This window comes from Protobothrops mucrosquamatus, unplaced genomic scaffold, assembly GCF_001527695.2.
Source record: "Protobothrops mucrosquamatus isolate PMUCROS unplaced genomic scaffold, P.Mucros_1.0 scaffold235, whole genome shotgun sequence".
NCBI lineage: Eukaryota > Metazoa > Chordata > Lepidosauria > Squamata > Viperidae > Protobothrops > Protobothrops mucrosquamatus.
Window position 1 is genome coordinate 374,480 of NW_015386586.1, and position 58,514 is coordinate 432,993.

The following is a 58,514-nucleotide window of genomic DNA, read 5'->3' on the forward strand; positions in this document are numbered from 1 at the left end:
TCTTCTCTGCACTCTTTCTAGAGTCTCAACGTCTTTTTTACATCGTGGTGACCAAAACTGGATGCAGTATTCCAAGTGTGGCCTTACCAAGGCCTTGTAAAGTGGTATTAACACTTCACGTGATCTTGATTCTATCCCTCTGTTAATGCAGCCCAGCACTGTGTTGTCTGTTTTGGCAGCTGCAGCACACGGCTGGCTCCTATTTAAGGGATTGTCCACTAGGACTCCGAGGTCCCTCTCACAGTTGCTGGTTGTACGTCAAGAACTACCTGTACATTTTTAGCAAGGATGCATTTTGTATAGCTCTTCACAGCAGCCTCTTTCTTTCTAAATATATATATATATATCCTGTTTACACACACACACACACCACACACACATACACCTAGCAGGACTGTGGTTTTTTTTAAGGAAAACAAAATTTTCCTTTTAAGGATGACCACCTCCAGTGTTTCTCAACCTTGACAATTTTAAGGCATGTGGGCTTCAACTCCCAGAATTCCTCAGCCAGCATTGCTGGCTGTGGAATTCTGGGAGTTGAAGTCCACATGCCTTAAAATTGTCAAGGTTGAGAAACACTTGACCTAACCCGAAAGCAAAAATTAAAGTCTTTTCTGGTCTTTAATTCCGTTTTAATTTTTTTAGGAATGCTGGCGCCAGGGTGATGTTTTCTAAGGAAGATAAAGAAGCCGCCAAGCTGGGCCTTTCCGTGTTTACGGTAAGTTGTGTTGGCCGCACAACATTGTGGCCAATCCAGCGTTGCTCTCCTCACGACCGTCCCGTCCGGGATTTTTTGATCCGTTTCCTGTTTTTGTCTCCCAAATTTCAGCATCAGCCAGTGGCAACGACTGCCAAACCCTCAACCCCTCCACAGAGGCTGGATGAGGAAAACAAGGCCGCAATATTGGAGTAAGGGCCCTCTCGATTTTATTATATTTTTAATTTATTTTAGGGATTTACAGGCAGTCCTCGACTTACCCACACTTCGCTTAGTGACCGTTCAAAGCTACCAGGGCAATATAAAAGCTGACTTATGCCCGTTTTTCACACTTTACGACTGTCGCAGCATCCCTCATGGTCACGTGGCCAAGACTCAGACGTGCTTGGCTACTGACTCGTATTTATGACGGTGTTGCAGCGTCCCGGGGTCACGTGATCCCCTTTTGCGACCTTCTGACAAGCAGGAAGCTAGTCTCACTTAACCGCGTGATTCACTTAGCAACCGCAGTAATTCACTTAACAACGGTTAAGCAAGGAAGGAAGGTCGCAAAATGGAACAAAACTCACTTCGCGACTGACTCGCTTAGCCACAGAAATTCTGGGCTCCCCTGTGGTCATAAATCAAGGACCCCCTGCAGTGCAGGACGTGCATAAGGTGCCTGCAATGATTTAAAACAATACCTGTAATGTAGAGATATCTCTTTTATGAGATGATCTAAATCGGGATGCTTGGCAACTGACTCATATTTATGACGGTGGCGGTGTCCCTGGGAGTCACGTGATCCCCTTTTGCGACCTTCTGACAAATGAAATCAAGCGGGGAAGCCAGATTCACTTAACGACCGTGTTGCTAAATTAACAATTGCAGTGATTCACTTAACCACTGTGGGAATGAAGGTCATAAAATGGGGCAGAACACACTTAACATTTGTCTGGCTTAGCAATGGAAATTTTGGGGCTGAATTGTGGTCGTAAGTCGAGGACTACCTGTGTTTGTGAAATAGCCGTGACAAGAAAGGTCTTAATGTGGGGCAAAATCCACTTAAATGTCTCACTTAGCAACAGAGATTTTGGGCTCAATTGTGGTCGTAACTTGAGGACTAGCGGTGCCATACTGTTACCTGTGACCTGCGTGAGCCTAAACCCCCCCCTTCACCCCTTGGGGCAACATTTTGGCCTAGTGGGGATATTTTGGGTGGAATAGAAACCAATGTGAAAGAGGATGGTCTTTCCTTGATTTATCCGGCAGGAGCGGAGTCGTCAAGAAGTCGAAAAGGGAGAAGCAGAAGAAAAAGAAAAAGGAGAAAAAGAAAGAGAAGAAAGAGAAGAAAAGAAAGAAAGAGAAGAAGAAGAAAGAGAAAGAAAAACACCAGAGGAAGAGAGAGTCATCCTCACTGGACAATTCTACTTCAAATAATGAGAAAAGGTATCACGCCAGATGGGGGGTTCTGGGAGTGGAAGTCCACCCTTCCCAAAGCATGGCTGGCTGAGGGATTCTGGGAGTTGAAGTCCTCCCCTCTTAAAGCATGCTGGCTAGGGAATTCTGGGAGTTGAAGTCCTCCTCTCTTAAAGCAGGGCTTTTCAACCTTTTCACCCATTGTACCACTTTTAGGATATGGCAACATCCGAGTACCATCAGTCACCTAGCCAGGGGTCAAAAACCTGATGACCATAAAAAAAAAAGGAAAAAAGTGATAAAGTACAGGTAGTCCTCGACTTACAACAGTTCGCTTAGTGACTGTTCGAAGTTACAATGGCACTGAAAAAAGTGCCCCCCCCAGCCACAGCCGAGCAAGACACCTGCCTGCCCACCACGCGGTGCTCTTCCTCCTGTCCGAGGTTTTCATTGTTGTGAGCATTTCTGTTGAGGATTTGCAGCGGGGGTGGGGTGGGGGTTTTTTTGTTTTTTTTCCCCCCCCCCCCCGTCTGCTGGGTAGTTGCAGCAGGTTTTGGTCACTTCACGTGATCCTGGGACACTGTGACCGTCATAAATATGAATCAGTTGCCAAGCATCTGAATGTAAATCACAAGACCCTGGAGNCCCCCCCCCCCCCCGTCTGCTGGGTAGTTGCAGCAGGTTTTGGTCACTTCACGTGATCCTGGGACACTGTGACCGTCATAAATATGAATCAGTTGCCAAGCATCTGAATGTAAATCACAAGACCCTGGAGATGCTGCAACATTCCAGCTGATCGGCTGGAGCCTGGCACTGATCCTGGCGCTTCCGCTGAGCCCTGACAGCCCTGCAGCTCCAGCCGTCTCTCGCTCAGGCTTGTGTGGTGCTGCCACCGGTTCAGCTCATTCCCCTCCCCCACTACCACTTTTCTAGGATGGTCGCGTACCACCTGCCAGGTGCCAATGTACCACAGGTGGTACTCGTACCACTGGTTGAAAAGCCCTGTCTTAAAGCATGGCTGGCTGAGGAATTCTGAGAGCTGAAGTCCATCCATCTTAAAGCAAGGTGGCTGGGGGATTCTGGGAGTTGAAGTCCATCCATCTTAAAGCAAGGTGGCTGGGGGATTCTGGGAGTTGAAGTCCATCCATCTTAAAGCAAGGTGGCTGAGGGATTCTGGGAGTTGAAGTCCACCCATCTTAAAGCAAGGTGGCTGGGGGATTCTGGGAGTGGAAGTCCACCTAGTCCAAAGAGGAATTTTTGCAGTTATGTCTCTTTGAAAGTGTCCTCTACCCTCATTCCTCACTCTGTATAGCACAACTAGTTCTCAACTTACAACCGCAATAGAGACCAGAATTTCCGTTGCTGAGCAACTTAGTTGTTGAGTCAATTTTACCCAATTTCATCATTTTTGCCGCCGTTCGTTAAGCAAATCGCTGCCATTGTTAAATGAACCACATGGTCATTAAATGAATCCAGCTTCCCCCATTGAAACCAGCTGGGAAGGTCGCAAATGGGGATCACAGGACCCCGTAAATATATGCAACCATCCTAAATATATGCCGGTTGCCAAGTGCCCAAATTTTCATTACATGGGTTGTGGGGATTACACAACGGTTGCAAGAATGAGGACCTTTTCGTAAGTCACTTTTTTTCAGTGCCGTTGTAACTTCAAATGGTCGCTAAAAATGGCCGTAAGTCGAGGACTACTTTATGCTGGATGGAAGCAGTCGCTCTGAGAGGCAGGAAGCAGAGTCGCCTCTGAGGCAACCGTTAAAATAAAATAAATTTGAGTCTGGGCTAGAACTGTCATTCGAGAAAGCGTCTTAGACAAGACACTTTTTTTTAAAGAGCCTTGCAAAATTCTTTGACTACAAGTAGTCCTTGGTTTACAGCCATCCAATTAGCGACCGTTCAAACTGACAACAGTACTGAATAAAACCACATATGACCGTTTGCCTCATGACCGTCGCAGCATCCCCCGTGGTCACGTGTTCAAAATGCTTGGGAACTGACTCGTATTGATGATGGTCGCAGTGTCCTGGGGGGGTCACGTGATCCCCTTTTGTGACCTTGTAACAATGGGGAAGCCCGATTCACTTAGGAACCACGTGATTCACTTAACAACTGTGGCAAGCAAGGTTGTAAAATGGGGCACAACTCACTTAACAACTGCCTCAGAGATTTTGGGCTCAATGGTGGTCGTAAGTTGAGGACTACCTGTATAACTTTAATCATAAAAGTAGTATTAGCCTCCGTGATGTCGGTTTCCCAGTCTGGTCTGGTCTACTTTGAAGGGTTGGCGTCCTGTCCAAGATTGGGCTCAGCTGTGGTCAAGTCGAGGATTACACGTATAATATATATTATTAATTTTATTAATATTCTATCAGCAACATATTGTCTGGGTTCCAACACTTAACTTACTAATACATATTAAGTTCCTTTCTCTCTGCCTCATTTTTCTAGCCAATGGTAAAAGGTATCTCATCTTCTAAAATAAACTGAGTCTTCTTTCTTTTTCATTTCAATGTCAATCTATCCATTTCTGCACACTCTTAAAGATTTTTTTTAATTAACCCTCCATTGGTAAATCTTCATTTTTCCAACGCTGAGCCCATACAATTCTTGCTGCAGCTAATATATGTAAAAATTAAATATATACACTCTTTCTCATAATTTCCTACAATTATGCCTAACAAAAATAATTCTGGCTTAATATCTGTATGTTTTTTAATCATTTTCTCGTATAATTTTAATCATAAAAGTAGCCTTAGCCTCCATGATGTCGTTTTCTTAGTGTGGTCTACCTCGCGGGGCTGGCGTCCATTCTGCGAATTGCATTGCCTGATTTCGCCATTGTTGCTATTCACAGGAAACAGAAGTCCTCTCTGGATCCTAGCCGGAGTGACAAACCCTCATCCCCGGCCCGAGCATCACACCCACACTCCTACCGGTATGAACGCAACACAACTCCGACGCCTCCCTCCAAGCAGAAAAAGGAGTACCGACATCGAAGTTATACCCAGTCCTCGTTTTCCGGAGGCAGAACTTCAGAGTCCCGGAAACGGACATGGGATGAATCCTTAAAATCCACTCCCGCTAAAAGGCGGCATGACACGGATTCAGACAATTGACCCCTCCTTGTAAAACAAACCAGAGTTTCCCATCATGTCGTTACTTTGATCCTAAAGCGGAAACAGATTCTAGTTTGATGCAAAATTCCGTATCCTTTTCCTAGGCGGGACGTTGATTTCCCTCCGTCCGTTGTTACCGCTGCCCCAAAAAGGTCTTTTTTGTTGTTGTTGTTGTTCAAAAGGATCCTGAACTTTTAACGAACACAAAATTTATGTTTACCGGTCAGCAGAAGTTGATCGTTTACAAATGGCGGGCCCAAAATAGAAAATTATTTGAAGTTTTGGTTTTCCTTTTTTTTTTTTTTTTTACTTCTTCCCCAGATTGATGAAAAGAAAGCGTCCACTCCTGATCAATTGTGCAGAATTTAATTTTTTTCAAAGAAAAAAGCAATAGGACGCTGATTTCCAAACATCGGAGATTGGGAATCAGGTACATCCCAAACAAGGAGATACTTTCAGATTGCAAAAATCCGCTTCTGAAATTCATCAGGCCAAACCAAAGACAGAGGAATGCAAACAGATTATGGGGTTGTTTGTTTGTTTCTTTTGTGTCGTCGCGACCGTCGGCCGATTTCAGAAGCAACCACGGGTCTTGTAATTACAGAACAGATTAATTACAGATATTGTCATTAAACTGAATCATTGGGATCAGCTCAGCATCTTCATCCCTTTTGGCGAGAATGCAAGGTGTTGGCCACTGATGTCTCTTCCCAGCTATACTCTGGCTGCGATTTTTCTTAGATCCAGGAATTTTGGGGAATTATGCCAACTCCAGAAGAAATAGGCTGAGGGTTATGGAAAACAGCAAAGTATAAATATATTTAGTCTTCAAGGTGTTAATTATCTTGGCTTATTTTTTTCCAACAGGCCGCATCACTGCCAATTTTAAGGCTGCTTCGTTCTGCAATTTATAAATTCTGAACCCCTTTGAAATTTAAAAATGACAAATCTCTTTGCAGTTTACAAATTCAAAAGCCCTTTGCAATTTAGAAATTACAAACCCACTTGCGATTTAGAAATTACAAAAGCTTTTGCAGCTTACAAATTCAAACCTCTTTGCAATTTAGAAATTTTGAACCCCTTTGCGATTTAGAAATTACCAATCCATTTGCGATTTAGAAATTAGAAACGCTTTTGCAGCTTACAAATTCAAATCTCTTTGCCATTTAGAAATTACAAACCCCTTTGTAACTGAGAAATTTTGAACCCTTTTGCAATTTACAAACTCAAATCCCTTTGAAAGGGGGACCTCAACCATCCTCAGAATTCAAAGAGAATTTAATTACAGGGAGTCCTCGACTTAACAACCATTCGTTTAGTGGCTATTTGACAACTTTACAACCATTGTGACATCCCCGTGGTCAAAATTCAGACAATTGGCAACTGACTGGTATTTATGTCGGTTGCAGAGTCCTGGGGTCACATGATCCTCTGTTGCGACCTTCTGTCAAGCAAAGTCAATGGGGGAAGCCGGACTCACTTAACAACTGTGTGACTAACTTAACAACTGCAGTGATTCTGTGGCAAGAAAGGTTGTAAAATGGGGCAAAACCCATTTAACAACTGTCTCTCAGCAATGGAAATTTTGGGCTCCATTGTGGTCGTAAGTTGAGGACTACCTTTATATGTCTTCTACGTGAATAGTGGTCTTACTGATCAATCCAACCCTGAAGGCAATTGGAGTTCCATATTAGGAAAAAAGGACTGTGCACCTTCATGAGGACTGGCATCTTGGCACTTCCTGGGAGAAAACAGATAGCTAAGTTCTTATCAGTTGCTAACTGTAGGTGCATTTGGGGGCATTTGCACACAATATCTTCATCCATTCGGCTTCGGTTTCTGGCACATCTGTTGCAATGTCCTCAAAAGTTTTGTGTGGATAGAAGTGGGCAACCACACTGCCAATTCAGCCACAAATTTCTCCTTTTCCTCGTTTTTGTGCAGTGGTTTTCTTTTGAAGTCACCGAAAGTGATTGTTGGGGAAACAACACAGAATTTGAGTCCTCTAGAACAGAGTTTTACAACCTTGGCAACTTTAAAATGAGCAACTTCAACTCTCAGAATTCACCAGCCAGCATGCTTTAAGAGGGGAGGACTTCAACTCCCAGAATCCCCCAGCCGGCATGCTTTAAGAAGGGTGGAACTTCAACTCCCAGAATTCCCTAACCAATGTGGTTGGCTGAGGAATTTTGGGAATTGAAGTCCCAAAACATTGGATAGAGCTAGTAGTTCTCAAAGGGTTTGATCTATAGTGGCTCCATAGCGGGACCTTCTGAGTGGTAGCCCCCCCTTCACAAAAAACTTATATATAAAAAAATATTCTGTAATAATTTTCTGTACTGGAGAATGTGGATCTTGGAGAAGAGAAAGTGGGAAGAAATGTTGGATTTTTGAAGAGCCCTTATAATGGCTCTTATTATGTTGTTTCCCACCTTGTGTTTGTTCCTCCATTAAAAATGGAGAAATACAGGTAGTCCTCAACGGACAATGCTTCATTTAGTGACCATTCAAAATTACAACGGCACTGAGAAAAGTGACTTATGGCCATTTTTCACACTTAGGAACATCCGAACATCCCCAAGTGTCTGATCAAAATTCAGACGCTTGGCAACTGACTCATACTTATGACGGTCACAGCGTCCTGGGGTCACGTGATCCCCTTTTGCGACCTTCTGACAAGCAAAGTCAATGGGGGAAGGCCCAGATTCACTTAACAACCTTGTTAATCACTTAACAACTGTCACGATTCACTTAACAGCTGTAGCGAGAAAGGTTGTAAAATGGGGCTAAAGTCACTTAATAAATGTCTCACTTAGCAAAATAAAATAAAATTGGGGGCTCAATTGTGGCCGTATGTTGAGGATTACCTGTATTAATGTGATAAAAGTATTAGGAATAATATCAGATCTTTGTTGCAGATGGCCACTAGATGGCAGCAAAGGGTTTTTTAAAAAGAAGATATTTTGTGTTTTTTGTATCTTTTTGCTGCCCTCTTCTGGTCCTCCAAAGTGTTGCAGGCTAAATCTGGCAATCTACAGATAGTCCTCAATTTAATAATTATTTAATGGCCATAGTTACAACAGCACTGAAATGCCAGTTTTTATACTTATGACCGTTGCAGAATTCTTGTGGTATGACCCCCTTTTGCAATGTTCTAACAAGCAAATTCAATGGGAAAAGCCAGATTTCCCTGTGGCAAAATGGTTGTAAAATGGGATAAAACTCATTTAAGAACTGTCTTGCTTAACATAATGGAAATTTTGGGCTTTTCTGAGATAACAGTTGCATCAAGTTAGATCTGGTTTGAATTCACCTCCAAAAACTGTTCCTTCAGGCAGGTAAAGATTATTTAAAACTGGTTTTGCTCCAATCCAGGCTGAGATTGCAAAAATGGGGAAAATTGGAGAAAATTTGGAACATTGCTCCCTTTAATTAAAATTGAATTGTTAAAATTCAGTGCAAACTTCATTTAGTTCTTGACTTAATTTGAACATGAATTTTAATTTTGAGTTAACATTGTAATGAATGTTTCCATGAAAGTTTTCAAGAAGTTTTAATTGTCTGCACCAAACGCCTGGAGTCTTTTCATATTCTCCTTTTTTTTAATGTCATCTTTTTTTAAAATGCAGGGAACCACCCCAAGAAGGGCAGCCCTAAATTTAATCCATCGATTAAGGAATAAATCAGAAAATAAAATTTGTGTGTAGAGAGAGGGGGAAATACCAATGTATCAAATGGAGAAAAATAACAGGTGGCCGTAAAAGTAACATATTAAAATCCAATAAAGGGAAGGAAAGAGGGAGGGGAAGGAGGAAGGAAGGAAGGAAGGATGGAAAGAAGGAAGGAAGGGAGGAAAAAAGAAGGGAGGAAGGAAAGAAGGAAGATAGGAAGGGGAGGAAAAAAGAAAGGGAAAAGGAAGGAAGGAAAGGAAAGACAGGAAGGGGAAAAGGAAGGAAGGAAGATGGGAAGGGAAGAAAAGATGAGAGGGAGGAAGGAAAGAAAAATAGGAAGGGAAAAAAGAAATGGAAGGAAGATAGGGGGAAAAGATGGAAGGAAGGAAGGGAAAAAAGATGAAACGAAGGAAGGAAAGAAAGAAGGAAGATAGGGGGAGAAAAGATGGGTGGAAGCAAGGAAGGTAGGACAGAAGAGAAAAAAGATGGAAGAAGGGAGGAAAGAAGATAGGAAGGGGAAAGGAAAGAAAGGAAGAAAAAGAGAAGAAAAAAGGAAAAGAAAGGGAAAACGTAAAACATGGAAAAGATAAATGTTTTCTTTTTTAAACTGGAAAAGCAGAAAAAAAATCACTTTGGGTTGTTTTTTCTTGCTTTTAATTGCAAGAAAATTGATATGTGTCTCCCTGTCCTGTACTTTCGAAGGATGCTTTTCACTCAATTGCTTTACAAGAGGGCACTGGCGAGGCCATAAATCTGTGCAATTGATGTCTTTTTTATAAAGCATATCTCTCAGTTTAGGGCTTGGGGCTGGCTGGTGCCTGAGCTTCCTGCTATAAGGGGGGAGGGGGGGCAGGAGAGGAAGTGGGGCCCAAAGACATTCCCCCCCCAATAACCTCCTTACATAACAAAGTTGGTGGGAAGGGTGGAACTTCTCACCTACATGTTAAGTAGGGGAATCCCGTGAGAAAAGCAGCTTTATGGGCAAAACCGGGGGTCATAAGCCCCCAGGAGAGGGCAATCCAGCCCCCTCCCCCCCAAAAAAACGGGGGGGGGGGGAGAAAATTGTGAAATTGGGGTGTTGTAAAAGAACAAAACCAAGCCACACACAGGCAGAGAATGCTGACAAAACTGACAAAACAGCCAGAGGTGGCCTCATTGCTTGGAAAAGTTCCCAGGCCATTGCAAACACACACACACACACACACATACAAAAATGTGGAATTTATGCTAGAAATATCCATTGACACAGTCTTGGGTGACACAGTTTTGGCCAGGAATTAGGAACGGGATTCCTATCTTCGCAAATGGTTCAGTCAAGAAAGCTCTGGGGCATTATGGGAAATTGCACAGATAGCTCAGCTTTCCAAATGGGTTGGGATAATGACAAAATTTCTGAACCTTTGGGCTAGAAAGGTTTTGCAAGTTGGGGGGGGCAGAGTCTGCACCAGGTTTTGTCAAACTGGGCAACTTTAAGATGGGTGGACTTCAACTCCCAGAATTCCTCAGCCATCACACATTAAGAGGGGAGGCTGGCTGGAGAATTCTGGGAGCTGAACTCCACCCGTCTTACCGTTGCTCAGGTTGAGAAACACTGGTTTTATAGCTCACCATTCACCTTCAATGTATTAACAAGAAACTGGGTCCAAAACAGACAAAAAAAACACCCCAAAATCTTCTGAGGACCAAACTCTACTCCACCAGTTTCTCCCAATCCCATAATATCCTACAAATTTTCCACAGGAATTCAGGGAAGTGAAGGGCCACCCCAAACGAGGGCGGGGGACAGGATGGGAGAACGTAGAATGTTGCCACTGACTCGTATTTATGATGGTCGCAGTGTCCTGGGTTCATGTGACCCCCTTTTGTAACCTTCAGACAAGTAAGATTAGGGGTCAGCCAGATTCACTTAACAACCGTGCGATTTGCTTAACAACTGTAGTAAGAAAGGTTGTAAAATGGCAAAATTCACTTGTTTCGTTTAGCGACAGAACGTTTGGGCTCATTTGTGGTCATACGTCGAGGACTATCTGTATGCGAAGTAGTCAGAGGTTTTATCCTCACAATAATTGTTCAAAAATTGATCCACAATTGAACCAATTTTTTGGGGGGGAAAAAAACCAGATTTTGAAAATCGGGCACAACCAGCAGGGGGCAGTGGAAAATCAAGTACAGAAAAAGCCCAGCACAGTTGGAAAGGGAAAGTTGGGAAAAATCAACTTTTAACCATGGATCGGAAGTGACTTGAAAAATATTGTGGGGTTTTTTTTGTTTTTTTTTAAATAGACCGTTATTCTTATTTGACCATTGATTAGATTAAAATTGAGGGAAGAATATTTCGTGAGCGTTTGTTTTTCAGAATATTTGTTATTAGTAGTTTAAGGTGTTTTAAATATTGATTATTCATTTAAACTTTTGAGTGTGCTGTACCGTATTATCTCTGTACTACAAAAGTGGATCCCCTTCCTTCCTCCTTCTTTCATCTTTTCCTTCTCTTTCGCTCTATCTTTCAGCCCTTCTCCCTCCCTTTCTTTCTTTCTTTCTTTCTTTCTTTCTTTCTTTCCTTTCTTTTTCTCTCCCTTCCTTCTTTCTAGCTCTCCACTTCCTTTCCTTTTTTTCTCTCCCTCCCTCCCTCCCTCCTTCCTTTTTTTTCATTTCTTCTGCCTGTCATTTAATCAGCGATAAGGTCTTTCTGATAAATAAAAAGAATCTAAGGTTAGGGAGCCATCTCCGGCCAAAGATTATGGGGGGGAACAGTCCTCAACTTACAACTACAATGGAGATCAGAATTTTCATCGTTAAGTATTGCGTTTGTTGTGAGCTGTGCCTGACTTTGGGACCTTTCCGCCACGGTTGTTAGACTCGTTGCAGTCATTAAGTGGATCAGGCAGTCGTTAAGCAGATCTGGCTTCTCCCGTGCACTTTGCTTCTCGAAAGCCAGCTGGGGAAGTCGCAAAAGGGGATGATCACGTGACTCCGGGAAGCTGCAAGCGTCATAAATGTGAGTCGCCAAACGTCTGAATTGATCACGTGGCCATGGGGAGGCTACAGCGGTCGTTAAGTGTGAAAAACGGCCGTAACCCCTTGCTGTTGTACTAACTAAGAGAATGGTCGAGGACTACCTGAAATCCTTTGTATCTATTCCCAAAGTGGATCCTGTTCCGTTCTGGCAATTGATTCCCCCCATCAGAGGCTCAAAATTGAATCCATCAGTTACGTCTCCTCCAACACCGCCCAGCCTCAAATCCTCCCGGACCCTCCCCATTGTTGTGGGGCGGCAGCCTGGCCCTTCCCCACCACGCACTATGGGGCTGGCCCAATTACAGAGGGAGCTCCCGTGGACAAGTTGGGAACCCAGCCTCAGCTTCCAAGTTTCTAGTCCACATGCTCTGTGATATTTGGAGGAGACTCAAGTTTGCCTGGAGAACAAGGTCAAGGCCGTTTCCTCTACAGCTGAAGCTACGGGTGGTCCTCGCTTAATGACCGTTTGTTTTTCAACCGTCAGCCAAGCGTAAAGCACCCCAAGGGGGTCATAATGCTCAGGCTGCTGCCCTTAAGCCACGCGATCGCATGTCGGGTCATGCTCATGACCAGTTGTGTTTTGTGCTTGTGTGACTTGGAATTCACTATTTTTTTTTAACCAGTCTTTGGGAAACAAACAAACAAACAAACAAAAAACACTCATTCAAGTGAATGAATTTCCTTAACCGCCAAGAAAAAGGCCAGAAAAATTACTTCCGGTCTTATGGGTGCTTCAATTTATGACCGTAATTCCAGGCTGAGTTATGGTTTTAAGTCCAGGACTATTTATAGTTGAGCCATCAACCCTCCTGCGCTGCAACCAATGGGAATGATCAGAAGCAGGCGCAGTCAGCGTCATTTTACCCAGCATTCAGAATAATCTGCTTGGGAGGGACCTCGGAGGTCTTCTAGTCCAACCCCCTGCTTGAGCAGGAGACTCTGTACCCTTTCAGACAAACAGCTGTGCAGTCTCTTCTTAAAAACCTCCAGGGATGGAACGAACACCCGTGACTTCTGAAGGCAAGTTGTTCTACTGATAATTGTTCTGTAAAGGAAATTTCTTCTTAGCTCTTGGTTAGTTCCCTCTTTGCTTCGTTTCCATCCGTGGCTTCTTGTCCTGCTTCCAGGCGCCTTGGAAAAGAGGTTGACCACCACCCCGCTTTGGGGCAGCCCCTCAAATATTGGAAGACTGCCATCATGTCTCCCCTCGTCCTCCTTTTCACTAAAACTAGACATGCCCAATTCCTGCAACTGTTTATTTTTAGCCTCCGGCCCCCTGATCATCTTTGTTGCTCTTCTCTGCACTCTTTCTAATCTCAACATCTTTTTGTTATATCGTGGCGACCAAAACTGGACGCAGTGTGGCCTTATCGAGGAATTATAAATTGGTATGAACGCTTCACGTGATCTTGATTCCATCCCTCTTGTCAATGCAGCCTAGGACTGCATTGGCTTTTTTGGCTGCCCATGCACACGTCTGGCTCATACTTAAAATGGTAACCAACTACTAGGACACCTAGATCTCTTCTCTCTTAATGTGTCAATGGCGTGGCTGTCCTCCAACACCCCTATGAGAGAACAAATGGGACAGCTTAAGGATAATTATAAAATAACAAGAGTTGGATGGGACCCTGGAGATCTTCTAGTCCACCCCCTGCTCAAGCAGGAGACCCTATACCACAGCTCCGAGACTTTCCAGCTTGGTGGCCCAGAGAGAGGAGCAGGGAAATGCACACGTGGCCCGCACACGTGCCCGCGCTACAAGGGGGGGCTCGCCAGCTATTCCCGTGGCCCAGTGGCCAATAGGCCAAGGCCCGGTACTGGGCTGCGGATCATAGGTTGGGGACCCGTCCTATACCATTTCAGACAGATGGCTGTCCAATCTCTTCCTAAAAACCACCTAGACCAGAGGTAGGCCACCTTGGCTCTTTCATGACTCATGGACTTCAACTCCCAGAATTCCTGAGCCAGCATGGCTCAGCTTGGAAACCTCTCCCTTTCCCCTCAGCATGGCTGGCTCAGGAATTCTGGGAGTTGAAGTCCACGAGTCGTAAAAGAGCCAGGGTTGCCTACCCCTGACCTAGACAGAACCTCCACTAGTGGAACAATTAGCAAACACGAATGCTGCCACTTGATATTAAGTCCCCACGGGCCAGATCCGAGCGCGAGAGAACAAGCCAAACACACCCCAGAGAATAGTTTAAGAGATTTTTATTCTAATAGCTTTAATTACAGTGCTCGTTCGTTGAAATGATAACTGAAAACAAGTATACAAAACAGTCGATTACTGTATTGAAAGCAAAACGAGGGAGGGGTGTTTTTTTTTTTTTCCTTGTCCGCACCAAACAAACCAGTTCCGATCGTGTTTTTTTCTCGAGTTGCAACAGCTCCAGGTTTTTCGGTGGTATTTTTTTTAATTATCAAAATACAAAAGAAAGAAAAAAAAAACGGAACAAAAAAAAAAAAGTTAAAATCTGGGATGGCAAAATCTCAAACCTTGCAGGGTGAGAGATGTAAAAAGGGCGTTTCTTGCGTTCCGAAAATGGAATCTAGACACGTCTTAAGAATGGAAGACGCCCGATTATCAAACTCTCGTGTTTTCGATATCCTCCCCCCCCCCCCTTTGCCGGATGTAACAACGGAAAAGCTTGTGTGACATTTCTTATTTAAGTACAGTACTTGCTGAGGTGGGGCTGCCGTTGTGACGTTTGTGTAAGAGGACCGTCTTTGGAAATAATTCTAGGCTGGAGAAGTATAAGGATTTTTGAAGGGGCTACGCCCCGCAGAGACAGAGAGGAAGATGAAGATGGCACCGATAGATTGGAGGGGGGAAAATATTTTTTAAAATCGAAATCTAAGGGGCAATTAAAAGAGTACAGGGTGTGTGTGTGTGTGTGTGTCCCAATTTCTTGTTAATCTGCAACTTCTACTGACTTCGCTCTAACTCTGGGGTAAGTCTCCCACCCAGCTCCGACCACAAAAAGGTCACGCTAATTTTATGATCTGGAACGAGGGGAACTGCTGGTGTCAGCCGCTGCAGAAATTGCAAAGGGTCCTGGGTTCAAGTCTTTCCACCCTCCTTCCCACCCACCCCCACCCCCACGTCTTCTAAAAAGAAACTCATCCCCAGGCTTAAAAACATGGCTGTGGAAATCAGGCCTCAGACCAGATCTGCAAGCCGAGAGGGATCTAGTCCACACACGCGCACAAAAAAACCAACAAAACCAGATTCCTGGCAACCTTTCCCCCCCCCCCTCTCTCTTCTCTTCCTGAATCCCCTCAAAGTTGTTGGGTTGTTTTTCTTTCTTTCTTTCTTTTTTTTTTAACCTTTATCATAAAAAAAAAAAATCCGAATAATATTGCATAGGAGTACCAGAAACTGCCTCGTGGGAAAAAAACAAGAACTATTTACATTAAATAAGAAAATAAAAAGCTAAAACTTGTTTGTTTTGTTTTTTTCCCCCCTTTCGGGCTTGGTTTTGCCACATGTACAGCGTGGTGAAGGACAATCCTGTGGAGGAGGAGAAGAGATGATGAAAAACAGTTTTCCGGCACTCAATACTACAAAGTAGCATGGTTTGCCACATTAGAGTAAAGCGAGGGAGGGGAGGGGGGGAGGAGAGGCAGGGAGGGAGAGGAAGAGGGGTGGGGGGAGAAAAGAGGAATAATTCAGGGCTTCATTTCTGGTTCCGGAGCTGATTGGACAACCAGTCCAGTCCTTCATAGAGGCCGTCCCCGCTGGTGGCACAGGTGGCCTGGATGTACCAGTTTCTGTGGCGGAGAGAATGCAATCCTAGTTTGTCTGTGATTTCCGCGGCATTCATGGCGTTCGGCAGGTCCTGGAAAGGGAAGCAACTGGCTTTAGGAAAGGCGTTTAAAAAAAAAAATAAAAAAAAAAATAAAATAAACCCCATCACAAAGGAAAGAACCGTATTCCACAATCTCAGCTTTTCGTTAAGGCAAAAAAAATAAAAAAATAAAAATAGTCCTCGACTTACGATTACAACTGAGCCCAAACTTTATGTTGCTAAGCGAGACATGTATTTAAACGAGTTTTGCTCTGTTTTACGACCTTTCTTGACGGTTGTTTAGTAACGCGGTTAAGTGAATCTGGCTTCCCCACTGACTCTGCTTATCAGAAGACCATGAAAGGTGACCCCCGGGACACTGAAACTGTTGTTAAGTACGAGTCAGTTGCCAAGTGCCTGAATTTCGATTACGTGACCCAGAGGAGACTGCGACTGTCGCAACTATGAAAAAATGGGTACATCACTTTTTTTCAATACGGTTGTAAGTTTGAACACTAAATGAACTGTTGTAAGGCGAGGACTGCCTATACTCTATAATCGAGAGGCAGGCGCTGCACCTATTGCTTTCCTGGTATTTAATGCCAGCAGGGCATCGCCTGGGAATGCAGGTAGTCCTCGACTTAAGACCATTCGTTTAGTGACCGTTTGAAGTTACAACGGCAATGAAAAAAGCCAGTTGTGACTGTTTTTCACACTTACAGCTGTTGCGTATCTTCAAGGTCACATGATAAAAAACCAGCCCCTTAGCAACTGACCCACATGGATGACAGTTGCAGGTAATGTGATCAGCGGAGGGAAACTCCCTCAAAACGTGATTCTCCCTTAGAAAGCAGGTAAAATCTCTCTTGAGATGTTTTTCAATATGGCCGAAGCTTTGAGTAATCCCTGTTTTTTTCCATCATCACAAAACAAGTGGTCGGGGAGATTCCTAAAATCAGACAACAAATAGGAGGGTTCAGAGTAGGAGAATATTTGAGTTGGAAGGGACCTTGGGAGGTCTTCTAGTCCGACCCCCTGCTCAGGCAGGAAACCCCATACCATTTTGAGACAAATGGCTGTCCAGTCTCTTCTTAAAAACCTCCAGTGTAGGAGCACCCACTGCTTCTGGAGGCAGGTTGTTCCACTGGTTAATTGTTCTAACTGTCAGGAAGTTTCTCCTTAGTTCTAGGTTGCTTCTCTCCTTGATTAGTTTCCACCCGTTGCTTCTTGTCCTGCCTTCAGGCGCTTTGGAGAATAGCTCGACTCCCTCTTCTTTGGGGCAGCCCCTGAGATACTGGAAGACTGTCACCCCCCTAGTTCTTCTTTTCATTAAACTAGACATTCCTAATTCTGCAAACACGAAGAACGGTTCCCTCGAGGTCATCTATTCCCACATACCTGTTTGTTAGCGAAGACTAAAAGGACAGCGTCTCTGAGCTCATCTTCTGCCAACATTCTCATAAGCTCTTCTCTGGCTTCGTTGACTCGCTCTCGGTCGTTGCTGTCGACCACAAAGATCAAGCCTGGAAGGAAACGGCAGGTGTTAAATAAGAACGTGGCAGGGATGCTAGCGGACGGCCGTCTAGAACTGTGATCCTCAACCGTGGCCCCTTTAAGATATGTGGAGTTAAATCCCCAGATTTGCCTAGATTTTTTTTGGGGGGGGGGGAGGAGAAGAAGGAAAAAGTTGCATGATTTGGATGGTTAGGGAATTCTGGGAGTTGGAAGTCCATGCATCTTCAGGTTGCAGAGAAGCACTGCGCTGCGGTACACACATTCCTGACTTAACTGCCACAATTGAGCTCAACGTTTCCACCGGCCCCGTTTTACGACTTTTCTTGCCATGGTTGTAAAATGAACCACTGCAGCTATTCAGTGAATCTGACTTGCCCACTGACTTTGTTTTGTCAGAAGTTCGCCAAAGGGGGGGAGGGTCACGTGACCCCAGGGCACTGTGACCGTCATAAATACGAGTCAGTGGCTAAACATCTCAATTTTCATCATGTGACCGTGGGGATGCTGCGACGGTTGTTAAGTGTGAAAAAAAATTAAGTCACTTTTTTCAGTGCTGTTGAATCACAAGTCGAGCACCCCCTGTTATAAAGTAGGCCTGGACCTCAACTCCCAGAATTCCTCAGCCAGAATGCTGGATGGAGAATTCAGAGAGAAGTCCACACATCTTGAAATAGCCACAATATTTTAGGGTGTTTGGTTCAAAATTAACCAATGGGGGGGGGGGTTTCATTCAGAGGGGAAAAATTGTTATTATATTTTTTTTAATTTAAGTCTTGATAGATATACATACACTGGGAGAGAAACATCCTGCCACATTAGGCTTCAAACAATACGAAATTGACTTCTGGGTGTTTGTAAACAGTGTCCACAATCAACATGTGCCGTAATCCAATTTTCTTTGATTACTGGGTTTCAAAGCTAGTCACTCACACAAGAGAGTAAAAGCAGTAAACTTTGCAAGGGTGTAATTTTACTGTTTCACGTGAACCACACTGCAGAGAGCGATCTTCTTATGCAGCTTCAAAAAAAAACAAACCCCTAACATGCTGTAATATTAATGTCACGCAAGAGAACTGCAGATTTTGGAAAGCGAATACACTGTACAGAAGGAGAAACGGGATTTTTTTTTTTTAAAGACAAAGCTGGAAACTGGACAAAGGGGAAGAGATAAAATGTTGTTAATGAGATGGGCGGTACCCAAATTGGACAAACAAATCAATACAAAGATTCTGTGTAAGGGGGTTGTGCACAAAGCAATTTAGAACAACGATTTGTGTAAAAACAGTTTCACAATGCAGGAGAAAACAGCACATCCCACCCCTCCTCGTTTGCATTTATCCCACATCACTACTCAATTTTCTATCAGCAACATGCTTGATGTGGTTAACCTGCTGGTAGAGAGATTAAAAGGTCACCCTGAAAGGGGTTGTGTGTGACCACAGGAAAGAGAGAGGGACAGAGAGACAAGGAAGGAAAGAAGGGAGGAGGGAACATAGGAGAGGGAAGGAAGGGACAGAGAAAGAAAGGAAGAGAGAAGGTGGGAGGGAGGGAAAGAGAAACAAAAGAAAGAGGGAGGGAAGGAAGGAAGAAGGAGAAAGATGAGACAGAGAAACAAAGAAGAGAGGAAGGAAGAGACAGAAAGTGAGGGAAGGAAGGAGAGATAGATACAGAGAGAAGAGGAAGAAAGAAATGGGAGGAAGAGAGCGAAGAAGGGAAGGAAAGAATGAAAAGAAGAGAAGACAGAGGGAGGGAAGGAGGAAGAGAGGAACAAAGAGAAGGGAGGGAAGGACAGAGAAAGAAAGGATGTAAGAAAACTACCAACTGGATATATATTTTTTGCATAAACTACCAATTATACACAGATGAGAAGCTGAAACACCTCACAAACACTTCTATATAACAGTAACGTTGCATTTAATCGTCCATTCTTAACATTAAATAAACAAGTCTCTATTTCTTTCTTTGATTCAGCAAAAGATCAGTGTTTCATATGTGGAAGAGGTAAACCAGATTAAGCAAAGGCTGCCAGTGTGCCAGGCACAAAGGATCATTTAAGATCACGGCAATGGCAGAATCGTGGATTAGTCTTTCCCCTGGTCTGTGTGGCTCACGTTTTTGGGGTTTTATGCTAAATCATGTATTTTCTTAATCCACATTTATATTTTAGCAGGCTAACTGAATCTGGCAGCCGCCGAGCCAAAGTCTTTGACCCATTTAATTTGGCAACTTTGGGGATGGAATAGCTGGCTCCAAACAGCAAAGCAGAACTGCAGCGTTCCTTAACTTTGTCAACTTCGAGATGGGTGGGGAATTATGGAAGTTGAAGCCCACCGTTTTTAAAGTTGGCAAACTGAACAACAGAATAGCAAAGTTGGAAGGGATCTTGGAGGTCTTCTAGGAGACCCTATTGCCATTTTAGAAAAATGGCTGTCCAATCTCTTTTTGAAAGCCTCCAGTGATGGAGCACCCACACCTTCTGAATGCAAGTTACTCCACTGGTTGATTGTTCTCACCTTTAGGAAATTTCTCCTTAGTTCCAGGTTGCTTCTCTCCTTGGTTAGTTTCCATCTGTTGCTTCTTGTCCTGCCTATTGGTTTTTTGGAAAATAGCTTGACCCCCTCGTCTCTGTAGGTACCCCTCAAATATTGGAAGGCTGCTATCATGTCACCCCTAGTCCTTCTTATCGTTAAACCAGACATACCGAATTCCTGCAACTGTTCTTCATACGTTTTAGCCTCCATCTTTGTTGCTCTTCTCTGCATTCTTTCTAGGGTCTCAGCCTATTTTTTACATCTGCAGACCTCCTTCCGTTCCAGCTACTTTAGCAAAAATACTGAGGGATTAATGGTCACTAAATAAACTGCTGTAAATCGAGGACTACCAGCATCCTTCATAAGATTTCCACTTGACTCATGCAATTTACAAGATTTCCAGGTGCTGTCGATGGCAATTCTGGGGCAATTTAATGCTGATGCAGCTTAAATAGATAGAAAGAGAATGTGGGTCTTGCACACCGCAAACAGCTCACCTTGTGTGTTTTGGAAATAATGGCGCCAGAGTGGTCTGATCTTATCCTGTCCGCCGACATCCCACACCGTGAAGCTAATATTCTTGTATTCTACTGTTTCTACATTGAAACCTAGACAGTAATAAGCGGGAGAGAATGTGTTAGTTAACAGGAGGAAGATAGATTTATCCATTTAAGATGACATCAGTCACATGAGGTCTTCCAACAGCCCCTTCTTCTTGCCAGCCGAAACAATTTTATAAGCAAGAGTCACTATATTATAAGGAAAAAAAACTAACCTTTCCCTCCCCATTATATGTTTTACAAAGTGGTATTAAAAAGCTGAGAGCCAGTTTGGTGTAGGCATCAGGTGACTCTGAGTTCTTGTCCTCCCTAAGCACAAAGAGACCTGGGTGAGTTTTGGCCAATCACCAGGAGACAGGGAATTCTAGTCCCGCCTTAGCCATGAAAGCCAGCTGGGTGACCTTGGGCCAGCCACTCTCTCTCAGCCCTATAAAGGAAACAATGGCAAATCACTTCTGAAGAAAAACTTGCCAAAACTGCAGGGACTCATCCAGGCAATTTCTGAGAAATGGACACAACTAAACAGAAGAAAATATAAATTTATTAAACAGCTACACACACACACACATATTATAGAACTCCAAGATCAGAGGGTACCCCAGAGGTCTTCTAGTCCTTGTCCATGGCAGGAATCTTCAGACCATCTCAGCTAACTGGGTGCTCAAAGCCTCCACCTTTCTCCCAAGCTTTTGGCAGATTAGATGACCACACATTAGAACTGACTGGTGTCAGGGTTTTTTTTTTAAATGTTTTAATGGGTTGAGTTTTAAAGTATTAAAATTATTTATACATCTTTTAAGTTTTGACTGGAAACCATCCAGAGTTGTTTGAAAGATGGGTGGCTACATAAACGTTTAAAATAAGTAAATGCATTGACCCACGAGGACCGTGCACCTAGGGCTGCAGGAGGTAAGCTGTGCCACTGATGATGTTTCTATTTCTTTCTCCGCTTTTATAGATATATGTAGAGGAAACTCAAGGTGGTAAACATACCTAATGCTCCTTCCTCCTCCAATTTTTCTCACAACAACCTTGTGAGGTGGATTGAGCTGAGGGGGAGCGACTGATCCAAAGTCACCCAGCTGGCTTTTGTGCCTGATTGACACAAAACCTAAGGTGCAACTAGAACTCACTGTCTCCTAGTTTCTAGATCAGCACCTTCACTACCACATCAAACTGGCTCTCTGGAAACAGCCTTTCTGGTCAAAGAAGTGAGTGGCTAGATTTTAAATTTACTGTACATAAAATATGCCACGCACGAAGCTAATTATCAACATAATGTTCATACTTTTTATTTAGCTGTTTATCTCCCGAAAGGTTCAAATGCAATTAATTAAATGAAGGCTGTTTAAAGAGAAAATGCTTTTAGATAATATTAAATCTGCTGTATTTTCACTCAGGAATCCTCAGACAACCTCAGACCTGCCTTTCAAAAAATAGGATAGATTTTATCCAAACAAAAACAAATGAAGAAGTGTTCCTACATAGTTATTAAAAAAAAACAAAAAAAACAATAGATGTATGCATTGTTAAACTTCAATAGTGATACTGCGAAAACTAAACAGAAAGGTTTTAATAGCACGCTATTTACCTTACAGACTTGAAAACCAATACAAATAGTCCTTGACTTACATTTCATTTAGTGACCATTTGAAGTTACAACAGCACTGAAAAAAGTGACTTATGACCATTTTTCACATTTACAGCCATTGTAGCATCTCCGTGGTCACGTGATCAAAATTTGGATGTTTGGCAACGGACTCATATTTATGACAGTTGCAGTCCTGGGGTCATGCGATCCCCTTTTGTGGACAGGCACAGTCAACGGGAAACAAGATTCACTTAACAATCGCATGACTAACTTAACATGGTTAAGTGATTCACTTAACAAATGTGGAAGGAAAGGTCGTAAAATGGGACAAAACCCATTTAGCAAATGTCTCACTTAGCAACATAAATTTTGGCCATAAGTCGAGGACTACCTGCATGTAGTATGTCCACAAGCAGTTTCCTTTAGTTCAAGGAATTCCAAAAATGCAGCGCAGATTTTGAACTGAGTTAACTGAAGTAGCACCATATTGATTACTACTCCTGAGCAGCCTGTGCGCAGGCTAATTTTGCATTTTTACCCAGAGTTGTGATACTGTGCAAATTTTATTTCAATTTTACTTTAAACCCAGATTTAGTTGCAATTAAGAGATTGCTTGCATTCTTACCTATAGTAGGGATGGTAGTTACTATTTCACCGAGTTTAAGCTTGTACAATATAGTAGTTTTTCCTGCGGCATCCAGTCCGACCATAAGAATACGCATTTCTTTTTTGCCGAACAGGCCTTTGAAAAGGTTGGCAAAAATATTTCCCATGTTTCAGGATATTGTTCACCCACTGGCCAAGAAAATCTAGAAGATGGAAGGATTCAGAGACTATTAGCGGCAGTTAAATGTCATGAGGCTAGCTAGCACAGCCCCCAAAGTATACATTAATGGCCCTCGTGAACCGAGGGAGATTTATTTCTCAGGTAAACATTCGTACACTCATGTAAACATTCGACTTACAACCATTCATTTAGTGACCATTCAAAGTTACAAGGGCACTGAAAAAACCAACTTATGACCATTTTTCACACTTATGACCACTGTAGCATCCCTGGGGTCACATGATCAAAATTTGGACATTTGGCATGTATTTACGACAGCCGCAGTGTCCCGGGGTCCTGTGATCCCCTTTTGCAACCTTTTGACAAGCAAAGTCAATGGGGAAGCCAGATTCATTTAACAACTCTGTTACTAACTTAACAATTGCAGTTACTCACTTAACAACAAAGGTAAAATGGGGCAAAACTCATTTAACTATCTTGCTTGGCAATGGGAATTTTGGGGGCAATTGTGGTCGTATGTCGAGGACTGGATGTAGTCAGTTTGTGAAAACAGAGGTTCAAAATCCAAGCTGAGCATGCAAACAGCAGCTTAGAAGGCAGTTATTTATGCAGATTAAATTGCCACATATAAACAAAGACAGCAACATGTATTTCCATAATAGGATAAAAATGTTTTAGTGGGAGAAGGGGCAGTTTGCTCAAATATACAGTTATTGTAACAAGATTACATGTTCTGTGAAACTACAATAAAATGATCAAAATACATAAAGGAGGTTGAAAGATATGCGTGTGGGAACCATGTTACTCCTAAAAGACAGAACAGGTCACTTGACTATGTTTATTTATAAATATATCTATAAACATAAGGGAGGGGGGGCTTCAATACAGAAACAGGAGCACAAAATTTCAAGATTAAACACATTTTTCCTCTTTCCCAAATGAGAAAAAATAATAGCTAGGACAAACCACCGATTGTGGCAATAATGCTATTCAACACTAATCATATTTAATTAGAACAAGCTATGCTAGGAATATTGTTAACAGTAGAATGAACCAGATAACTACATGAAATTTTCCTTAATGAAAATAATCTCTATTGTACTATGCACGCATTTTCCAAAACTCTCTGAAACGGAGGAGTTGGCAGAATCCAGTTTGACCAGCACGATTCTCTCAAAGGAGGCTGTTCACAATTCTAGAATCCAGGCATCATCAGATGCCAACAATGCTCCTGGCATTCTCTGGACATCCTAATAACCGAGTTATAGTTAATCAGTTTCTACTCTGTCAAACTTGGCAGAGAGAAAGGCAGCCAATTCCTCAGAGAAGCCTATTACTGTAGTTTTAATACAGGTAATCCTTGGCTTACGACCACAAGGGAGGCCATGATTTCTGTTGCTAAATGAGACAATTGTTAAGTGAATTTTTCGCCTCACTTTACAACTTTTCTTGGCACAGTTCTTAAATGAATCACTTTAGTTAAGTTGGTAACCTGGCTTCCCCATTAACGTAGCTTGTCAGAAAGTCGCAAAAGGGAACTGCACGACTCTGGAACACTGCGACCGTCATAAATATGAGTCAGTTGCCGAGCGTCTGAATTTTGATTATGTGACCATGGGATTGTTGCAACGATCTTAAGTGTGAAAAATAGTCACAGTTCACTTTTCTCAGTGCTGTTGTAACTTCAGTCATTAAACGAATGGCTGAAAGGCAAGGACTGCCTGTATAACATTTATTTTTATTTCATTTATTAAATTTATATGCTGCCCATCTTGTGGTTTGAAACTAACAGCACATGACAACATTTGTGTGCTCTTTCCAACTTTTAGAAGGGCAATGAAATATTAGTAAGATGGTTTGAGAACACAAATCGCGACTACCTGGGAACAGGTATCGCAGAATGTAAATCGGTATTTTATTCACGAAGAAAGATACCAACTATCAAGAACGTTTTCACCTGAGCTGTGAAGAGCAATTCCCCGGTGTTTATAACTGGGCAGCTGCAATATTTAGCCTGAATAATCTTCACGAGCACCCGTACTTATGCTATTATAAATTAATTAGGTCTACAGAAATATATTTAACTCAGTACTTAGCGTGCCCTGTCATTACAGCGTTAATTTCCGAGGGAGTCATTTGAGAAACAACTTCTGAAAAGACGTAAGTGCTTCCCTGCTATAACACAGCTTGCTATTTCCTTCCCTTCCCTGCCAGACCGACCACCCTAAGCTGGGGTGCTGCAGAGGGGGAGAAAAAATACACTTCCCTTTTGGGTGGAGCTCAGTTTAACCTCTACTTCCAGAATCTGGCTCCACAGCCAGCGAGAGTCACACCAGACCTTTCCCCTCAATGTTCTTTCAAAACCCATCAGGGACCACTTCCACAGCGCCCATCCTCCAGGAATAAGCCAGATGTCTCAAAACTCTCTTGCTGCAAGAGCAGAAACGTCCCGGGTTAACCATTTCATGCCCTTTTGAAGGACACCAGAGCCATTATTAGTAGCTAATCTTTGCAGTTCAGGACTGAACTGCGGGGGGGGGGGGCTCGATGTTTTTCTTGCAGACGTTTCAGTACCCCAGCTAGGAAGCATCACCAGTGCTAGAAGCTAGAACCCCAGTCCCTTCTAGCACTGACGATGTTACCTAATGTGGTAATGAAATGTCTGCAAGGAAACCACCAAGCTCAGAGAGCACCAAGGACCCCACAATCCTCCTCTCCACAAACCCTCCTCCCTTCTAGCACTGACTATGTTCCCAGGTTGGGTCACAAAATGTCTGCAAGTAAACCATCAAGCTCACAGAGCACCGAGGATCATATTATTCTACTCTTCTACAGCTCTGGCTCCTGAGTTCCATGCTGTTACAGACCCTCACACAGTCCAACTGGGATAAGCCATGTTTTCAGGATATAAAACAGTTTATTAAATTTAACTCAGCATGCATGCACTGCCTTGGATTTTATTTGCCAATCATAAAGCTCAACCCTTCCAAGACCGAGTGGCTGTGGCTGCTGGCGCCTCGGTATAGTCAGCTGACCCCATCGCTGACTATAGGGGGCGAAATTTTGGCCCCCGCAGAGAAGGCCCGCAACTTGGGAGTCCTCCTGGATCCACGGCTGACATTGGAAGACCATCTGTCAGCCGTGACCAGGGGGGCGTTTTATCAGGTTCGCCTGATTCACCAGTTGCGACCTTTTCTGGACCGGGACGCCTTGCGCACAGTCACTCATGCCCTCGTCACCTCCCGCCTGGACTACTGTAATGCTCTCTACATGGGGCTCCCTCTGAGGAGCACCCGGAGACTCCAACTGGTCCAGAATGCGGCCGCGCGGGCGGTGTTGGGAGGGACTCGTCGCTCCCATGTAACACCGCTGCTGCGCGAGCTGCACTGGTTACCAGTGGTCTTCCGGGTGCGCTTTAAGGTGTTAGTTACCACCTTTAAANAGCGGGCCTCCTCAGGGTGCCGTCGGCCAAGCAATGTCGGCTGGCGACCCCCAGGGGGAGGGCCTTCTCTGTGGGTGCCCCCACCCTCTGGAACGAACTGCCCCCCGAGATCCGGATGATTCCGGATCTCCTTACTTTCCGCCGCGCCCTCAAGACATGGCTTTTCCAGCAAGCGGGCCTGACCTAGGGAGGATTTTAGTTAGGGATGATTTTAGAAGCAATTTTAATTGGAAACACAGCCGTCAATATTTGATTTTTAATTCGGTTTTTATTGGGGTTTATATTGTTGTATTTTTGTATTTTTTGTATATTGTGTATAGTATCTGTTTTTTAAATATGCTGTGAACCGCCCTGAGTCCTATGGGAGAAGGGCAGTATATAAATTAAATTTGATGATGATGATGATGATGATAAAGCCTTGAAAACCTTGTCCACTAGTTAGTGCAGTGATGGCGAACCTTTTAGAGACCGAGTGCCTAAACTGCAACCCAAAATCCATTTTATATATCGCTAGGTGCCGGGTGGGCATGGCCCGCTGGGGGGGGGGTGGCCCACTAGATGGGCGTGGCTACAATGGTCATGGCAAATGGGTGGGTGTGGCCAGCTCGATGTTGCTCCTGGGGAGAGATGCCTGTGGGGGCCGGGCAGGGTTGGGGGAGATCCAGGGGGGTCTCTGGTGGGTGGGATGGTGGGCAGGAGGCTCGTCCTGTGGGGTGAGGCAAGACGAGGCAGGGCGTGGTTGCCATTGTCGCAGGGCAAGGCGAGGTAGGGGCCGGGCCGGCTGCTGTTTGACACCATCAGCCTCCGCACACAGAGGCCAGCAAGCGCATGGGTGCTGGGATGCATCCAGCCACGTGGGACCTCGGCGAGTTAGCGGGCGGCTGGTTGAAGAGGGACGGTTGCCATCTCAGGGGCATGGCACACGTGCCCACAGAGAGGGCTCTGAGTGCCGCCTCTGGCATGTGTGCCATAGGTCCGCCACCACTGAGTTAGTGGGTAGCCAGTGTAGTCGTTTATTGCTTGGAATCAAGGCAGGTGCTCAACCCAGCCATCAGCTGCCACATTCTGGACCAGTTTTGACTTTGGGATCAATATCCCATGCTATACTTCACAGGCTGAATTGCACTTTCATAGAGATTGCTCTGTGTTAATTGAGCTACTCAGGCAAAACCACGACAGCCTACTCAATTCCTGAGATGACAGAAAACATATTTTCAGATGGCCATGGAGCAGGGGGTCTTCAAACCTGGCCCTTTTATGACTTGTGGACTTCAACTCCCAGAATTCCTCAGCCAGCATCGTATTAAAAACCCTGGGTGTGGGTTTTTGTCCGTCCCCCCCCCCCCCACTACTGCAATTAATAGAATACAGATTGGTGTGGGTTTTAAGAGAACCAGTGTTCTTTCCTATCCAGACCTCGTACGAAAATATCACTGGTAGGTGGAGATATGAAAGCATAGCACAGGAAAGAGAAAGGTCAATGGAAATAAGGTCTCAGTTGCACATAAACATTTTCTCAGCCGAAAGTAGCCTTACATTCGGAACAGGGAGAGATTTAATTCAGCCAATAGAAGAAGCCTTCATTTCAGACCCAGAACATCTGGGGAAAAAAGCCAATTTTCTTGCCAGTCCTTCACTCATTTGTCTTGGCAACTGCAGGTAGTCCTTGACTTAACAACCATTCGTTTAGTGATTGTTCAAACAGTACTGGGAAAAGCGACAGACCCGTTTTTCACACGGCCGGTGCAGCGTCCCCATGGTCACGTGATCAAACTTCAATCGCTTGGCAACAGATTCATATTGATGACGGTCGCCGTGTCCCGGGGTCATGAGATCCCCCTTTGCAACCTTCTGACCAGCAAAGTCAATGGGGGAAGCCAGATCCACTTAACAACCGTGTGACTAACTTCACAATTTCAGTGATTCACTTAACAACTCTAGCAAGGTCATAAAATGGGGAAATGCTCATTCAAGAATGTCTTGCTTAGCAACAGAAATTTTGGGCTCGATTGTGGTCCTAAGGCGGGGACTACTTGTAATTACATTTGTGGAGCGCAGCATTTGCTTTTCTAACTTGGGAAGTTGAGTGGTTTTGAGCTTCCAGTTCGAAAGTTCCCCCACCCAAGTATTCCTTACCGGATAATATAGGAAGAGGAACAAACAATGGAGGACTACAACATGGCGTGGAACCGCTTGCCTCCTGGAATTGTGGGTGCTTCATTTCAAGAAAGGATTAGGCAACCAGGTGCCTGAGAAGGCACGAGAACTCCGGAGTGGGCTGGACTACATGATCTCGAAGTCCCTTCTGACCCTATGATTCTTAGACTACTTTATCGTCATGACCAGTTTAGTATCTAACTCTAAATTAGCCCTAAACATGATGCAATACTTTGATAGCTAACCCTTTAGTACTGCATTTGTATTCCGATACAGGGAGTCCTCCACTTAACAACAGTTTGTTTAGTGACTGCTCAGTGATAACAACACTGAAAAACTGTTTCACTTAAGACTGTTGCAGCATCTCCATGGCAACATAAATCAAAATTCAGATGCTTGTTCAACTGGCTTATGACGGTAAAGTGAAGGGGGAAGCCAGATTCACTTAACTGTGTTACTAAGTTAACTGCAATGATTCACTTAACAAACGTGACAAGACAGGTCATAAAATGGGGCAAAACCTATTTAACAAATGTCTCACTTAGCAGCATAATTTTTGGGTTCAATTGTGATTGTAAGTTGAGGACTACATGTACAGTACAAATTGCTAGATTTAGCCAAATATTGTGAAGTTTTTTTTACTATTTGCAATGATACATTTGATACCATGCGAGATGAATATTCTGCAGTATTTGCAGAAAGCAAATTCCCTAGGTTTTTTTTATATCTGTGCCTATAATAAAATCTAATAAGAGGGTCCTAGATAAGCAAAGGGCGCACACAGTACTGCTTTACATGAACATTTTTTCCAGTTTCAAATTACTATATTAAGATGCATTACTCATTAATTAGCTCAGCACATGCAATCTTTTTTTTACACATTAGAACGATTAAAAATTAGAGGAAAAGAAAATAGCAGCATGTTATTTATTTAATTTGTATAGCCACCCATCTCCTGAAGTGACTCCGGGAACCATACAAATAATATAAAAATAGTGGTTAAAAACAATCATTAAAATTAAAATATTAAAAATTAAAACACAAAGTTTTAGAGTCAGTGTATCAACCGCAATATATCAATGAAGATAACATGGATAGTAAAAGGCAAACGAAAACAGCAGTAAAGTGGCATTTCCTAGTTCTCCAAAGAGCTACTTAAAAATAAGAATTAAAACTAGGTTTTTAGCACTCAGCAAAAAAACTGATGAATAATCCAAAAAGTAACTGTTATAATCGGAACTGCCTACCAGCTATAAAAAGGGCTGGAATAGAAGTTGCGCTTACATTTTCAATTTGTTCCAGGTGAGATTCATGAAAATCTAATTATACATTCATATTTTATCAGTAGCCCAAGACACATAAGCGTCCCTGTGAAAGTTTGTTAATATAGTACTGGTTCCCCCCCCCCCCCGCGAAATCTAGCTAAGGCTTTTTTACATGATTTTCCACTTATGCACTGATGTTGAGCTGGACAATGCAACTCATAAATATGTACTTCTAATTCATACTAAACGATGCTTCAAATTTTAAGGTAAGGCAGTGATTTGCAAAAGTTCTCATGCCACACAAATCTGCAACTGTCTTTCTTAAGCTCAAAGGTCTGCCATATCACTTGAGAAAAGGGATACATTTGGCTTTAAAAATCGCAGTGCATGTCATGTGGATGCTTCCATATGCTCAGAAGCACCTTTTTGCCTTTTAATCAGACCTGCTGGGAAGCCATAAAATATAGATCTGCAAAATTAACCAAGCAAAGGTTCCCATGCGATCAGGAAAAAAGGTGTAGCTGCTTTAACACATTATCAATGGATGCTGCACTGAAGTTGTGACTCCCAAGTATCTCTTCCAAACACGATTTGAAGCACTGTGCAGCCCTCGCCATTAATAACCCAAAATCTGAAATGTTAAAAGTAGCCTTCAGTCTTTTATTTTTAAATTGAAAATGGAAATACATAAATTCCACAAATCTGAGGCTGTTCATCACAATAAGGGGCAGAAGAGGAGATTTTTAATACTTAGGCCAGGGATAGGCAACCTTGGCTCTTTTATGACTGGTGGACTTCAACTCCCAGAATTCCTGAGCCAGCCATGCTGAGGGGAAAGGGAGAGGTTTCCAAGCTGAGCCATGCTGGCTCAGGAATTCTGGGAGTTGAAGTCCACCAGTCATAAAAGAGCCAAGGTGGGCCTACCCCTGGCCTAGGCAGAGTCATATGGAAAACTGGCTGACCAAGATAGTGAAGTACAGGGAGTCCTCAACTTACAACCACAGTTGTTAACTGAATCACTGCAGTTAACTTTGTCACACGGTTGTTAAATGAATCTGGCTTCCCATTAACTTTGCTTGTCAGAAGGTCGCAAAAGGGGATCATATGATGTCAGGACAATGCAACCATCATAAATACGAGTCAGTTGCACAGTGCCCTAATTTTCGGTCACGTGACCGTGGGTACGTTGCAAGGGTTTTAAGTGTGAGAAATGATAACTCACTTTTTTCCAGTGTGGTTGTAACTTTGAAAGGTCACTAAATGAAGTCAAGGACTACCTGTATTAAAGCAACACATTAAATACGTTCAGCCAGAAACAAAGAGGCAGCGATGATATTTGTATAAAACAGGTATAACAAGTTCCACCTGCTTGGCTCCCCCCACCCCCCCACCAGGAAATTCCGCTGCCAGGTACAGTACAAAGCAAACCTTCCAGAGCACCTTTAAAGACAGCACCACACAAGAGTGTGTGATGATGTCCTAACCTTGAGGTTTCCTTCTTTCAGCTGTGATGCAGCTTGCTGTTTGCTTGCCCTTGATTCAAGGGGTAACAGTCACCAGATTTAATTCAATCTTAGTCAGCAAAAGAGCTGGAATCCCAGCTGGAGGGGTCCAGAAGAACCTGCTCTGCTGTGACTTCTGCTGTCTGCAATATTGTGCCCCCTGAGATAAGATTCGCACCCACCCCCCTTGGTCTTGGCAGTCCTTGACTTTGGACCACTATTGAGCCCAAAATTCCTGTTGCTGCGTGGGTTCTGCCCGCTTTACGACCTTTCTTGCCACAGTCGTTTAAGTGGATCACTGCAGTTGTTAATTTGGGAACGTGGTTGTTAAATGAATCTCGCCTCTTTGTTGATTTTGCTTGCTGGAAGTTCGCAAAGGGGATCACATCAATCTGGGATGCTGCAACCGTCATAAATAGGAACCAGTTGCCAAGCGGCTGAATTTGTTCACGTGGCTATGGGGTCGTAAGTGTGAAAAGGAGTCACACTTTCAGTGCTGTTAACAATGGTAAACTGAGGACTACCTGTACTCCAGGAAGACAGAAGACCTCGTTCCGTCTCTCAGAAGCAGAAAAGTATTTTAAGCTTGGAACAGGGATGGACAGGGTGGGTTTGATTTAAATCATAATTTTTAAAGAGCAGCTGTCATCTCTGTCCCGCAGCGGCTCCTCCTGGCAGGCTGCTGACTCACCGACAGTCCCACTCCCTTGAATGGGACGGCTGGTGATGGGGCAGGGACACCACAAGGTGAGGGACGTGACGGGCAGCAGGTGAGTGGGTGCCTGCTAACAGGCGCTGCCAGGATGGATCTGAAATGACAGGTGCTCTTTCAATGTAAGGACTCATTCTTGCTGGTAGCTAGAATCTTTAATATTATTATTTGCAAACAAAATGAAGGTTTCCTATTTAGAATCAGAAGCTGTCAGGTCAGTCAAACAGCGGTAACAGAACTGATTTCAGGTTAATCACACATAGTTGGAGAACTACTCAAATTCTTTTATTTAACTAAAACACTTAAGAGCCTCCTACAGAGGCATTTCTCTTCAAACAATCACACAGCTTGTAGTGTGCATAGATTTGCAAAACAATGGGATAAAGAAATATTCCTGAACTTTATTTTCTGATTTATCTCATGGTTACTGTGAAACTGTGCGAATGCATCAAGGCAGTGCATGTTATCTCGGCTTGCAGACCTTGGATTCACTGAATGAGTTTACCAAAAATGTAAATATTTCAGATTATAAAGCCTCATGCGACATAACTAAGCTCCATTTCATGCTGAATAAACTAAATTATTAATGTATCTTAAACAGAAAACTATATTTAGATAGTTTTTTTACTCCAAAAGCATTTTATTAAGATAAATTTGATAAAAATAAAAAAAAATCCAATTTAAATTTTAAAAAATCCATTAAAAAAATCTATTAATATCCACTCTGGGGATGGATGAAAACTAAACACTGCTCAGACAGTTCAGAGTTGAAAGGAGTAGGTGTAGATAACAGATCCAACTTAGGTGTAATAGGCTGTCCAGATTCAAAGCACCCAAAATTTTGCAACCTGCTTGAAGCTAGCAGCATGAAAAGGAGATACAAGTAGTCCTTGACTTACAACAATTCACTGAGTGACTTTTCAAAGTGACGACACTGAAAAAAGTGACTTATGACCGTTTTTCACATTTACGACTGTTGCAGCATCCCCAGGGTCCCCATCAAAATTCGGATGCTTGGCAACTGTCTCGTATTTATGACAGTTGCAGAGTCCCTGGGTCAAGTGTTCCCTTTAGCGACTTTCTGGCAACGGGGAAGCCAGATTCATTTAACACTTTAACAGCAATGATTCACTTAACAACTGTGACACGAAAGGTCGTAAAATGGGGCAAAACTCTTTAACTGTCTCAATTAGCAATGGAAATTTTGGGCTCAACTGTAATCATACATGGCTGACTATCTGTGCAAGAGCTTGCTTTTATAACCTGGAGCTATCCTCCTGATTTAAAGATAATAGTAATAACTCCTTTGTATTGCAGGGCTGAGGAACCTCTTCCTCTCTGATGAAGTCGGCCCATTGCAGCTAATGCATTACGGCAACTGTGAAGTGATCCCAGCCAGGATAATAGGACGGTTCATGGTTTGCTAATTTAATTTCAAAGGAAGATATAAATGCCGTATGCATATGGAGATTGCGAAAAAATGTCAGCCGTAGCTGCATTAACATAATTATTTCCCCAAGTCTGTTCCAGACAATTACACACTAAATCCTCGAACATATCAGACCAAGCACTTCAACCCAGACTGTACGTTATCCGTTATCATGGGAACATTTCACAAGATGCCTGTACGAGGCATCTGGTTCGGAAGCAATTAAGAAAAGGAAATGCAAAAAAGAAATGCTCCTCAAATCTTCTGATTTTCACCGTAGCTGAAAGTTGTAGGAGATGCAATCCAAATTACCTGCAAGGTGCCAAAAGGCATACCCCGAATTTATTACAGGTAGTCTTCAACTTACGACCACAATTGAGCCCAAATTTTCTGTTGCTAAGCATGATAGTTGTTAAGTGAGCTTTGCCCTGTGTTATCTTTCTTAACACAGTTGTTACGCTATAACACAGTTAAGTGAATCTGGCTTCCCCCATTGACTTTGTTTGTCAGAAGATCACAAATGGGGATCATGACACCCAGGGACACTGCAATTGTCATAAAGGCCAGTTGCCAAGCGTCCCAATTTTGATCATGTGACCATGGAGATGCTGCAGTGGTCGTTAAGTGTGAAAAACAATCACAAGTTACTTTTTCCAGTGCCCTTGTAACTTTGGTCACTAAATGAACTGTTATTAAGTCAAGGACCACCGGTATAGTGGTAGTATAATGCAGGTACTCACTGACTGACAAATATTTGTTTAGCAACCGTTCTAAGTTATGGCACTGAAAAGTCACTCATGATTGGTCCTCGCACATATGACTGTTGCAGCATCCCCATGGACATGTGATCAAGATTTGGATGATTGGCAACCAGCATTTATTCACAACAGTTGCATCATGTGGCCTTCCCAACTGGCCTCTCACAAGCAAAGTCAATGGGGAATTGGCAGATTTGCTTAACAACCGTGTGACTTAACAATCATAGCAAAAGAGATCATAAAATAAGGCACAACTCAGTTCCATTACCTTGTTTAGCGATGGAAACCTTGGTTTCAATTGTGATCAGGTATTTCTCACATGATTGGCAGTAAATTATATTGAAGTGTGCTTGCCCTACACAACTTCTTTAAGGACAGCTGCACAAATCAGATTGCCAGCTTTGTAAAAGAAATCCCCAAATGTTTCAAAAGTGTAGATGATGACAAAGACCATATAGAGTAGCAAGAACTTTGTGGAGGACAGTAACTTCCCCAAAGTTCTGATGAATGAACAAACCAGGAAAAGTCTATGCTGGAAAAAAAGGAGGGGGAAAAGTTAAGCTGAGCAACTGAGATGTTTGTCCTTGGATCTACAATAGTTGCTGCCTCTTGTTTACAGCTCTCCCATGTCACAGAGATAAAGATGAAAACTTTTTAAGCTAGCCAAAAATTTAAGGTAGTCGTGGAAATACAAATAAGCTAATAATCAGAAAATACTAGAATTCACTAAAAAAAATAGCAATGCTATCCCCTTGACATTGTTTTTATTTCAAGACCTGATTCTAAAATACAAAAATTAATGTTTAAAAACAATTGCCCTCTCATTATCCCAAGTATTTACGAGGGACATGTCATTACCAGGTATTGGCAACATGAAAGGCTATTTAACATATTTCCTAAAAAAAAAAAGAAAAGAAAAACCAAATTAACTAAAGAGGACTTTCTCCAGTGGAGTGCATCTGGCAGAAAATTAGCAACATCAATCCAGTCTGACATTTCATAGTATTTCAGGAAAAAGAAACTTATGCAACAAATTATGTCGTGCTGAGATGGCTTTGATGCCCAGATTTATACTGTACGGTAATTGCCTGTGTGGCAAAGATAGAGATCCAATTCACAACCCTGGAAATGGGAATGGCCAGGAAAGCAGCTTTGAGAAGCATCATAAACCTGGAAGGGATCTTGGAGGTCATCCAGTTCAACCCTTTGCTCAAGGCAGAAGAACTTATGCCATTGTGGTCAAATGGTTGTCCAATCTTTTCTTGAAAATCTCCAGAGACGGAACACCCACAACTCTGGGAGGGAAGCTGTTCCACTGCTTCATAGTCCTCACTGTCAGGGAATTCCTTATTTCTAGGTTGTATCTCCCTCTGACCAGCTTCCACTCCTTTCTTTCTCCTGCCTTTCTTTCCCTTGCCCCTCTTTCTCTCTCCTTTTCTCTTCCCTTCTTTCTTAGTTCCATCCTTCCCTTTCTCCTAACTTCCTACTTCTTTCTTTCTTTCCTTCTCTCACCTCTTTTTCCTTCCTCCCTCCCTCCCCATTTCATGGCTCAGTTTAATAATAATAATAAAGTTGGAAGGGACCTTGGAGGTCATCGAGTCCAACCCCCTGCCCAGGCAGGAACCCTACACCATTTCAGACAAACGGCTGTCCAGTCTCTTCTTAAAAACTTCCAGTGTTGGAGCATTCACCGCTTCTGGAGGCAGGTTGTTCCACTGGTTAATTGTCCTCACTGTCAGGAAGTTTCTCCTTAGTTCCAGGTTGCTTCTCTCCTTGATCAGTTTCCACCCGTTGCTTCTTGTCCTGCCTTCAGGCACCTTGGAGAATAGCTTGACTCCCTCTTCTTTGGGGCAGCCCCTGAGATATTGGAAGACTGCTATCATGTCCCCCCTCGTCCTTCTCTTCGTTAAACATAGAAAGACCCAGCTAAGACCCTGTACGATAAACTAAATGTGGCTAGTTGTGATTAGTATTTCTGTCATGGCTGGGAGGGACCTTGGGAGATCATCTAGCCCGCCCAAGGCCTGGCATCCTTACACCACCCTGTCCAAATGGATTAAGACTCTTGTCCTGGCCTGTCAACCCAGACCTTTTGAGTCCGATTTCCTCAACTAATAAAGAGGAAGAGAGTCTTCACCACCACCAGAATGTACTTGAGACTCCCTGCCCTTGCGCAACTGTTTGTCCTGCCGATGAAGTCACCAGCAAGTGACTAAGGGATCCCAAATCCCCACCCATCCCTCGTCTTTGGGGCCAAATTCCAGATGAGGAAAGAAAAAAGACCACTCCCAAACCACCCCATCGCCCTCCCCCAAACCCGATCATCCACCCCGAACAACCCCATTATCCTCCCCCAAATTCTACCATCCTCCCCAAACCCCACCATATCCCCCCCCAAAAAATTCTTTCATCCTCCTCCCCAAACCCCATCCTCCACCCTCGGGGGCCACCCTGCATCCTCCCCCGTTTTATGGATGTTACTCAGAGAGGCCAAAGCGCCAGGACCGGGGGGTGACTCCCCTCCTCCCCGGCCTGCCCAACCGTCCCAGGCCCGAGGACTACGAGGAACCGGTCCCGCGCAAGGGCCGCCTTCTCGCCCTCTGACTACAGTCTCCTTTTCGTGGGGGAGGGGCTGGGGATGAGGGGAATGGGGGTGCCCCGCTGCACCCCCGCTTATGAGGGCGGCATCGGGGAAGGTTAAAGGAAGGCGGGAGGAGGAAAAGAGCCCCACAGCTCGGCCGGGAGATCAGCGGGCGTCGGGGGGAGGCTGCCCCGCCCGGCCGCGAGCTAGGCCCGGCCGCCTCGGCGCGGACCGTTGGCGAAGGAAGGGTCGGTTCGGACCAGGTCGGGCCGCCGCTGAGACTTCGTGAGGGCTCGGCTGCTTACCGGGCGACGTTGCGGGGTGTCTGGCTGCGGGGTCTCCGTCGTCGTCCTCTCCGGGCCCGCCGGGTGCCTCGTCTGCTTCTGGCCTTCGCCTTCCGCCTCCCTCACAGCCTCCCTTACTGCGCACAAGATGGCGGCTCCCGGCGGCCACGTCAGTGCCAAGGGCCCCGCAAAGCACGACGGGAAACGCGGGCTGGGTTGGGTGTCTTTTTTTTTTTTTTTTTTTAATATCCCTCCTTTCCCCGCCCCTCCTGCTCTCTCTCTCTCTCTCTCTCTCTCTCTGAAAGGGGGAGGCAGACCAGGGACGGGGAGGCGTGGCCAAGTCTTGCGGAGGGCGAGGAGCATGCGCGCTCCCCTTCCTCGTCTCGCGCGCGCCTTGCCGACCGTTAGAAAGCGGCAGGGGGAGAAGCCGCGTGCCCTTTTTCAAAAGGGGAGGGGGGGAAAGGGGGAGCGCGCGCCTTGGAAAAAGGGGCGGGGCCCGTTGCGCCGGCGTTTCGGTTTCCGCGGAGGGGGGGAGGGGCAGGAGGGGAGCGCTTCGTTCTACCTCAGCAGCGGGGGGGGCGGCGCCTTTGGGGACGACAAAGCCCATCATCCCCACTCCGAGTGTCCTCTTCCCTCCCCCCCCCCTAATTTGGGATGAGAATTGAGATTCTGTGAGCAGACAAGGGCTTATAGTTTTGTGGTTAGGGTTGTTGGTGGTTTTTTTTAGGGAATCCTGGAACTTCTGTTGCTAAATGAGGCAGTTGTTAAACGAGTTGCAGCGAGTTCAGGAAATCACCATGGCCGCCTAGGCGAATCGCACAGCAGGGGAAGCAAATCTGGCTCCCCTCGTTGGCTGTGCGACGGATGGTCGTAAGTGTGAGGACCAGTTGTAAATGACTTTTTCAGCGCTGCCGTAACTTCCTTAAACAAATGGTCATAAAGTGGAGCATGCTTGAGGTAGAGAAGGGAAGTGGGAAAGCTGCCCCGGGATTAGGAGGCTCTGTGTTTGGGACCATCTCCTCCTTTCCTAGGACTTTATAAGATGCAGGGAGCAGTTCAACCAGTACTGTTTATGATCTGCTTATTATATGGCTATGAGAAATATATAGAGAGCCAATTTAGCATGCCAGAGGTAGTCCTCGACTTACGAATACAATTGAGCCCCAAATTTCCAGACACTAAATGAATGGTCTTCAAACTTGGCAACTTTAAGACTTGTGGACTTTAACTCCCAGAATTCCTCAGCCAGCCAGGGCTGGCTGAGGAATTCTGGGAGTTGAAGTCCACAAGTCTTAAAGTTGCCAAGTTTGAAGACCCCTGCACTAAATGAATAGTTGTAACTGGAGGACTGACTGTGTAGACATATTACAGATTAGAATAAGTTAGAGTAAAACCTCCCTCTGAGTCCCCAGGACTGCCTTGTGTTTCCTTGCATGCAGGGCTCCAGATCTTAATATCCAGTAGATGTATTTAGTCTCATTTCCCACAATTCCCCTTTGCGGATAGACTGAAGATTATGGTATTTGATGTCCGCAATCTAAGGAGAGGACGGACTGCAACCAAAGGGAAATTCATGATTTACATTGGATCCTGATGGGTCAAGAGGCCAAAAACATCAAGATGGTGGCCTCAACCTTACAACTGAAGCCCCATCCTATTTAAACACAGTCCTCGTCTTATGACCACAATGGAGCCCAATGTTTCCATTGCTAAGCGAGACATTTTAGTGAGCTTTGCCCCATTTTATGACCTTCCTTGCCACATTTGTTAAGTGAATCACTGCAGTTGTTAAGTTAGTAACGGTTGTTAAGTGAATCTGGCTTTCCCATTGACTTTGCTTGTCAGAAGGTCACAAAAGGGAAACACATATTCAAGGACAGTGAAAGCGTCATAAATATGAGTCAGTTGCCAAGTATCTGAATTTTGATCATGTGACCAATGGGGATGTCGCAATGGTCATAAGTGTGAAATATAGTCATCAGTTTTTTCGGTGCCATTGTAACTTAATGGTCACTAAATGAACTGTTGTAAGTTGAGGAGAATCTGTAGTTTAGGCATCACCTGGGTGATTTTAGGCCAGCCACTTTCTCTCAGCCCCTAGGAGGAGGCAATGGCAAACCACTTCTGAAAAACCTTGCCAAGAAAACTGCTTCTCCAGGCAGTCTCCCGAGAATTGGCTGTGACTGAACAGAAGAAAAAAAATTAAAGAGGTATGTAGCCTTTTCAAAAAGAAGAAGATAAACATAATTTTAAAAGCAGAAGTATGCCAGGAAAATCAAGGAACAAGGCCAGAACAAAGTCTTTGGAAACAAAAAATCTTTTTAATCTTTTCTTCCTTATAATCTTTTTCCCCCCTTTCCTTTTCCTATTTTCTCATTTATTTGTTCCCAATGCTTCATTGTTTTGTTGTTTGTTTTCTAATACCCGTAGTCGTCGACTTATGACTACAGTTGAGTCCAAAATTTCTCTGGCTAAGCAAGACGGTGGTAAAGTCAATTTTGCCCCATTTAATGACCTTCTCTGCCCCTGTGGTTAAGTGAACCATTGCAGTTAGTTACTAAAGTTAGTTAACACGGTTGTGAAGCGAATCTGGCTTCCCCATTGACTTTGCTTGTCAGAAGGTCGCAAAAGGAGATCACAGGAGCCCGGGACACTGCGACCGTCATAAATACGAGTCAGTTGCCAAGCGTCTGAATTTTGGTCACGTGACCATGGGGGAATGTTGCAATGGTCATAACTGAAAAATGATCATAAGTCCCTTTTTTCAGTGCTGTTGTGACTTTAAACGGTCATTAAAAAATGGTTGTAAGTCAAGGACAACCTTTATCTGCATTTTTAATGTGCTTCCAAAGATTGCTTTCCATGCTGTCACGTCTAAGAGCAAACATGAACATAAAATGCTGCACTAAGTAGTCCTCGACTTACAACATTTCGTTTAGTGACCATTCGAAGTTACAACAGCACTGAAAGTGACTTATGATCATCTTTCACATATATGAGCCTTGCATCATCCCTGTGGTCATATGATCAAAATTTGGAAGTTTGGCAACTGTTTCATATTTATGACAGTCGCAGTGTGATCCCCTTTTGCGACCTTCTGACAAGCAACGTCGGTTGGGAAGCCAGATTTACTTCACAACCGTGTTACTAACTTTAACAACTGCAAGGATTCACTTAACAACTGTGACAAGAAAGATTATAAAATGGGGCAAAATTCACTTAGCAATAAAAATTTGGGGTTCAGTTGTTGTTTTAAGTCGAGGACTAGCTGTATATATGTGAAAAGTTCAGCTTTCTCTCCCCGGGGGAGAACATTTGCAAGAGGAGGTTCCCAGACCAGCATTTTTAGAAGATTCATGGGGGGGGGGGGTAGGATCCAATTGTTCAATTTATTAAATGCAATAGTGTTTTGTTTTGGGTTTATTTGGCTATGTAATTTTACTCCAGGTTCCCTGCTCTGGGCGTTCAATTATTCTAAATCACATTTTGAAAAAGTAAAGAATAAATGCTGGCAGAGTATGCAAAAACTCATTTTGACACCATGGAAACAATGCTGAAATTGCACATTAAGGTTTCCATGTCTCCAAATTGAGCATATCATTTATTATACAAAGTGTACCTCCAGTTAAATTGGAGTGATGGCTAAGGAAGCAGTCTATTTTGGAGCCTGAAAAAAAAAAGAATACATCTCTGTTAGAAAGTATAATTTAGATAGCTTCCATATTTATGGGATTCATTTTATCTTCTTACTCTTGATAACTAAGACTCTTTCTTAAAACCATTAATCCCGTCTAATATTTAAGGTTTCCCTCGTATCTCAATTTATGCAAGGGGCCCGCATGCCTGGTGTTTCCTTCTTTGATATCTGTGACTTTAAAAAATATTTAAAATTCAAAACCTCACCATCTCGATAGGAGGAGAAACTGTTTATTAGTGTTATGGCGAGTGGTATGAATTTGCATTTCATACATTGAGTTTTGTACATTGAATATATATTTTTTTGCAAAGCAAGATATATTTTAATAAATATTGTGCACATATGATCATTTTGCACACCACACTATTGAATAAATTCTCTTCCATCGGAGGGGGGGAAAGGATTGTTTCCCCCCTTTTTCCCCCTGAATGGAAGATAATTTATACAGCTGTGTGGTGGAACTTTGACACAGTTGACTTGAAGGATTCTTCCCGAGTCAAGGTCACAACTAGGGAATGTTTTCTTAAAGAAATACTGTAATCCACATTCTTTGCAGATAAAAATGCAAAGGATTGGTTTTTAGGGCTTTACAAAGCTTCAGTTGGAAGCTGATTGGGCTGAATCTCCAGATGCCCCGGCTGGAATTTTCACTTCTTGGAAAAAGAAAAAAAATTGAACTGACTCAACAATACAAATGCAACTGACACATCAGATTGTACTGAATTCAACTACACCCTGGTTTTAATTGAAAGGATGGGCATCTTTTAATTGGAGGTTCACAGGATGGAAGTTTGGAAATTACAATTAAGGAATAATAATTTGACGCATCACAAATATAAATTTAGCCCATGTAGGGCAAAACTTCGGACAAGATGATGCTTAGTTCTTTGCTGGTTGTTAAAGAAATAACAAAATAACAAACTTGAGAGGGACTTTGTTGTTCTCACTGCTTCCTTATTCTGGACAAGTGATTGTCCAGTCTCTTCTTAAAAATCTCCAGTGATGGAGCACCCACAGCTTCTGGAGGCATGTTGTTCCACTGATTAATTGTCCTCACTGTCAATTTCTCCTTAGTTCTGGATTGGTTCTCTCCTTGGTTAGCTTCCATCCGTTGCTTCTTGCCCTGCCTTCAGAGGCTTTAGGAACAAATAATACTTTCCTTGCATTTATTAAAGTTGAAAATTGACAAGACTGTGCTGCAACCTGATAATTCCCACTCTTCATTCCTTAAAACGAGACAGCAAGCATTTAGGATTGGATATATTTTTATTTTAATTTATTGTTCAATTTATTGTTTATTTATTGTTCAACTTTTTTGCCACCTACCTTGCCGAGGGACTGCTCTAGGTGGCCTTTGTGAGAGGATCCACTTTTGTGGGAGATCCACTTTCAGATTGCCTGGTAGATATGTAGGATCGGCCATCAAATATTCATTTACCTTTTTAAAAGGTCAGGAGTTCGTTGGACACTGAGCTCAACATTGGTACCTGGGAGTACCATGTTAACAGAGTAATAGAAGAACAGAAGAATAATAGAGTAACAGAGTAACAGAATAATAGAAGAAGAACAGAAGAAGAATAGAATAACAGAGTTGGAAGGGACCTTGAAGGTTTTCTAATCAACCCCCCCCCCACACACACACACACAAGGAGGAGACCCTACACATTTCAGGCAAATGGTTATAAATCCCTTCCTAAAAACCTCCAGTGTTGGAGCACCCTCCTTAAAGATAAGATGAATAATACAAGATAACTGATTCCAAAATTTCCGTTGCTGAGCAAGACAGTCCTTTAAAAGAGTTTCTGCCTCATTTTACGGCCTTTTTTGCCACAAATGAATCACTGCAGTTGTTAAGTTAGTAACACGGTTGTTAAGTGAATCTGGCTTCCCCGTTGACTTCGCTTGTCAGAAGGTCACAAAAGGAGAATCACATGACCCTGGAACGCTGCAACCGTCATAAATATGAGTCAGTTGCCAAGTGTCCAAATTTTGATCACGTGACCCTGGGGATGCTGCAATGGTCCTAAGTGTGAAAACCAGTCATGAGTCATTTTTTTCAGTGCCACTGTAACTTGGGTCACTAAATGAATGGCTGTAAGTCGAGGAGTACTTGTATCAGCTTATCCCATAAGCATAAAGGGGGATTCTTGGTTGACAAAACAAGTGGATGAGGCTAGATAAATCAAGGATAATTTTGTAGTTGTTTTTTTAAAAAATGAGGGAATGGAGTTCCATCATCAAGACCTCATTAGAGTGAGAAGTTTTTGCTCATTACTTGAACACGTGGATAGCAGAAATCCGGGAGAGACCTCGAAGAGATACCAATGGACAGGTGACCTCTGACCTCTCCAAAGAGGGATACCAATTGTTCCGGGTCGAAGTCAGAAATGGAAGCTTGTCCAATTACAGCATCAATGTCAGGAGGACCTCAACTTTAATGGAACACCTGCCTAGGAGAAAGATAACGTTCAACCTAGTTAAGTGGAATGAAGAAAAGCCATAATCCTTCTGTCTTTATGACATATTTTAGTGTATGATTTATTACAAGGATTTATGTCCCTTTCCATTCTGCCTGTCATTCAGTCCAGCTCAGCTGCAACCTCACAAATGAAACTGAAAATATAGGTAGTCCTCGTCTTACAAAAGTTTATTTAATGACCGTTTGAAGTTATAGTGGTGCTGAAAAAGGACTTAAAACTGTTTTTCACATCACTGCAGCATACCTATAGTCAGGGAGGGAGGGAGGGAGGAAGGAAGGAAAAGGAGGGAGAAAGGAAGGAAAGAAAAGGAGGGAGGGAGGAAGGAGGGAAGGAAGATTTCAAGATGGTCTTCTCTCCCACATTTTAATAGAGATTTTATAATTAAGCCTAAGCATTTTTTATAAGTTACCATCAGTTCCAAATTTGCTACATGCTTTTTCTCTTTTTAAAGAATTGGACTTGATCTGAGCCAGTCTTTATTCAAAGGGATTCCCTCCTGCCCCTCCGCGGCTTAACGCCTACCTCTTAATTATCCCCAACACAAATATTGCTTGGGAATTTCCAATAGAGGCTAATGACTTCAGAATAGACCCATCTCCTCCTTGCCTTCCCATTTTAGCTCGGCCTTTGTGAGTTTCCACCAATTATTCCCCGGCATTGACAGTTCTATATATATAGAAATATATATCTAAGAACGTTAGCCCTTATCTCCAGGGAAACAGCTCCTGATTTATTCTGGGGAATGCATTTCAATTACCTTCTTAAGCTGGTGGTGTCCGTGCAGCAAGAGCTCAGACAATGTCGTGAGTCATCCTTATTTAATATGCTCGGCTACTTTTCTGAAATCTGCCCGGGCAGGAGATCATCGTCCCTTAGAAGCTGGCATCATGGGTTCAGATATGCTGGTCACAGCAGGGAGGCAAAACTGCCATTCCATTTTCGTCCTCTGTCAGATTAGAATTAGAATGGAACAGAGCTGGAAGGGACCTTGGAGGTCTTCTAGTCCAACCCCCTGCTCAAGCAGGAGGCCCTATATACCATTTCAGACAGGTGGCTGGCTGGTCTCTTCTTGAAAACCTCCAGTGATGGAGCACCCACGACTTCTGGAGGCAAGACGTTCCATAGGTTAATTGTCCTCACTGTTAGGAAATTTCTGCTTAATTCCAGGTTGCTTCTCTCCTTGATTATTTTGCATCCGTTGCGTTTTTGTCTTGCCTTCAGGTGCTTTGGAAAATAATTTGACCCGCTTTTCTTAGTTGCAGCCCTTCAAATATCAGATCTTTAAGTAATTTTAGCAAGACTAGAGGCTTTGGGTGCAAAGGGTTTATAGGTAAGAATTTATATGTCAAATGGAAGGAAGGAAGGAAGGAAGAGGGAGGGAGGGAAGGAAGGAAGAGGGAGGGAGGGAGGGAAGGAAGGAAGAGGGAGGGAGGAAAGGAAGGAAGGTCAAATTCTTTCTATACATCAAATGAACCACCTCCTTACCAATTCGGTTATACAGGTAGTCCTCAGCTTAAGACCACAACTGAGTCCAAAACGTCTGTTCCTAAGCAAATTTCCCCCCATTATGACCATTCTTGTCGCAGTTGTTAAGTGAATCACTAGGTGTTAAGTTAGGAACACGATTGTTAAGTGAATCTCACTTCCCCGTTGATTTTGCCAGTCAGAAGGGGATCGCGTGACTCTTGAGACACTGCGACCGTCATAAATATGAACCAGTTTGCCAAAAGCCTGAATTTTGATCACATGACCATGGGGGATGCTGCAGTAACTGTAAGCGTGTAAAACGGTCATAAGTCACTTTTCCACTGCTGTTGTGATTTGAACGGTCGCTAAACTTACTGCTGTAAGTCAAGGAACATCTATAAATGCAATGGATAAATTTAACTACATGGAAGATTTGGCTGGGAGAAGGGCATTTTGTGAAGAGATTATTCTCAACGTGCAATCATTCATTTAGCAACTGTTCAAAGTTACAGCAGCACTGGGAAAAAAAGGGATTTATGACCAGTACTCGCCCTTATGACCGTTGCCTTATCCCAGTGGTGGCGAACCTATGGCACGGGTGCCAGAGGCGGCACTCAGAGCCCTCTCTGTGGGCACGCGTGCCGTCGCCCCAGTCCTAGGCCTTCATCTGGGTTTTATAAAACTTTTTCGCTTTAGGCCTCATGTGCAAAAAAGAAAAAGTTCAATCAATTAGTCAATTTCAACTTCTCACGGGAAAAAAAGATCTTGCAAAGTTGGAATTGATTGATTGAACTTTTTAGTCTCACCCAGTCTGCCGTTATCACCGCAGCCACGTCCAGCCAATGGGCCACAACACACCCCAACTGGCCACACCCACCCAATGGGGCACACCCAGCCAATGGGCCACACCCACCCGGCACCCGACGATGCATAAGTGGGTTTTGGGTTGCAGTTTGGGCACTCGGTCTCTAAAAGGTTCGCCATCACTGCCTTATCCCCATGGTCATGTGATCAAGTTTCAGGTGCTTGGCAACCAGGATATATTTACGATGGTTGCAGTTTCCCAGATCACGCCGTCGCCATTTGCAACCTCTCAGCCGGCTTCAGACAAGCAAAGTCAATGGGGGATTTGCTTAACGACTACAGGACTCATTTTTCCCCACACTCTGGTAACTTCAAGGAGTCACTAAATGAATGGTTGTAGCTTTTTTTTAGAGTAAAACCTCCCTCTGGGACCCCAGGACTCCTTGTGTGCAGTGCTCCAGATCTTAATATTCTCTAGATGTATTTAGTCTCATTTCCCACAATTCCCCCTTGCGGACAGACTGAGGATTATGGTATTTGATGTCAGCAGTCTAGGGCAGGGGTAGCCCACTTTGGCTCTTTTATGGCTCGTGGACTTCAACTCCCAGAATTCCTGAGCCAGCCTGGCTCAGCTTGGAAACCTCTCCCTTTTCCCTCAGCATGGCTGGCTCAGGAATTCTGGGAGTTGAAGTCCACAAGTCATAAAAGAGCCAAGGTGGGCCTACCCCTGAGTTACTAGGAAGATGAGGGGACTTCAACTCCCAGAATTCCTCTGCCAGCATGGCACCCTATATCAGGAATAGGCAACCTTGGCTCTTTTATGACTCATGGACTTCAACTCCCAGAATGCCTGAGCCAGCCTGGCTCAGCTTGGAAACCTCTCCCTTTCCCCTCAGCATGGCTGGCTCAGGAATTCTGGGAGTTGAAGTCCACGAGTCATAAAAGAGCCAAGGTGGCCTACCCCTGGCCTAGGGAGAGGACGGACTGCAACCAAAGGGAAATTCATGATTTGCATTGGATCTTGATGGGTCAAGAGGCCAAAAACGCCAAGATGGTGGCCTCAACCCTGCAACTGAAGCCCCACCCTTTTTAACCGCATTACAGGTAGTCTTCGACTTATGACCACAATGGAGCCCCGAATTTCCATTGCTAAGCGAGACAGTCATTAAGTGAGCTTTGCCCCATTTTATGACCTTCCTTGCCACAGTGCTTAAGGGAATCCCTGTAGTTGTCATGTAACACAATTGTTACCTTTCTTGCTACAGATCTTCAGTGAATCTGTTCCCCTCCCATTGACTTTGCTGATTGGAAGCTGCTGGAAAAGTTATTACATGACCCCAGGACACTGCAGCTCTCATAAATACATGCCAAGCACCCCAATTTTGATCAACTGACTATGGCGGTGCTGCAACGGTCGTAAGTGTGAAAAACAATCAGAGGTCACTGTTTTCAGTGCTGTTGTAACTTAGAATGACACTAAATGAAAGTTTGCAACCATTGTAAATGTATGCCAATTGCCAAGCACTTGAATTTTGATTATATCACTGTGGGGATGTTGCGACAGTCGTACATGTGAGGTATTTGCTTCAGTGCCTGCAGTGTTCACTTAACAACCGGATCAAAAAGTGTCCAAAAATCAGGTCTGTTGATGTGCTGCCTTGACTTACCATCACAATGACTGACAACTAGGCTCAGTTACAACCGTAAGTTAAGGACTACTTGTAATTCACTTCTCATGTTATAACAGAGTTGGAAGGGACTTTGAAGGTTTTCTAGTCCAACCCCCTGCTCAAGCAGGAATCCCTATAAGAGTTCAGACAAATGGCTGTCCAGTCTCTTTTTAAAAACCTCCATCGATGGAGCACCCACAAAGTCATTCCTCTCATTAATTGTTCTCACTATCAAGAAATTTCTCCTTATTTCTAGGTTGCTTCTCTGCTTGATCAGTTTCCATCCGTTGCTTCTTGTCCTGCCTTCAGGCTCTTTGGAGAATAGCTTTGACTCCCTCTTCTTTGGGGCAGCCCCTGAGATACTGGAACACTGTTATCCTGTCCCCCCTCGTCCTTCTCTTCATTAAACTAGACGTACCCAATTCCAGCAACAATCTTCATGTATTTTAGCCTCCGGTCCCCTAATCCTCTTTGTTGCTCTTCTCTGCACTCTTCCTGGAGTCTCCGCCTCTTTTTTAAAAATTGGGGTGACCAAAACTGGACACAGTATTCCAACTGCGGTCTCACCAAGGCCTGATAAAGCAATATCAACACTTCACGTGATCTTGATTCTATCCCTCTAGGACTGCTTTGATTTTTTTGGAGGCTGCAGCACATGGCTGGCTCATATTTCCAATAGTTGAAGCAATACCTTTAATATTGGAAGACTGCAGAAGAAGAAAGGGAGAGAGAGAGACAATGCACAGACAGGTTGGTCAGTATCTGGAGGAATGTTGCATTTCAGAGCACCCCATGTCCATCAAGAAGCCTTAGATCAGGATATGCAGCCAGTGGGTGGATGAGGAGAAAGTGGCCTTGTCTCTTTGACATCCTGGTCCAATGTCAACTGGTCAGGTTGCAGGAACTGGCTGTAGCTAGTCTAGAGAAAAGTCTAGGGGTGACATGATAGCAGTATTCCAGTATTTGAGAGGCTGCCACAAAGAAGAGGGGGTCCATTTATTTTTCAAAGCAAGAAACAATGGATGGTAACTAATGAAGGAGGGAAGCTTCTCCTGGAATTAAGGAGAAACTTCCTGACAGTGAGGACAATTAACCAGCGGAATGGTTTGCCTCCAGAAGTTGTAGGTGCTCCATCACTGGGGGTCTATAAGAAGAGACTGGACAGCCACTTGTCTGAAATGGCTCAGGGTCTCCTGCTTGAGCAGGGGATTGGACTAGAAGACCTCCACGGTCCCTTCCAGCTCTACTCTGATTGATTGACTGTCTACTACTTTCCTTGCAAGCAGGACAAGAATCCAGGCTGGTCATTCCCTAACCTTCTCAGCTTGTGGCAGAACAGCTTTGTTTGGAGCAAAGCTGGGTGGTCCCTGCCCGCCCAAGAAACTCCCCAAAGTTCATCCGAAATGTTGCACGGCTTTATAACTAGAACGGCAGGGAGTTATTTTCTCGGTGACTGTTGGAAAAGCATTGAGGTGGAGGCTTCTAAATTCCAATTATCTGGATCTCCAGGACAAAAAACCAGATTAGGTTGGGCGGACAAAGGCATCCAGCCCCCTCCGACGTCTTCTGTTTTGTCTCACGGGACTCTCCAGAAGCTTAATGCCTGGATAACTACCCCCTGAGTGAGATCCTCTTCTGTTTTCGCCAATCCTTCATTTGCCGAGAAGGAAGGGACGGAAAAGTCATTCAATGAAAGAAAAGGAACCAGCTTGAGCCCGAAAAGCGCATCCAGCTTCTCTCATTAACTGTCGAAAGCAAAGGGCCCGTTGATATGACCCAAACGTTCCCCTGGGCGACCACAATGAACGCGGATGGCGGAAGCCGGGTATTCTTTCCAGTGGACCATTTCATGCTTCAGTGGCCTTCTCTTGCCAACCTTCTTAAGACCGAGCTCTTCCCAAGCTGCTCTTCACGAGGGTCCACCTTAGAGAAACGTCTTGGTGCCAGCTTCATGAGCCTCTCTGAAACAGGAGCGTTGCAGGCTTTGGTTTCCCAGTATTGTTTCTCAATATTAGCCACTTGGGTCTGGTGGTTAAGGCAGCAGGCTAGAAAGCGGGAGACTGTGAGTTCTAGTCCTGCCTTAGGAATGAAAGCCGGCTGAGTGTGTTTGGGCCAATTACCAGGAGAATGGTGAGTTTTAGTCCTGCCCTAGGCACGAAAGTGCTTGGGTGACTTTGGACCAATCACCAGGAGACGGTGAGTTTTAGTCCCGCTTTAGCCATGAAAGCTGGCTGGGTGACTTTGGATCAATCACCAGGAGATGGTGAATTCTAGTCCCGCCTTAGCCATGAAAGCTGGCTGGGTGACTTTGGGGCAGTCCCTCTCTTTAAGCCCAACTCACCTCGCAGTGTGGTTGTTATGGAGAAAATAGGAGGAGGAAGATGTGTTGGATATGTTCACTGCCTTCAATCATTGTAAAAATAAGGCAGAATATAAATAAATGAAATCATTTCCACTCACAGGTGCCCCCGGTATAACCTTCCCTAATCCAGAATATCTTGCCTGCAGACCTACAAATCACCAAACTCAGGGGCGGTGATGCTACATGTCTCACCCTTGAAACCTTGGGCACTCTCTCAGTAAATCGTGACCAGTTTCAAAACACAGGTTTCCCCAAAACAAACTCTGATTACAAAAATAGCTAACTTGACTGAGACCATCCAAGAGAACAATCCCGATGGATCTAGAAAGAAGGAGGGGAAATCCCACATTAAGAGTATTTCCTGTTTAAACCTGCTCTGCAATTCTTCAAAATCAAAAGTGGGGGAGAGATATCTTTAATAAAATAAGGAAAGATCTGTTGTTTGGAAGCTGGAAATTCTTGTCAGCCTTTTTTTGATTTCTAGAGAAAAACGAGAGTGTTAATTTTTCTTTTTTTGTTTTTTGTTTAACCCCAAAAATGGTTCATAGAAGAAAATGCTCTGGTTTAGTGAGCGAATCCCATACCCCTACCTACTTACAGAGGCAAGGAAAGACGAAAAGGAAACTTGCAAAAGATTTTCAACAAAATTCCTAGTATTTTGTGAGAACAAAATGGCAGTTTTTCTTCAAATTTGACCACTTTAAGAGGGTGGACTTCAACTCCCAGGATTCCCCAGCGAGCATGCTAGCTGGGGAATTCTGGGAGTTGAAGCCCATCCACTTTTAAGTGCTCAGTTTGAAAAACACTGGTTTAATTTCATCTAGATTTGATAGGTTCATCTACAGATAGTCCTTGACTTACAACCACAATTGAGCCCGAAATTTCTGTTTTTGAGTTATTAAGTGAGTTTTGCCCCACTTTACGACCTTGCTTGCTGCAATTGTTAAATGAAGCACTGTAGTCATTAAGTTAGTAACATGGTTATTAAATGAATCTGGATTCTCTAATGACTTTGTTTGTCAGAAAGTCGCAAAAGATGATCACGTGGCCCTGGGACATTGCAACCGTCATAAATATGAATCAGTTATCAAGTGTCTGAATTTTGATTACATTTTGTTTAGCAATTGTTTGAAATAACAACAGCACAGGAAAAAATGAATTATGATTAGTTCTCACACTTATGACGGTTGCAGCATTCCCATGGTCATTGAAATCCAGATGCTTGGCTACCAGCATATATTTAAGATGGTCACGCAATCACCACTTGTGACTTTCCCAGCTGGCTTAGAACATAAAATAATGGAGTTGGAAGGGACCTTGGAGATCTTCTAATCTAGTCCAACCCCCAGCTCAAGCAGGAGACCCTATACCATTTCAGACAGGTGGATGTCCAGTCTCTTCTTGAAAATCTCCAGTGATGAGCACCCACCACTTCTGGAGGCAAGTCGTTCCATTGGTTAATTGTCCTCACTGTCAGGAAATTTCTCCGTAGTTCTAGGTTGCTTTTCTCCTTGATAAGTTTTCTCCATTTGTTCTTGTCCTGCCCTCTGGTGCTTTGGAGAGTAGGTGGACCCCCCTTTTCTTTGTGGAAGCCCCTCAAGTATTGGAAGGCTGCTATCCCATCATTGTGTAATATCACTGTGATTTGCTCTGGAAACCTTTAATCTTATGGTTGCTTATACATGTAGTCCCCTACTACCACCTCCTCCTCCTCCTCTTCTTCCTCTTCCTCCTCTATTTTCTCCTTCTTCCTTCCCTTTCCTGCTCCTTCTCCATAAAAAAAAAATCCTCCGTCTTCTGATAGCCATGAGACATCCCAGATAATTCAGGGGGTGGGGGCAAGAGAGCTCTCTTAGGTCCCCCCCCCAAATCCATTAAACAGTTGAATCGGCCACCCCAATTTTGCAAGGATGTGATTTGCTCTGGAAACCTTTAATCATATGGTATGGTTGCTTATACATGTTGCCCTCAACTACCACCTCCTCCACCTCCATACTGCCTTTAGCCTAGGTTCTGAATTTCATGCAACACCCATCTGATCTTTTGAGAGGAGGATTAGAAATCCACCTGCGTAATGTCATCCTTATCACCTGACAATGTATTTTTCTTTTAAAGTTTCTGTTTCAAAAAAAAATATTCTCAGGCACAAATAGCCAGTTCAAGTTCCTAACTACGGTGGAAGTTTTTTGAACACTAGGGGGAGCAACAAGGTAAGGGAAAAGAAAAAGGAGTATTCCCTCTCCCCCCCCACACACACCCCAGATGTTCATCAGTGGAGAATTACCGCATCGCCTTGCATGAACCAAACTGTGCAATTTTATATTATGACTCAAAAGACCTTCCATTATATGACTCAGAAAATTTTTATGATTCCTATTAAATTATGTTATTATATGACTCAAAATGAGGATGGCTCTGTTGAAATAAGGGGAGGCTGCCCCATCAAAGCAAAAAGATAAAATTGAGAAGAGTAATTAGAATTGGAAGGAGCTTGTGCAGGAATCTAAATTAAAACAATGCAGTTAAGTTGAATTTTTTTTCTGAGCATGGTGGTTTTCTTGCCGATGTTTCATGACTCAGCTAGGGAACAACATCAGTGCTAGAAGAGAAGGGGTTTATGGAGAGGAGGAGAAGGAGGAGGAGGAGGAGGAGGAGACGACAATGATGATTGTGGGGTCCTTGATGCTCCCTGAGCTTGATTGTATTTTTGCAGAAGTTTTATGACCCAGCTAGGTAACATCATCAGTACTAGAATGGAGTGCGGTTTGTTCTCTGTTTATACACAAGTGGCTTGCCCTGATTGTGTGGGTGGGAGTGTTCTTGTTGGTTCATTGTTAAGGTATTGCTTACAGCTTAGTTGTTGGTCTAGTATTAATCTTGGAGTTAATCTCTGCTTATCCAGGCGTTGACTACTGATAAGGGAATACTGTGGTCTTTTAGCTTTGTGATTCTCTCTTTTGAATGATGTGTAGATGTTCTTTATCTCTGTGTGCCTGTTGATGGCTGATATGTTAGAGTGCAGGCTTAATTCTGTAACATTTTTGGACTCGGCTTGGTCTAAGACAGGGCTTTTCAACCTTTTCACCCATTGTACCACTTTTAGGATATGGCAACATCCGAGTACCACCAGTCGCCTAGCAAGGTGTCAAAAACTTGATGACCAAAAAAAAAAAAAAAGGAAAAAAGTGATAAAGTACAGGTAGTCCTCGACTTACAACAGTTCGCTTAGTGACTGTTTGAAGTTACAATGGCACTGAAAAAAGTACCCCCCAAACCACAGCCGAGCAAGACACCTGCCTGCCCACCGGGTGGCGCTCTTCCTCCTGTCCGAGGTTTTCATTGTTGTGAGCATTTCTGTTGAGGATTGGCAGCGGGGGTGGGGTGGGGGTGTTTGGTTTTTATTCCCCCCCCCCCATCTGCTGGGTGGTTGCAGCAGGTTTTGGTCACTTCACATGACCCTGGGACACTGTGACCGTCATAAATATGAATCAGTTGCCAAGCATCGGAATGTAAATCACAAGACCCTGGAGAGGCTGCAACATTCCAGCTGATCGGCGCTTCTTCTGGCCTCCTCGGAAGCGTCAGGATCAGTGCTGCTTTCCAGCTGGAGCCTGGCACTGATTCTGGGGCTTCCGCTGAGCCCTGACAGCCCTGCAGCTCCAGCCGTCTCTCGCTCAGGCTTGTGTGGTGCTGCCACCAGTTCAGCTCATTCCCCTCCCCCACTACCACTTTTCTAGGATGGTCGCATACCACCTGCCAGGTGCCAATGTACCACAGGTGGTACCCATACCACTGGTTGAAAAGCCCTGGTCTAAGATGCTCAGTTTTCCATTTGAAACCATGGTTTAGTGAAATTTTCATCATGTCTTCTGACTGCTAGTTCATGGCTTCGCTCTGCAAGTTTGCAGATATTACCTAACTGGGTAATGAATCATCTGCAAGAAAGCAACCAAGCTCAAAGAACTGTATAATGTCTGCTTTCCTTGAACTCACGGACATTAATCAAGGCCCTGCAGAACTGCCACATCAAGAAGGATGCAAGACACTTCATCCTTAATACAGGTAGTTCTCAACTTACAACCATTCGTTTAGTGACAATGGCATTAAGTGACTTATGACCGTTTTTCATACTTATGCAGTATCCCAGTGGTCACGTGATCAAAATTTGGACGCTTGGCAACTGGCCTGTTTTTATGACGGTTGCAGAGTCCCAGGATCACGTTATCTTCTTTTGCGACTGTCTGATGAGCAAAGTTAATGGAGTCAGATTCACTTAACAGCAGTGTTGCTGACTAATAGCACCTGCAGTGATTCTCTTAACGACGATCGCAAGAAAGGTTGTGCAATGGGGCAAAACTCACTGAACAATGTCCCACTTAGCAGCGGAAACATTGGGCTCAATTGAGGTCGTACGTTGAGGACTACCTGTAGTTGCTGACACCCAACTGACACTACATCACAATCATCCATTGCGTTTTAATAGAACCTCAGTCAGGCCTCATCCCTCCCCCCACGTCTTTCAAGGTTCCCCCAAAAGAGTGAGCCTTAAATCAGCCTAATCACGTTCCAAAGCTGGCTGCCGTTCGCCCCGTTTTTCCCCCCCCACCGCTGCTGAACCAGCCCTTCATTTAATTTTCCTTTTTTTTTTCGTTTTGCTCCTTTGACATTTTTGAGCAGAAATGCTGCAGTCGAGACAACCCACTTTTTTTTTTCTTTCCCAGAGACACACAGCCTCTTTTGGGTTGGCGTTCTGACGGATGGCACCACCCCTGTTGTGAGCCACCCCAATCCTGAGCTAGCCCTGCTGGGGATATACGGTTAATCTCAAAAGTCTCGAAACGGGGTGCAAAATTCAATCTACATGTAAAAGAGCATCACGCACACGCTCTCCGCCTGCAGTTGGGGAGATAATATGGAAAATATGGCAACTCGGCAGGGGGTAAACGTGATAACTGCTCAGCTCCCCTGCAAAGAAAGTAGTTGGCTGGAAGAGAAATTAAAAAGGGGGGAAAAAAATCTCAACTGTGTATCCTGCATCGCTTGGAAAATATGCTCTTTTTTAAAATATATATATATATATATATATCATCATGCGCAGCACGCTGAAGACTTTCGAGGGATATTTGCATAAAGGGAGATAAAAGTCAGGAAAAACATCCCTAAACGATCTCGCTTCAGGCTTGCCAATTTCCCGAATTTTGTCCGTCGCTACTATCTCGAATGCCATATTGATTCGATGAAGACATTTGGTGCATTTGGACAGCAGGCTGGGTTTTTGGGGAGGGGCGGCAGTGTCTCAAGCGATGGGGTGTCGTGTGATGGGCTTTTTGCCTCTCACTTGGGGGTCCATATTAGCCTGGAAACCAAAATGGGGGACGCTTGGAGAATGGGTCTCCTTCACCCAAACATTTGGGATTCATTTCAAGAGGTTCCTTCTGTTTTCCATGCAAGCAGAGGTCCATTAATAAGTAAACCAGTTACAGTTATCAGATCCTCGTTGTCAATCCTTGCCTTCCTCAATTTGCGGACTTGGTATCAGTCCAGGTCCAGGGGTGTTTGCAGGATGTGGGCGAAAATGGTAAGCGGGCAGCTGCCACGTTACTATTAAAGCTGTGCCAGTTTCTTATAGACATCAGTTAAGAAGACGAAGCTTCAATGGTATTGCTGCAGTTGCTGGTTTGGCTGTTTGAGGGTTCTTGGTCAAATGAAGGCTACTTGGATCTTCTAGTTTCACCCAGATGACAACGTTGTACAATTCTTGAGCCTTGGTCTCAAATCTTGGTTGACTGGTGGAGGACAAGTATTCCATAATTCTTGAGCCTTGATCTCAATCTTGGTTGCTGGGTGCAGGATCAATCTTGAACAATTCTTGAGTCTCATTCTCAAATCTTGATTCCCTGGCAAAAGACAAATCTTCCACAACTCTTGAGTCTTACCTCAAATCTTAGTTATCTGGTGGTAGACCAATCATCCATAATTCTTGAGCCTTGATCTCAAACCTTGGTTGTATGGCGGAGGACCAATCTTCCACAACTCTCTGAGGCTTCAAAGCTCGGCATTGCCCTTAAAATCCAGACAGTGGTCTGATACCACCACCATGGCTGTTGCCTTGATCTTGTGAAACCATCTCCTGCAGAGACCTCCCCCTGTCTTTGTGGTCAGAGGAGATGAAGACACTGTCACCTGGATATAGCAGAAAAAACCAAGATGGCCAAGGCAAATTTAGAAAAGATAGGAATATTTACAGATAATCCTCATCTTTTGACCACAATTTAACACAACGTTTTAATTTAATTTAATGAAAAGAAGGACTAGGGGTGACATGATAGCAGTATTCCAATATCTCAGGGGCTGCCACAAAGAATAGAAGGTCAAGCTATTCTCCAAAGCTCCTGAAGGCAGGACAAGAAACAATGGATGGAAACTGACCAAGGAGAGAAGCAACCTGGAATTAAAGAGAAACTTCCTGACAATGAAGACAATTAACCAGTGGAACAACTTACCTCCAGAAGTTGTGGGTACTCCATTCCTGGAGGTTTTAAAGAAGAGACTGAGCAGTCACTTGTCTGAAATAGTACGTATAGGTAGGATCTCCTGCTTGAGCAGGAGGTTGGACTAGAAGACCTCCAAGGTTCCTTCCAACTCTGTCATTCTGTTATTTCCTTTGCTAAGTGAGACAGTTGCTAAGTGAGTTTTGCCCCACTTTACAATCTTTCTTGCCGTAGTTAAGGGAATCCTTTCCCTCCCCCCCCCATGTTGTAACTTCAAATGGTCATTAAATGAAATAAACAGAGAATTGCTATACTGTTGATTCCAGATGTCAGGCAATAGCTAAAGTCTTCCTTGATTTAGCCTGGATTGTTAGATGTGTTGTAATGGGTAATTCACTGTAGAAAGCATTTTTTTTTGGAAGGGGTTAGCAGTAAAAGGAAGCCAGAGAACATCGTAGTTGGACACCATAAAAGCTGACACTATCCAGAGCTTAAATCAATTCAAAGAAGTAGTGCAAGATTGGAAGAGATGGAGAGACTTGGCCTATAGACTTGCCAAGACCAGGACCCCCCTCTCCTCCTCCTCCTCCTCCTCATCATAAAGACCACATTTTTATAGTTTTCTGGCAATGAAAGGGTAGTACAGGTGGTCCTCAACTTGCAACAGTTCACTTACTGACCGTTCGAAGGCACAATAGGACTGAAAAAAGTGACTTATGACCATTTTTCACACTTACAAACAGTGCAGCATCCCCATGGTCACGTGATCAAAAGTGGATGCTTGGCAACTGGCTCATATTTATGATGGCTGCAATGTCCCAGGGTCATGTGATTACCTTTTGCCAAGCATCCGAATTTTGATCACGTGATCATGGGGATGCTGCGATGGTTGTAAGTGTGAAAAACGGTTATAAGTCAATTTTTTCAGTGCTGTTGTAACTTTGAACAGTTAGTAAATGAACTGTTGCTAGTCAAGAACTGCCTACATACGTATGTGTCAGTTTGTCCATCCATCCATCCATCCATCCATCCATCCATCTCCTTTATATATCTAAATCTTTTTCTATCTGTCCGTTCGTCCATCCATCCATCCATCCATCCATCCACCTACCTACCTACCTACCTACCTATCACCAGTTTAGAATTAATTTTGTTACTGGAGAAACATTTTATAGAATAAAAACAAAATAAATTTAAACCAAGGATAGTTTTAAAAAGTGATAAATAAGAAACAAGAAAAGAAGAAAGAGATAGAAATGAAGGGGCTTCTGATTTTCTTTACAGCATTTACAAATATATTTATATTTCATCCTCCGTCTATATATATAGCTATAGTGTCTCTCTTTTTTTCCATATTCTTTCTAATCATCTAACCTCTAAATCACTGCCACCCCCTCATTTTCAGCCAAAATCTACCAAAGTTTTCCAGTCCTTCACCCATCTGCTTATTGTCTTTTCTCCAATCAAACAAGACAACTTGACCATTTCTGCAAATTCCATTTGCCAGCCATTTCTGCATTGCATTTATGGGCAAGATAAGGAGGGAGAAAAGATAAATTTGGGGGGGGAAGGGGGAATCTCCTTGCTGATCCTAAGTATTTTTTTTTTCTGCATCCCATTTGATAAAGAAAAAGATATGTCTTCACCTGCTGTTTTTGGGCCCTGAATCTTTATTCTTCCTTGGCTGTAGATGACCCTCTCCCCCTTTCTGCAAATAAAGAAAATTCCCTACAAAATTCATTCGCTCTGCCGTTTACATTATCTTGACCCCTCCTTCCAACCCAACAATCCTCTTATTGTCAAATCTGAGCTCGCAGCTTCTTCCCCCCCCCTCCCCTCCAAGCGGGTGCTTTCGTTCCTATTTGTTAAAAAAAAATAATAATGAGGCGATGCCGTATATAAATCCCTATTTCTGTGAAATCTCTCTCTTTTTTTTTTTTAAAGGGTGGAGGAAAATGCAGCTTCTGTACCAGACCTCTCCCTGCCATACTTTTGACTTTGGGGGAGCTTAGTGGTTGGAAATTCCAAATTTGATGGGAAGTCTTTGATGGGAAGTGCGATCGCTGTTATTTTGGTGTGTGTTTTTTTTTCTGCACCACTCATGAAGCATTAAGGGATTTTCATCCCCGGAGCTTGGAAGCAGCGCTGTGTTTCATCCCGCGCATGTCTTAAGTACTGCCTGGGGCCACAGACAGAAAAGGGGCAGAACCCTAACCCATCCCACAAAACCTTCCCCCCTCCAGTTGCCCCAAGGAGATAGAAAACCCTACTGAGATTCAGAAACTTGAATTTACAGGCAGTCCTCGACTTACAACCACAGCCAAGCCCCCAGATTTCTGCTGCTAACAAATGAGACCTTTGTTAAGCAGGTTTTGCCCCATTTGGCGAATTTCCTTGCGACAGTTCTTAAGTGAATCGCTGCAGTAGTTAAATTAATAAGCGATAAGCTAAGTCAATGAGGAAGGCAGATTCACTTAATAACCATATGATTAATTTAACAACTGTGGTGATTCACTTAACAACTGGGGCAAGAAAAGTAAAAAAATTGGGGCAAAACTCACTTAACAACTGTCTTGCTTAGCAACCGAAATGTTAGGCTCCATTGTGGTCATAAGTCCAGGACTTAATGGTAAAGAGGGAGGAATGGGGTTGGTTTCCAAATGTTCCAGGTGACGCCAACTCCTGGAGACTTGACAACATCTTCT

The 58,514-nt window shown here is 43.7% G+C and overlaps 2 protein-coding genes across 2 annotated transcripts in view; one reads left to right on the forward strand and one right to left on the reverse strand.

The window, feature by feature from the left end:
• Positions 1-5,511, forward strand: part of CUNH1orf35 (chromosome unknown C1orf35 homolog) — a 15,405-nt gene extending 9,894 nt beyond the window's left edge. Inside the window, exons 6-9 of the mRNA XM_015814299.2 lie at positions 646-718; positions 830-909; positions 1,970-2,146; positions 4,986-5,511. Of these exons, the coding sequence (XP_015669785.1) occupies positions 646-718; positions 830-909; positions 1,970-2,146; positions 4,986-5,247 (592 nt within the window). The 3' untranslated portion in view covers positions 5,248-5,511. The remainder of the gene's footprint in view (positions 1-645; positions 719-829; positions 910-1,969; positions 2,147-4,985) is intronic.
• A 10,073-nt stretch (positions 5,512-15,584) lies between these two features.
• On the reverse strand, positions 15,585-36,972 carry ARF1 (ADP ribosylation factor 1). The gene is made up of 5 exons (XM_015814280.1): positions 36,860-36,972; positions 22,547-22,730; positions 20,268-20,378; positions 17,123-17,247; positions 15,585-15,775 (listed from the first exon to the last, which is right to left on the reverse strand). The coding sequence occupies exons 2-5, from the start codon at positions 22,692-22,694 to the stop codon at positions 15,614-15,616; spliced, it is 546 nt and encodes a 181-aa protein (XP_015669766.1). The 5' UTR covers positions 22,695-22,730; positions 36,860-36,972; the 3' UTR covers positions 15,585-15,613.
• Positions 36,973-58,514: the final 21,542 nt, after the last annotated feature.

Bases quoted from the DNA above. Each gene is read 5' to 3' on its own strand.
- ARF1 (XM_015814280.1), bottom strand. From the start codon at position 22,694: ATGGGAAATATTTTTGCCAACCTTTTCAAAGGCCTGTTCGGCAAAAAA. The intron at 20,379-22,546 runs GTAAGAATGCAA...ATTACTGTCTAG, and splicing joins AACTACCATCCCTACTATAG to GTTTCAATGTAGAAACAGTA. The intron at 15,776-17,122 runs GTATGTGGGAAT...TTCCCTTTCCAG, and splicing joins TAGTCTTCGCTAACAAACAG to GACCTGCCGAACGCCATGAA.